At 40.7% G+C, this 72,089-nt stretch overlaps 3 protein-coding genes across 3 annotated transcripts; 1 reads left to right on the top strand and 2 right to left on the bottom strand.

Moving 5' to 3' along the window:
- On the top strand, positions 28,124-31,216 carry LOC109225828 (tubulin beta-1 chain). The gene is made up of 3 exons (XM_019390608.1): positions 28,124-28,631; positions 29,491-29,760; positions 30,266-31,216. Exons 1-3 carry the CDS (start codon positions 28,238-28,240, stop codon positions 30,943-30,945), a joined length of 1,344 nt encoding a protein of 447 aa, XP_019246153.1. The 5' UTR covers positions 28,124-28,237; the 3' UTR covers positions 30,946-31,216.
- LOC109225826 (oxalate--CoA ligase-like) lies at positions 34,470-38,866 on the bottom strand. The gene is made up of 5 exons (XM_019390607.1): positions 38,389-38,866; positions 37,834-38,290; positions 36,784-37,374; positions 35,169-35,272; positions 34,470-34,976 (listed from the first exon to the last, which is right to left on the bottom strand). Exons 1-5 carry the CDS (start codon positions 38,590-38,592, stop codon positions 34,758-34,760), a joined length of 1,575 nt encoding a protein of 524 aa, XP_019246152.1. The 5' UTR covers positions 38,593-38,866; the 3' UTR covers positions 34,470-34,757.
- LOC109226206 lies at positions 49,035-52,848 on the bottom strand. The gene is made up of 5 exons (XM_019391000.1): positions 51,423-52,848; positions 50,627-51,232; positions 50,179-50,324; positions 49,540-50,031; positions 49,035-49,436 (listed from the first exon to the last, which is right to left on the bottom strand). Exons 1-5 carry the CDS (start codon positions 52,846-52,848, stop codon positions 49,035-49,037), a joined length of 3,072 nt encoding a protein of 1,023 aa, XP_019246545.1.

The following is a 72,089-nucleotide window of genomic DNA, read 5'->3' as shown; positions in this document are numbered from 1 at the left end:
ACCCCACAGCACAATGGCGTAGCCGAGAGGATGAACCGCACCATTGTTGAGAAGGTGAGAAGCATGCTTAGAATGGCTAAACTGCCTAAGTCATTCTGTGATGAAGCAGTTCAGACAGCCTGTTACCTGATCAATAAGAGTCCATTAGTTCCATTGGAATTTGACATCCCAGAGAGAGTTTGGACCAACAAGGAGGTGTTCTACTCACATCAGAAGGTGTTCATTGCAGTGCTTTTGCTCATGTACCAAAGGAATACAGAACAAAGCTGGATGATAAGTTTGTTCCCTACATATTCATCGGATATGGAGATGAAGAGTTCGGATACAGATTATAGGATCCTGTAAAGAAGAATGTCATCAGAAGCAGAGATGCAGTCTTCGGAGAAAGTGAAGTTGAAACTGTAGATGACCAGTCTGAGAAGACAAAGAATGGTATAATCCCTAACATTGTTACCATTCCTTCTTCTTCTAACTATCCCACAAGTGCAGAAAGTACGACCGACGAGGTTGTCGAGCAGGGGGAGCAACCTGGTGAGGTTATTGAGCCGGGGGAGCATCTTGATGATGATGTCGAGCAAGTGTAGTACCCCATTCAGGAACAAGAACAACCACAACCTCTGAGGAGATCAGAGAGGCCAAGGGTAGAGTCATTCAGGTACCCTTCCACAGAATATGTATTCATTAGTGATGAAGGGGAGCCAGAAAGTCTTAAAGAGGTGTTGTCCCATCTAGAAAAGAACCAGTGGTCGAAAGCCATGCAAGAAGAGATGGAATCTCTACAAAAAAATGGCACGTACAAGCTGGTTGAACTTCCAAAGGGTAAAAGACCACTCAAATGTAAGTGGGTCTTTAAACTCAAGAAAGATGGAAATGGCAAGCTGGTCAGATACGAAGCCCGATTGGTGGTTAAAGGCTTCGAACAGAAGAAAGGTATTAATTTTGACGAAATTTTCCCACCCGTTGTCAAAATGACTTCTATTCGAACAATTTTGAGTTTAGCAGCTAGCCTAGATCTTGAAGTGGAGCAGTTGGATGTGAAAACTACATTTCTTCATGAAGAATTAGAAGAGGAGATTTATAGAAGCAGCCAGAAGGATTTGAAGTAGCTGGAAAGAAACACATGGTGTGCAAATTGAATAAGAGTCTTTATGAATTGAAGCATGCACCAAGGCAGAAGTTTGACTCATTCATGAAAAGTCCAACATACATAAAGACTTATTCTGATCCATGTGTATACTTGTTGATACCCAATTTTTCCTATATATTATTTTATACATACATATACTTTCAAAATAGCATATATGCAGTTATAAGCATGCATAAGCATTTTTTAATTTATTTTTCTATAATTTTAAAGGCTTCAAATTGATTTATTTCTTCCCTTTTTATTTATAAAATTTCCAATAATTATCCTTCAAATTATTCTGTGGTGATCTAGCCATCTAAATTCTATATTTATGCCAAAATATTGCTTAAATATTTTTAGTGCATTTTTATAATTGCATTTACATTTTTTAAGCTAATTTACATATATTTGCAAAACTAGCCCTATTAATGCATAATTACATTGTTGATGCATAAAATGATCTTTTATATAATGTTAAATAACTATTTTAAACCATTTTAGTACACGAAATTATTTTTTCTTAGAAATCATTTATTATTTTTATAAATTATATAGTGTTAAAATGGCTATTTAAAATATGGCCTAATTGCATTTCAATTTCAGCCCCAATACCCAGCCCAATTTTTATTAAATTACCCAAGCCCAATACCCGTCTGACCCTAACAAATCTACCCGACCAGGCTCTTGTTAGATCCTGGCCGTTGATCATTTTGATCAACGGTCCAGATCTCTCATTACCTAAAATAAACTAACCTATACCCCCCCCCCCCCCACCCAAACCCTAACCATTTCCCACCTTACACCGCCGCCCTAAAATCCTCTCTGCTCTCAAACGCTCTCACCCTAACTGTTATCCCCAATCTCACTGACCCCCATCTATGGCTATCTTCGGCGACCTTTCACCACCTCTCAGGCCTCCAATGGCCTCTCTCATGTCATTCTTGCCATCTCTAAGGCCCTCAAGGGACCAGGCTATATCGACTTGCATCAAGGGTTCATCTCTCACCTGTTCTAGGCCATTCCGGTGTGATTTTGAGTGAGATCATCCTATATTAGCTACGATCTATGGTTTTCTAAACAAGTTTCTTCATCTCCGTATGGTTCTCTTCGACACCCTAATTTCTTTTCTAAAACCTCCTAGATTTGTACAGATCTAAGGTGATTTGAGTTTGTTTCCTGTGAGTTTTATAATAGCCTTGAGTTTCTTTACAATAATCGTATGATTTCAAGTGATTTTCATCTTTTTCTAAAATTAGGGTTTCCGGAATTTCTTTTTAAATTTGGTTTGATGATTCTTTGTGTTTAAACTTCTGCTTCTCATACATTTTGATTAATTTATGAACTTGCTACAACCCTAGCCGTTTGTACTGAAAACCCTAATTTTTGGGGTTCTTCGTTTGGTTTCTGGATATTGGTACATCTAATTGTGTTCTTATGTTGGGTTCTTGTGACTTCTCGTGATTTTCTTGTCCTAATATGCTTCTACTGAATTTTCCTAGTTCGACCTTTCACCGATATTATCTACTTGTGTTCACGCTGACCATTCATGCAAGACTTGTATACTTCTCCTTGAATAAGTGTTGTTTAACTTTTGTTTTGTTAAAGTTATGTATCGATTCCTGACTACTCATGCTCTACCTCATTTTTATATGTTAAGCATGCTGCCTCTTTCATGATTTTCTGAACCCTTGATTACTCTGAATCCCTTATTTTCTGGTTTAATTTGAACCCTTTCCATTTAGCGTTTAATTCTTACCCCTTTTACGCAGTTTGATTGAATTTGCCTGCCTTGTTTGTATTCCGCTGATTATTATTGATTTTTTTCCTTAATTAAACTGTTGTGCATTTACCCCTAATTATCTACTATGTGCTAAACTTTACTTTATTCTTTTCCTTAAATACTTAGTATGTATTACCGTTGATTGAACTGTCCCTTGAATAAGGGAAGATCTTGCTGATTTACGTGTGACTTCCCTGATTTACTACTTAATTGATCTCTTACCTTATTTGTCAAGCTTTTGGATTGCTATATAAACCCCTCTCTCACTTTAAGTTCTGAACACACAACGAACACTAGTTCAAAAATTCTCTCTTATACTTAAAGCTTTCTGCTCTTTTCTGTTACTTACTATTTCCATTGAACTAGCCGGCTGTAAGCCAAGGCCAGTTATTGCACTACACTGTTATATACTTTGTGTCTGCTCTCCTTAACTGGTATGTCCTGATTTAATTACAAGTTCAAAACTTTATGTGTTCTCTTACTGCATTAGTTCAGTCTTATTCCTGTCTATCACTTGGCTTTTCGATATGTAACTAGCATGCTTAAATCTTGGTTTCACTTAGCATATATGAGTTCTACCCGTTCAACTTATGATTAACATGTCTGATGGCTTGTCTATTGCTTTCTCTAGCATGTCTCAATCTGACTCTATTCCATGTATGTATGTTTGATTGTCTGTCTGTTTGTTTACCCAGTTCCTGATAGTAATTTACATTGCTAGGTTATTTACTACCCCCTAAGTACTTCTGACTCTATGTTCAACTCTGCCTAATATAACTGTGTTCTCAACTGTTTGTTCTATATCTGTACTATAGCTGTGTGATTGACTCCTAAACTTCTGTGCTCGTGTTGTTACATTAATATGTTCTAGGTGTTCCCCCTACCCTTTCCCTTCGATGAAGTCTATGTGTTCTATGACTTGCTCTCTGACTTTTTTAAAAGATGTTCTCAAACTATTTCTACTCTAACTATGTTCTGACTTTCACAAAGTTCCTTCTAACTACTAAAACCTTCTTTCTATTGTTTACCAAGCTCTTTCAAAGTCATCATACACTCTCACATTACTCCTAGAATATTAGGTTCTGCCCCTCTGGCATGTGTACTGCCTTGAGATCCTTGAGATCTCTCTGAACTCTGGCATGTCAGAGCTGGCCTTTCCATACTGCACCTAAATCAGTTATTGTTGGAGAAAAGGTCTAGGTGTGAGCACTGCCCGGGATCCTTGAGGTCCTTAGGGAACTCTGACACACCTAGACATGATACTGTCTATGGACTTTGGCATTTGAGGCTATTGGAGGCTTGGGAAGTCATTTGGGCCTGCTTCAGGCTCCCTATAGTTAACTTCTTCTTTTTTCTTTATTCGTTTATGTAATTTATTCAGTTGGTCTGTAATAATTATTTGTAAACAACATTGGGGTGATTAGTGAAAAGGGCTGGGTAGTTACATATCTGTTGGGTAGCTCGGGTAGATACCATGCCTATAGGATTTTGTTAATGCATTTGCTATGTTTTGCTTTATTTACACAATATTAAAAACCATGCCTATAGGATCTAAATGGCTCTAATAATAGAAATCATGCTTATAGGGTTAAAATTAACTTTACAATTAGATATCATGCCTATAGAGTGTAAAGTGATTGAGTTCTGTTTATGTTACAGCATATACTTACATCCGTCTCACTATAAATCATGCCTATAAGTTCGAAAATCAGTTCTTAACAATTAGATACTATGCCTATAGGAATTAAAATCAGTTATAGTAGAAATCCTGCCTATAGAACTTAAAATCAGTTTAGTTAGACAAACCAGTTTAGTTCATGTTAGTTCATTCTGAATTGGTTTAGTCAACTATCCGCTTTTGTAAATGAGTTTTCAAGCACTGCTTTAATTAATACTGCTAGAAAATATGTCTATAGGATCTCAAGTTGTTCGTTTTAAAACTGTTCACTGCTTTGCTGCATTCCCAATCAATGTAGATGTCATGCTCTGAGGACACCACTGTTATGCGCTTAGGCAAGCCTCTAGGGCGATTTAAATTCTGCAACTATGAAACTATGCTTTGTTATCTAAAACTGTCCAGATTTAACAGGTCTAAGTCAGTAGGCAAGCTAACTAGGATTTTAAAACTTCGTCCTAATTCAATACTGTATAATCCCTGCTCACCTAGATATCATGTTCTAGGATTTTCTCTTAAATACCTGACTGTTGTTTGAAGACGTGCATTTACTTGTTATATTTGTGGAGGTAACTGTGAGACTGTAATTTGTTCTTTTTAAATGCAGTCCTAATTGTTCTTGATAGAAGCCTAGACTTTTATCCATTAAAACCTTAGGGAGGTCTAGAACTGTCCAAAGTAGAGGCCCTAAAATAACTCCAGGGCCATGAGGAAGGGACGGGTAGTGCACGCGTAGGACATTTTCAAGGTTGCTAGAGCGCTTTAGGCTATGACCAAGGGGAGGGAATTGGGTAGTAGGGATATGATGACTACGCGCTAATGTCACGTGTAGCCCCTCACTGAAGAGTGTTTACCGAGCATTGTGTGGGGTGATCCTATAGGCTAACCAACCTAGGACCCCTCTTTCCCAATTCCCGATGTTTAAACTTTGCTTTTTTTCCTATACATGCAATTTGTTCAAGCCTTTCCTTTGTCTCTTTACTTGAGTCATACAATGTCCAAAGCATGCCCTTATTTGCAATTATGTGTTTAAACTATTTATTTATTAAAAGGACTAATTCATAAGTATAGGTTCGGCTGGGACCCACCGTTGTGGACCGAGAGGGGTGCCTAACACCTTCCCCTCAAGGTTATTTCAAGCCCTTACCCTAAATCTCTGGTAATGCAAACTAGTTTCATGATTAATTGCTCAAGGTGCCCCAACGCACCATAATCCGTTAGGTGGCAACTCTTCAAAACCCAAATTTCCAAAGGAAAATGAGTTATTACCTCCATGAAATGTCGAAACCCGAGCTTCTCCCCGCAAGGGGGAAAAAGGGGGCGCGACAATACTTCAAAAGATTTTCTGAGAATAATTTATTATATTGTTGTTGTATGTGTATGACATGTTAATTGTAGGAAAGGAAAAGGGGCTGATCGCAAAGTTGAAAGGAGATCTGTCCAAGTCATTTGATATGAAGGATTTGGGCCCAGCACAACAAATTCTGGGTACGAAGATAGTTCGAGAGCAAACAAGCAGAAAGTTGTGGTTGTCTCAGGAGAAGTACATTGGATGTATACTGTAACGCTTCAACATGAAGAATACTAAGCCAGTCAGCACACCTCTTGCTAGTCATCTAAAGTTGAGAAAGAAGATGTGTGTCCTACAGCAGTGGAGGAGAAAAGGAACATGGCTAGAGTTCCTTATTCTTCAGAAGTCGGAAGCTTGATGTATGCAATGGTATGCACCAGACCTGATATTGCTCATGCAGTCGGAGTTGTTAGCAGATTCCTTGAAAATCCTGGAAAGGAACATTGGGAAGAAGTCAAGTGGATACTTAGATATCTAAGAGGTACTATAGGAGATTGCTTGTGTTTTGGAGGATCTGATCCAATCTTGAAGGGCTACACGGATGCTGATATGGCAGGTGATCTTGATATCGTAAATCTACTACAGGATACCTACTCTCATTTTCAGGGGGAGCTATATCATGGCAGTCGAAGTTGTAAAAGTATGTTGCACTCTCTACAACTGAAGCAGAGTATATTGCCGCCACTGAAGCTGGCAAAGATATGGTTTGGCTGAAACGGTTCTTTCGAGAGCTTGGATTACATCAAAATGAGTATGTCGTCTATTGTGACAGTCAAAGTGCAATAGACCTGAGCAAAAACACCATGTATCATGCAAGGACGAAGCATATCGACGTGAGATATCACTGGATTCGAGAAAGGATAGAGAATAGATCTATGCAGGTCAAGAAGATCCATAAAAGTGAGAGTCCTGCGGATATGCTAACCAAGGTAGTACCAAGAGACAAGTTTGAGCTATGCAAAGAACTTGTCGGCATGCACTCAAACTAGAACCTCTGGTGTTACCTCCTTCAGGTGAATGAGATTGGAGGGAGATTTGTGGGGTCCATCCCATAAATTAAGGAAGATAACTTTCTTCCTTTGATTGGAAACCACCTTTTTCTTTCTACATTGTCAACATTGGTAGGCTTTGGGATTTGCAAATCTGCAGAAGAAAAATGTCAAATATAGTAGGCGTGAGAGAGTGAGGTTCCGCCTATAAAAAGAGAGCTTCGGCTCTCATTTCAACACGCCAATCTCAGAGGAAAAATATATCTGAGAGTTAGAAAGAAAGAGTGAGGTTTCACAGACAGGGTATAAGAAAATAGTCTGTGGGAAAAATAGAGAGTGAGCGATATTGTAATGAGGTGGGAATATCAAAAGAAGGTTATTTCTTTTGAGTGTTGTAGTGGTCTTTGGAGTATTTTACTCGGACCTACAAAGTATAAAATTCCTTACTATAGTGATATTAGTTGCTCCTCTCGGGCCGTGGTTTTTTCCCTTATTAAAAGGGTTTTCCACGTAAAAATTTTGGTATCGTTGTTACTCTTTTATTCTTCTTAATTACGGTATCTCGGTGCTACATTATTATTCCGCGTTTATTACCATGAATATTATTTCTGTAGGGGGTTTATTCCCAACATAAAGTCCATATAACATCGCTTGTCCCTCACTCCATTTACTTGTGCCCGGCCTAAGATACATTGAATATGCCATAATAAACACTCCATTGTTGTCTCTAATTACTCCTCCAACCCCACAAAGTCCTTCTATATAACTTCCATCAGTATTTAACTTATAAAATACAGGAGGTGATCCGATCCATTTCACTACTCTGCACATTCTGCAATATATAGGCTGATGCAACATACTTTGTAGCTTTTTCCAGCTAGCTTTCATCTGTGGCTGGCCAAATTTTTGCCTGACCATATGTAAGAGACTTAAAGAAATCAGTGTTATAGATCTCTAAATAGAAGGGAGCTCAGAACCATATTTGTTTGCACGTCATTTATATACATGCTCTGTAAATTTCTCCGGCCAAGCGGTGGCTCCTAAAAACTCAAGGTGTCATATAGGAGAGTTAAACTAAATTTGGATGGATTAAAACAAATTGAATCTATTAACGATATTGAGATTAATTACACATTTGAATTTATTTTCTTCCTCTTTTCCTCTTATTTCGTTTCCAGTTGGTTAGTTTTGTTAAGTAGATATTAGATGTTAATAGCTGTTAGTCGTTGTTAGTTAGTGAACAGCTGTTGCCAGCTGTCAAGTGAGTGGGCAGGACAAGTCACGTGTATATATAGGGTATTTGGACATTCTCTGTAAGGTGGAATACCCAATTACATTTTCCCCAATTATGCTTCTCGAAGCTTCTCACTTCTCTTTTCTCTCTTAGCTGGGTTTACTGATTTTTCTCCATTAGAGCTCGTCTGAGCTCAATCTTATCTCTTTATTTTACGATTTTATCATGGTATCAGAGCGGAGGTTCTAATCTCTAGCTCAATTTTGTTCTTTTTAGTCCAGAAAGATCTAAGTTCAGTGTTGTTTCAGTTGAGATCTGAGGTCAGCCCTAAAGTTGAGATCGACATTGAAATCCAGTGATTGAGGTTCTTTTGCACACACACATCGATTAAAATCATGACGATTAAGGAAAACACATCGGATTCCACCAATCCACTGCTTGATTCAACTAATCCGCTTTACATGCATCCATCCGAAAATGCAGGTTCCTTGCTTGTACCAGTAGTTTTTGATGGATCGGGGTACAGATCATGGAGGCAAGGAGTGCTTAGGGATCTTTCTGTGAAAAACAAAGAAGGCTTCATAAATGGTAAGTGTGGGAAACCAGACTCAAAGGACCCTACCTTTGATCAACGGGAACGGTGTGATAATGTAGTGACTTCGTGGATTTTGAACTCTCTATCAAAGGACTTAGCAGATAGCCTACAGTATGTAAACGATGCCAAAGAGCTTTGGGAAGAATTGGAGGACAGGTATGATCAAACCAATGGGGCAAAACTATATCAGCTGCAGAAAGAAATCAATGATTGAGCCAAGGAACACTCGACATTACTGGATACTATACTAAGATGAAGACGCCATGGGGAGAGTTGAACACCCTGAATGCTCATGCTCAATGCAAATGCCAGTGTACATGTGGTGCCAAGGCGAGTATGCATAAGGCTGAATAGGACAAGAGGTTAATTTAGTTTTTAATGGGATTAAATGAAGTTTACACTGTTGTCAGGGGAAGCATTCTAATGATGAACCCTTACCTTCCCTAGCACAAGCATTTTCCACTCTCGTCCAAGAGGAGAAACAAAGGGAGATGAAGCCAAACAATCAATTGATGATTGATTCTAGTGCCTTGAGTGTGAACAGGGCAGCAAACAACAACTTCAGAACAAGTTATGGTCAACAAGGAAATGGATCTTGAGGGAGTTCCTACTCCAACTATAACCAGTCAAGTGGGACTGGAGGCAATGGCTTCAGAGGAAGTTACCCTACAAATAGGCCACGACCAGTGTGTGATTATTGCAAAAAGACAGGGCACACCAAGGATAGGTGCTACAAACTCCATGGTTATCCACAAGACTCTAAGTTCAATAAGGGAAAGCGAGTAGCTGCAAATGTGTTTGGAGATTATGGTGACAAGGTCACAGGCATGGGAGATGGGGAAAGGCCGCAGACTCAAGAAGAAGGACGAGTGATGAAAAACTTGACCAGAGAGCAGCATAATCAACTAATATATATTCTAGAAAATTTTCAGACTGGAAGCACAGAAGACAATTCTGAAACGAAGGCTGGAGCAGTAAATTTTGCAGGTATTTCAGCTTGCTCTACTTCTTCTGATTCTAATGTTCGTTCATATGAATATTTTAAACCAAATGCTGACTCTTGGATACTTGATTCCGGGGCCACAAATCACATGACATACAACAAATCTATTCTAACTAATATCAAAACCTTAGTCTATCCTTTCCTAGTCACACTGCCTAATGGATATAAAGTGAAGGTGACACTAGTAGGTGATGTGGTTTTGAGTCCTAAATTCATCCTCAAAAGAGTTCTTTTTGTACCCAGTTTCAGATTCAACCTAATATCTATCCATTGTTTAACAGTTCAGTTTGATTACTATGTTATCTTTACCAAATTGACATGTATTCTTCTGCAGGCCCCTTCACTGAAGAGGCCTCTGGAGATTGGTAAGGCTTCTGATGGCCTATACTATCACATTTCAGAACTCTGCAAATATGTTTCATCTACTCAAACTCCTACTCAAGTTTCATCTACTGTACCTGATAAGAATAATACACACCTCATTCACATCTTGTTCCTCCTGTTGTATCTAGTTTACCTATTTCATATCATGCTTGTAATACGATGTGTGTTGACTCGCAGAAATACTCCAGTGTTAATACTTCATCTTCAAGTAGTAAAGAAAATGTTTCTCTGTCAAATATATCTACCTCTGTCTCTACTTTCACATCTACATCTGATGGAAATATGGTTGAACTTTTGTGGCACAATAGACTAGGACATGTTCCATTTGCCAAGATGAAGGGGATTAATGAGATACCTATCAGATTTACACCTACACAACCTTTTCTTTGCCCTATATGCCCGATGGCCAGACAAAACAGACTACCTTTTCCAGAAAGAACCACTCTTACAACTAAAATCTTTGTAATATTACATATTGATTTATGGGGACTATATCACATTGCAACTCATGATAGACACAAGTATTTCATCACCTTTGTAGATGATTACAGTAGGTGCACATGGACACATCTATTGAGTTGTAAGAGCAATACTCTACAAATCATAAAGCTTTCTTTGCTATGGTGAAAACTCAGTTTGACACATTTATCAAAACTATAAGAACAGACAATGGGACGGTGTTCATTAATTTAGAAACTACCTCTTTCTTTAAATCTTTGGGAGCCACTCACCAAAGAACCTGTCCATACACACCCCAACAAAATGGGGTAGTGGAGAGAAAACATAAGTACTTGCTGGAAACAGCAAGGGCACTGTTGTATCAATCAAAACTACCCTTACAGTATTGGGGAGATGTATTCTTACCTCCACTTACATAATAAACAGACTACCGTCTTCTTCTCTCAAGGGCAAATTCCCTCTTGAACTACTCTATAAGAAAAAGCCCTCCTACTCACATCTCAAGAGTTTTGGTTGTCTACGCTTTCCTGCCACACTTAAGACTCATAGGGACAAATTTGAAGCTAGAACTCTGCCTCATGTGTTTGTGGAGGACCCCTTTGGAACAAAGGGCTATAAGGTGTTAAATTTAATCACAAAAAGGATCCATGTTTCAAGATATGTAGTCTTCCATGAGGATGTCTTTCCTTTCACTTTGCTTTCAAAGACAAACAAAGTTTTTCCTTCATTTCCTCAAGTCAATACAAAATTGGCTTCTGACTTCTTTCCTCCCAGAGAAATAGCTTCAAACCCATCAAACTAACATCACAATGCAGTGTCACCTGAACCTTCGCATAGGCAGTTTTCACCGCAGTCCATCTCCAACAGGACACAGTTCACAGAGTTCAACCATAGTGAACATATGTCACCTAACAATGAACACCAAGAATCTCCACCCAATACAAATAGTCCAAGCATTGCAAGCCTACAAGAACATCATTTAGGCCCCACACAAACTAGACCCTCTAGAACACACAAAATTCCTACATACCTAAAAGACTAGAACTATTCTCCCTAAGCTACATGACCTACAGAATCAATCCTCTCCACAGTCTGATTTTTCAAATGACAGTAACTCTTCTCTTTCCTTTGCCACTTATGTACCTAATGTACAATATATCTCTTTTAATGTGTTAAGTTCTGACAGTCAGCAATTGGTAAGAAATATTTCACATGAATGTGAACCTATTTCTTTTGAAGAGGCAGTTGTGAGCCATGCATGGCAGTCAGCCATGAATCAAAGTTTGAGGCTTTGATGGCAAACAATACATGGAGTCTTGTACCATTACTAGTTGGCAAAAGTGGAATAGGGTGTAAGTGGGTGAACAAAATAAAATACAAGTCTGATGATAGTATTGAGAGGTTTAAGTCTAGACTAATGGTAAAGGGATACACACAGAAAGCAGGGATAGATTACACATAAACATTCTCACCTGTTATAAAAACCACAACTGTGAGAGCACTAATAGGAGCTGCTATGAAAATAGGTTGGCAGATGTTTCAATTAGATGTCAATAATGCCTTCCTTCATGGAGATCTACACGAGGAAGTATACATGGAGGTGCCTCAGGGCCTAGTAGTAGACAAGCCAGGTTTAGTATGCAAGTTGAATAAGTCTCTATATGGACTCAAGCAAGCAAGCAGGCAATGGTATGAGAAATTGACTGCAGCTTTGTGTTTCAAAGGTTACACACTCACTGTTAGACTACTCCTTATTTCACAAAAAGAAGGGACCTTTAGTGGTGTTTGTAGCTGTATATGTAGATGATGTTATTGTAACAGGGAGTCACCAGGAAGAGATTGATTCTTTGAAAAGTTTCCTGCATGAAACTTTCAAGATAAAAGATTTAGGAATGTTACACTACTTCTTAGGAATGGAAGTACTTTACAAAGAACATGGAGTGTTGATATTTCAAAGAAAATTCACTATGGATCTGCTGAAAGAGTTTGAATGTGCCCAATATTCCAGCCTAACATCACCTCTTGATCCCTCTACAAAGCTGAAGGCAGATGAAAGTCCATTGTTAATTGACCTTTCCAACTACAGAAAACTGGTAAGTAACTAAACTTTTTGACAAATACAAGGCTTGATATATCCTACAGTGTCCAGCACCTCAGTCAATACATGTAGTCACCTAGAGAAAGTCATCTGAAAGCTGCATACCATGTCTTGAGATATCTAAAGAGTGATCCAAGCCTGGGAATTTTCTTTTCCAACATTGAGGATTATGGAATAAGAGCTTTTTGTGACTCAGATTGGGCAGCATGCCCTGAGGCCACTGAGTCAGTCAGTGGCTACATTGTGTTACTCGGAAACAGTCCTATTAGTTGGAAATCAAAGAAACAGTCCACCATATCCTTATCTTCAGCTGAAGCGAAGTATAGAGCAGCTAGACAAGTTGTGGATGAGCTAGTTTGGTTGGTTACACTCCTTGAAGAGTTGACTGTACCCATGAATCTTTCCGTTCCAGTGTTTTGTGACAGCCAAGCAGCTTTGCAGATAGTCCGAAATTCAGTGTTTCATGAGCGCACAAAACACATAGAAGTTGACTGCCATTTTGTTAGAAACAAGCTGCGAGAGGGACTAATCTCTTTACACCATGTGTCTACCAACGAGCAGCTCGCAGACATTTCACTAAGTCTTTAACTGGAATCAAACATTCAGATCTACTCAGCAAGTTGGCAGTGCATTCCTCCCTTCCAACTTGAGGGGGGTATTGATATTAGTTACACATTTGTATTTATTTTCTTCCTCTTTTCCTCTTAATTCTTTTTCAGTTGGTTAGTTTTGTTAAGTAGATATTAGATGTTAATAGCTGTTAGTCATTTTTAGTTAGTGAACAATTGTTGCCAGCTGTCAAGTGAGTGGGCAGGACAAGTTACGTGTATATATATGGTATTTGGACATTCTCTGTAAGGTGAAATATTCAATTACATTTTCCCCAATTATGCTTCTCGAAGCTTCTCACTTCTCTTTTTTCTCTTAACTGGAATTACTGATTTTCCTCCATTAGAGCTCGTCTGAGCTCAATCTTATCTCTTTCTTTTACGATTTTGTCAAACGGGTTGCATAAATTCATTCAAAGTTTGATTGGAATGACAATTTAAACTAAATAATAAGTCATAATTCTAACCCGCCTCACTCAAAATTTGCTTGATTCTTATATGAGTCATTTGTTTCGTATCGAGCCAAACTAAAAAAAAATGTTTTTTTTCTTTATCATTGCTATATTTGACAAACTAACTAAAAAAATTCAATGGTTCGTAACCTTTTTTTTGTAGGACTAATTTATGTTATCTTTTAAATGGATTTATATTAACTTTAAAAATCACCAAATTCCAACCTAAAAAACAGGAGTAGGAAAATTCAACCTTTCTAGACCAGCAAAATACGGTAAATCCTCAACCATGCATCCATATTCTCACCACCTAGGAATTGGGACCAGTAGGAAAATACACAGTTCGTGACTTAATCAATTTATGGAGATGAGATGTCAATATCTCATCATGGCATTGATATGACAATGCGATAGGACCAAATTTAGGAAAACAGGTGTACGTAGTCAAAGGATAAAAGGAGGCAGATAGAACAAGAAAATTAAATGAGAGAGCAAAGTATTGTCTAATATTTATGTGTATGAAACGTCCTCTTAAGAGCTGAAGGGTCGTTTAATTTTGTGGATTAGTTTTGTAAAGAATACTGTTCAATATCTGATACAAGCGTAGCTAATACAATTGAGTTTTTGACCAATATTGTCCCTTATCTTTGAGTGTAGGTCTATTTTGATCCCTAAAATATAACTCTAAGCATATTTAGTCCCTTAAGTATGCTAAAGTGGAGCACCTTTAGTCCCTTATCTTTGGGGGTAAGTCTATTTTGATCCCTCAAATATAACCCTGAGCATATGTAGTCCCTTAAGTATGCTAAAGTGGAGCACCTTTAGTCTCACTGACAGAATCTATCCAAGATCAATTACAGGGTTGATTCTCGACACTCGCAGTCTTTTTAATTTACTTATCGAAAATATTTTATAAACCAACACCCACTAATAGAATAGAGCTGATAAATTTAAGATTTTAACGTTGAAACTTTTATTTTTAAAAATTTCGGTTGATTTTTCCAAAAAGAAAAGTTAATTTATTTTTTAAAAAATAGAGCTGCCAAGATCACTTCTAGGCATATTATTGAAGCAAACGAATAACCAGATTGTATTCTCACTTTTAGCCCACGCCAGAAACTATTTACATTTGGTACCCGAAAATGTATATAAAGGTTGTACTATAATTTTTGTATATATATATATATACACACAAAATAATATACAAATTTTATACATTTTCAAGGCCAAAATTTTAGAAGACATTAAAAATGAGGAATTAAAGTGATAATTTGCATTATCCAATAAAAGGAGAGGAAACGTTTTTCTGCAAAGCTGAAGATTTGCTTCATGAATCAGAGTTGGTTAACACCGTTAGTTTTTGAACAAATTCTGTCAGTAAGACTAAAGGTGTTCCACCTTAGCATACTTAAGGGACTAAATATACTCGTCGTTATATTTGAGGGACCAAAATAGACCTACCCTCAAAGATAAAGGATTAAATATGCTCAGAGTTATATTTGAGGGACCAAAATAGACCTAGCCTCAAAGATAAGGGACAATATTGGCCAAAAACTCTAATACAATTAAAATAATTACATCTCAATCTCAAATAAGGTTGGGTCGACTCTATTAATTCTTATATTTTATTCAAATTTAACTCATATCATTATCAAACCAAATAAAATAAAAATTAAATTATATATATATATATATATATATATATATATATATATATATATATATATATATATATATGTTAATTCTTGTTGTCTCCGTATAAATAATACATAGATTAAGGTACAAGTTACGGATACTAATTATACTGGAAATGAAAATACTAACCAAACAGAAGATAAATAATATCGAGTTATTATGCACTGGATTATTTTCTAATACATCCAAGCAAAAGACTGTCCAATCAATTAAAAAATGGGACATTTCTATTTTGTTTATTTTAGGTCAGGTGCCTTTATGGATCAATTTAAAAATGGAAAATTATTGTTGAAAGGTGATGATGATCGATTCTAACCGGTGAACTCAATACTAGCTTTAGTACCATATTAAAATTGTGAAAGATATCATTATTTAAGAGTTTAAAATAATTAGATAACATCTCATTGAGGCATTTATTTTCACATTAGTAAATGAATCCCTTCAAGAAGTTAGTTAGAAATTGAAGTTTGATGATTTGTTTTCTAAAATTTCATCAGACCAAAATAACTTTGCAAATCTTTTACTCCATTATATTTCTTTCATTTCACTTTCCTAAAAGGTCTTCCTAAAAGAATTCCAAGTCCTGTTTTCCCGGAATTTTGAAACTATTTCTAATTGTTTATTGAAATTTATCGTATAAATGAGTAAATTTTGTTTTTTTCCTTTCAAATTATATTTAGTTGGGTAATCAAACAATTACAAAAATAAATATGATAATGAGTTGTCATAGTTTTTGGAAAGTAACTAAACAACTAACTAATTATAAAACGAACCAAGTGGATAGCATATAACTTTATACAAAAAAGATTAACTCCCAATAGAAACATGGTTTTAGTTAATGAAAAAAATGAATTAAAATTCAGACGCGCCAAAGAATCTATCTTGTCGAGCTTTATCACAATTCAGTCAGTCTATTGTTACTTGACAACTTAAAAGAAAAATGCATCAGTATTCAGTAAGGTGTGGATCAATTGGCTCAAATAATTGGATTAAAGAAAAGAACAAACAAGAAAAAAAGAGAACGGAAAGTAAATTAGGCAATTCGAGTTACTACAATATTAGCATAAACTGAGTTAGCATTGAATACAAGACAGATATTTACACACTCAACTTTCCTCTATGTGAGTATAAGCCAATAAGGAGACATGAATTCCCAAAGACGTGTCCTGATTAATCCAACATTAGTCGAAGACTCAAAGGTATGACTTGTTCTCTTCTCATATAATCTTGGACTATTATTCTCACTTTATAAATCATATTTCGTGACTCTACTAGGTCCAGGATCACATTGTTTGGATTTTAACTTAGAATCTTTTTTTTCATGTTTGAATTTCATCTTTTCTTCAAGGAAGAAAAATTATAGTATACCATAATTGATTTTACTTTTACTAAAAGGATTTAGATCTCTTTCATATTTGAGAGCTTCTTTTCTCGGAAGAAAAGGTTTTGACCTTTAGAAATTGAAAATCCCTCCTTCATATATATACAATAACACAATAGCATCCACAATGTAGTACTTAAGAAAGTCTTGTTTAGGGGGAGATTTTTCGCGTAATAGTTTTTATATTAGTTTTCTCATATATATGTAGGTCAATCGACCAAACATGTTAAAGTATATTATGACTCTTTTAGTATAATTCTATTCGCCGTCTGATTTATCATCGCCGAGATTTGCTTTGCTAGCTTTCGCATGACGCCTTGTTATTTCGATTACATTTCATACCCGGTCAAAAGTGTGCAAGAAATGTTACTGATAACGCTCAACTATGCCTTATAAAAAGGACTAAGCGGTCGTTGCAAAAATAATCAGGTTACAAGTCCGGAGTCGAATCCCACAAAGAACTAAGGCTTAGCTACAGTTGTTCAATATTGCTAAGAAACACAAGTCCAAATAATTTCCTAATTATAAAGATTATAACGTTTATTTCTAACTAATTAACTAACAAATATCATAAAGCAGTAAAATTATCAACTAACATGGATGGAATTTGAGACAAGACTAAGGAGGTCTAGAGTTATGATTCCCCAAATTGTCGGAATCCTTCCCGCTATGCCTTCTATAATTTCGCCTAAATATTCTCTACTAATCGTGAGTACTTTAGGTGTCGTAGCTCTCTCTCGAGCAACTATCATAATTTACTAGACGTATTCTCGAACTATGCTAACTTGCACTAATTTACCGCTTACTACGATCGCACCAAAGTTTCGTTATCTCAAATCCCACCTTTAAACCCTCCGTATTGATCTCTCACATACATTAGGAGTGATGTTGTTCAACAACTACCTAAATGCATACTCTCTCTCTCGAGAGCAATATACACACTAAATAGGCACAGTTAATTGATGGCCATTCAATCAACATCAATAAACACGTAGTTGAATAAATAGAGAAATCCAACGGCTCAATTATATAAAAACATCACAAGAATTTATCCTACAAAAGGTTCCATCAAAATTCTAGATAACGAATCAGTTATTCATAATAGTATGCAAAAGCACAATACTAGAATTCATAACCAATAATGAAAATAGGAAGAAGGAAGTGAAAAACTCATAGAAGAATTCTCCGCCTTGCTCCTAGTGTGTTCTTGCCTCCTTAGGCCGAATCCCCTGTCAAAAACGTCCTCCCTTTAGGTCGAATCTGCTCTAAAGGTCTCCCTCTTCTTAGCATGTGTAGGGAGTATTTATAGGCTAGGGTTGAAGTCCTTGAGTCCAAATTTGGGTCGGAGTCTTTTAATTCACGCACTTTTGATTACCGGGCTATAGACCTCGCGAGGCCAGGCTTATAGCGCGGTCAGTCTAGCTACAGAGCTGGATACGCTTGGCCTGTAATGCGATCAAGCTGGCTATAGAGCTGGCTTTACTTGTCTGTAGCACGATTTGGGTACTTGATGCTTTTGTACTCTTTTCTTGCATTTTGGTTCTCTTTTTGTACAACTTTCATTCATCTTTGTCTTCCGATGCTCCTACACATAAAACAACATAATTTAGCTCAAACGTCGCACAATTAACCACTAGATTAATAACATATAAGGCGAGTAAAGTACTAAAAATATAGTATTTTGGCCACACATCGGTTACAATCTCACATTTGATAAGGATATATATATGAGTTTTTGTAATATGTGGTGTTGATTCAATCACACAAGGTCTAATTTTAAGGTTGAATTAAGCTTATGGTCCAATTCGTTGACATACCCAAATAAATTCTGCAAGTGGATGTATCTTAATTAAAAAAGTGTTAAAAGTGTTGTTGTGTATATGTAAACGAGAGAGCTTATTTTGCTTGAATAAGAAGTTAGCAATGGATAGAGAATGGTTGCTTCATGGTAAATGTTTAATGATTAATGGGTCTACTTGTCACTTGACTAATCCTTGGCATCTCTCTATTTCTATACTGAGAGTGGCAGTGCAACAAGCAACATATATGGATTATTCTGACATGTCCTTTTCATTTTCCGGTTGTTAGGAGTGAAAATCACGTTTCGGATATATGTTGCCCATCACCTCTCCAGATGGCTTTAGCAACACTATTAAACGCCGTTACAGGGCCACATTCACTCACCCTTCTGTCTGAAAATTGACTAGAATATTGCAATTCTGGAAAAGTTTTTGTCCACACTTTATACTTAAATATAAAATAATTTAATTATAAGAGTCAGAAGTTAGAGATACTCTAGTATAAGTATGATTAAGTAAAAGAAATTCGTATGCAAAACACATGTTAGACCATTCATTTACTTGGTGAATAAATTTTTCCCTTACTTTATGAGGTGATAAGATAATTTGTTTTCTTTTTATACCTGGGCGGTGGGCAATTAAGAGTTACTATGTTGTAGAGTAATTGTTTATATGAGATTTAGAGTTACAATATTTTCTAATTTACATCTCAATCTAGATATCATTTTTTTAAAATGTTTTGACAAATAAAATTATTATTTAGAAAAGGGTGAAAATCATTTACATCCCTCAAGTTTACTCTAAAAATCAAACTCATCTTTCAACTTTGAACAATTATCATTTTCATCCTTTTAGCCTATGCAATATCTATGTATACGGGTAAAACCGGTCTCGTAGTACATCCCGGTCTCCGACATGATAGGCCAAGCTTGAGATACGGTAACATGAGGCCCAGACCGAGGTAGGGATCTCATCAATTCTGAGTCCGGACCATAACGCCCTCCCTCAAGGATATCGAGGACGTGATTCGGGATCGGTCCTAGCCTTGATTAACTTCGAAGAACGTTGTCAGGTAGTCAAGCTCGGCCAACAGAAGGCTATGATATCTGTGACCGACCGAATATCACGATGGAGATCTCGGCATATATCGATGTGAGATCAACAATCAGTTAATTAGGTATTTTTACCTTTTATAAAATTGTACCTAATATAGGACTACCCCACTATATGAAGGGGGTTTGATTACTTGTAAAGGATATTGTAACACGCATTACAAACAAAACATTATTTTTTCTCTTTAAGCTTTTATTCAATTGTGTCCTGGTACCGATCGAAGTGCATCTAATTCGAGGTTGGCTAATCTCCCAAGAATGTAATTGTTCAATTCGTGTGGTTTGAGTTGATTTTATCATTGTTTATTTCAATTGCAACTTAGTTTATCATTTTGTGTCAAGTTAATCCGCATATCCTTAAAACCACTTACAAATTCAATCGCTATCCGATTTTAGAGATAAATATTTTGGCGCCCACCGTGGAGCTAAGGATAATTGTGATTATTTGATACAAATCTCCATAACACACACTACTTTACACTTGTTCTTTGAAGTGTCTCTAATTACAGGTTAAAACTCAAAAAATGCCAAACTCTCAATCAGCACCCCTACATGTTGACAATGAGTCTGATCATCACGGTGAAAATAACAACATAGTGCCCGGTGATGAGGTACCGCCCGTTGATCCCATCGGGATTCCAGTCGCAGACCCGTTTGACGCTAACTCGCATGTGGCTATCGACATAAATCTGCCTCGACCTCGAGAATAGCGTCCGTGGTGGAGCCTGATCGGCAGCTCAAAATACACAAAACAATGGAGGAGACGGGATCAATTTACGGATGATCTTCGAAACGTTACAGGCTTAACAGGCGGTGATAGCTCAGTTACAGAACCAAAGCCGCGCACCGAGCAGAAGTAAACCCAATCCGTCCCGGGAAGTCACCCGCAGGGACGAATCGGTCAGGTCGAATAAAAATGAATCAAGGACTAACCCCGAGATCATAAAAATGCTCGAGGAACTGACAAAACGGGTAGAATCAGGGGAGAAGAAAATCGAAGCAAATGACAAAAAGGTGGAAACCTACAATTCTAGGGTCGACCAAATCCCAGAAGCACCGCCGATACTGAAAGGCCTGGATTCTAAGAAGTTCGTGCAAAAACCTTTCCCTCCGAGCGCGGCTCCAAAGCCGATCCTTAAGAAGTTCCGCATGCCCGAGATTCTTAAGTACAATGGAACGACCGACCCAAACGAGCATGTTACCTTCTACACATGCGCCATCACAGGGAACGACTTAGAGGATGATGAGATCGAGTCTTTCTTGTTGAAGAAATTTGGAGATACCCTGTCAAAGAGAGCTATGATATGGTATCACAACTTACCTCCTAATTCTATTGACTCATTTGCTATGCTTGCATACTCTTTTGTGAAAGCACACGCCAGGGCTATCATGGTCGAAACCAGAAAGTCGGACCTTTTCAAAGTAAGACAAAAAGATAATGAGATGCTCAGAGAGTTCGTGTACCGATTTGAAATGGGACAGATGGATCTGCCACCGGTTGCTGATGATTGGGACGTTCAACCTTTCACCCAGGGACTGAATGTTCGAAGGTCGGTAGCTTCACAACAGTTGAAGCAAAATCTGATAGAATATCTAGTTGTTACTTGGGTCGATGTGCATCAATCAAAAATTAGAGTCGAAGATGATCAGCTTGGGGCTTCTTCGGGGTCCGTTTATCCCGTCAGACCCATCGACAGAGTCAAGATATATAACGACCATGAACCGAGATCAAACAGGGATCGGTACTACCCGTACAATAGAGACCGAAGAAGCAGTGGTCCGGGCGGAATTCTATGCGAAATGAAATGAGAAGTGATCGAGGTCAGAGAAACCGGGACTCATGAGAAAGAACGGTTTTGACAAGCCTATTGGGCCTAAGGAAGCACCAAGGTTATAGGAATATAACTTTAACGCCGATGGTGTCGCCATTGTATCAGCTATCGGACGCATCAAGGACACCAAATGGCCTCGACCTCTACAATACGATCCATCCCAAAGGGATCCCAACCTAATGTGCAAATATCACGGCACCCATGGCCACAGGACAGGAGACTACCCGAATTAAGAGAAGAGGTGGCCCGACTGTTCAACAACGGGCATCTCCGAGAGTTCCTGAGTGATCGGGCCAAGAACCACTTCAGGAACAGGGATTCTAACAGATAGACCGAGCAAGAGGAACCTCAGCACGTCATTAATGATCATCCATGGGTCGACATTCCCCAGGGCCGATGCCGAAGCACACCAAAGATCCATCACAAAGGAGAAACGGACTCGGGATTACGTATCGGAAGGAACCTTGTCTTTCAACGACGAAGATGTTGAGGGGATCATGCAACCCCATAACAATGCACTGGTAATATCGGTACTCATAAATAAATCTAGAATTAAGCATATGTTAATTGATCCAGGTAGCTCAACTAACATAATCAGATCAAGGGTCGTGGAACAACTCGGCCTACAAGACTAGTTTGTACCTGCGGTCCGAGTCCTAAACTTGTTCAACATGGCATGCGAGACCACTAAAGAGTAGACAACATTACTGGTGAATGTTGCCGGAACCGTGCAGGAAGCCAAATTCTATATAATCGAGGGAGATATGAGATACAACATTTTATTTGGGAGGCCATGGATTCACAACATGAGAGCAGTGCCCTCGACACTGCACCAGGTGCTGAAATTCCCAACACCCAGCGGAGTCAAACCAGTTTATGAGGAACAACCGGCCGCCAAGGAAATCTTCGCGATCGATGAAGTGATCCCGGCACCTACACTTTCAACATCAGAGGATCCAAACCGAATAGTCAAAGACGAGGCCAAATAGCAATCATCGATACCAGCCTCGGCAGAATCAGAGGAACGAGGGGTAGACGAGGACGATGGCTACGGAGCCCCCAGATCTTTTATTGCCCCTGATGACTGCGACACCACTAAATCCACGGTCGAGGAGCTGGAACAGGTCATTTTGATCGAGCATCTACCCAATCGAAAGGTATACCTGGGCATGGGGTTAAGTCACGAGCTCAGGAAAAAACTCATTCAATTTCTTATAACTAACATAGATTGTTTCGCTTGGTCCCACCTTGATATGACAGGGATCCCGCCGGAGATAAAAACCCACAAGCTAAGCTTGGACCCAAAATTCCACCCAGTCAAGCAAAAGAGGAGACCCCAGATCGAGGTCAAACTTGCTTTCATCAAGGACGAGATATTTAAACTCCTTAAAATAAGGTCTATTCGGGAGGTTAAATACCTGGATTGGTTAGCACACATAGTAGTAGTCCCAAAAAAAAGGGAATAAATTAAGAATATGTGTAGATTATAAGGATTTGAATAAGGCGCGTCTAAAGGACTCCTTCCATTTGCCCAACATCGACCGCATGATCGATGCCACAGCCGGCCACGAGATCCTCAGTGGTCTCGACGCCTACTCCGGGTACAACCAAATGCGGATGAACCCGGATGATTAGGAAAAAACCTCCTTCATCACTAAGTACGGCACATACTGCTATAACATGATGCCGTTCGGATTAAAAAACGCTGGTGCCGCTTATCAACGCCTAGTAAATCGGATGTTCGAGGAACAAATAGGAAAATCAATGGAGGTTTACATTGACGATATGTTGGTTAAGTCCCTGTGAGCAGAGGTTCATTTGAAACATTTGCAGGAAACCTTCAACATATTGAAGAAATAGAACATGAAGTTGAACCCAGAGAAATGTGCGTTTCGGGTCGGATCAGGTAAATTCCCCGGATTCATGGTATCCAACCAGGGAATCGAGATCAACCCCGACAAGATCAAATCCATCGAAGATATCACGGCTGTGGAAAACGTGAAGGCTGTGCAAAGATTAACCGGACACATAGTCGCCCTGAGGCGATTCATCTCGACGTTCTCTGACAAGAGCCACCGATTCTTTTCGCTACTGAAGAAAAGTAATAACTTCTCATGGACTCCGGAATGCCAACGGGCCTTCGTAAAACTAGAGCGATATCTATCGAGCCCACCACTACTTCACACACCGAAGACATATGAACAACTATACCCGTACTTGGCAGTATCAGAGATAGCAGTAAGTGGAGTCCTGGTCCGGGAAGAGCAAGGCATGCAATTTCCAATTTACTATGTTAGCAGGACTCTAGGCGAGGCCGAAACTAGGTACCTCACCTAGAAAAATTGGCGCTCGCTTTGCTAAGCGCCTTTAGGAAGCTGAAAAACCATACTTTCAGTGTCATCCTATATGTGTTGTGACTACTTACTCATTGCGAAATATAATGCATAAATCGGAGCTCTCGGGATGGTTGGCCAAATGGGATGTGGAAATCAACGGGTACGATATTGAATATCGACCCCGAACAGTCGTTAAATCTCAAATTTTAGCATATTTCGTGGCCGACTTTACGTCGGCCCTAATACTCGAGGTCGAAAAAGAGTTGTTGGTGAAATCGGGGGCGTCTTCGGGGATCTGGACCCTCTTTACCAATAGCGCCTCGTACGCAAAAGGGTCTGGACTTGGCATTGCATTGAAGCCACCAACTGGCAATGTAGTTAGACAATCTATTAGGACTGTGAAATTGACTAACAACGAGGCCAAATATGAGGCCATGATTGCAGGTCTCGAACTAGCCAAAAGCTTGGGGTCGGAGGTGATCGAAGCTAAGTGCGACTCCCTCCTCGTGGTAAACCAAGTTAATGGGACATTTGAGGTTAGAAAAGAACGAAAGAAAAGGTACCTGGAAAAGTTGCAGGTAACATTACATCGGTTCAAGGAGTGGACTTTGCAACACGTACCTCGGGATCAAAACAGTGAGGCCGATGCCCTTGCTAACTTAGGGTCGTTGGTCAAGGACGACGAGCTCAACTCGGGGACAGTCATACAATTCATGAGATCGGTAGTGGAAGAGGGCCACGCTGAGATAAACTCTATAAGCCTGACTTGGGACCGAAGAAAAAAATATATAGAATATCTGAAAACCGAAAAATTGCCTTGGATCCAAAAGAATCGAGGGCCCTGCGTACGAAGGCAGCCCAGTTTATCTTGTCCGAAGACGGAACCATGTTCAGAAGAACGTTCGATGGTCCACTAGCAATATGTCTAGGACCAGGAGATACCGAATACGTTCTGAGGGAAGTTCATGAGGGCACCTGCAGAAATCATGCAGGCGCCGAATTATTAGTTCGAAAGGTAATAAGAGTTGGCAACTGCTGGATCAACATGGAAAAGGACGCAAAGGAGTTCGTACGAAAATATAATGAATGCCAAAGACATGCTCCGATGATTCATCAACCCAGGGAGCTGCTGCATTCGGTTTTGTCACCATGGCCGTTCATGAAGTGGGGAATGGATATCGTTGGCCCCCTCCCATTGGCACCCGATAAGTCTCAATTTATATTATTCATGACTGACTATTTTCCTAAGTGGGTGGAAGCCCAGGCATACGAGAGGTCAGGGAGAAGGAAGTCATCAAATTCATTTGGGACCATATCATATGCCGATTCGGAATGCTGGCCGAGATCGTGTGCGACAACGGGAAACAATTCATCGGTAGAAAAGTAAGCAAGTTTCTTAAAGACCATAAGATCAAAAGGATCCTATCAATATCCTACCACCTTAGTGGGAACGGACAAGTAGAATCGACCAACAAGACCATACTCCAAAACCTCAAAAAGAGGTTAACCGACGCCAAAGGAAAATGGAAGGAAATCCTGCCCGAAGTCCTATGGGCATACCGTACGACCTCGAAGTCTAGTACCGGGGCCACCCCATTCTTGTTGGTTTACAACGCCAAATCTCAAATACCGGTCGAAGTCAGAGAACCAAGTCTCAGGTTCCGATACGCAACCAAGGAATCGAATGACGATGCCATGAATACGAGCTTGGAGCTATTAGATAAAAGACGCGAAGCCGCCCTTGTCCGGTTGGCCGCCCAAAAACAACGGATCGAGAGATATGACAATCAAAGGGCCAACCTTCGATACTTCAATATCGGGGACTTAGTGTTAAGAAGGGTCACACTAAGCACCCGAAATACGAACGAGGGGAAATTGGGACCGAACTAGGAAGGGCCATATCAAATAATCGAGATCACCGGAAAAGGATCGTACAAACTCAGAGCAATGAACGCTGAACGACTACCAAATAACTGGAATGTAACTCACGTAAAGCGATACTACTGCTAAGGTACGACCCCATTCATTCCTTTTACTTACTTTTGACCTAACACTTGCAGGTAACCAACAAGGAACGATACAATTTTTAGGCCTGAAAGTACGCATTGCACTCTTTTCTCCTTAAACCAGTTTTGTCACAAATGAATTTTCTAGCAAGGTTTTTAACGAGGCAACAGTGAATTGTGCTAACTTAGAATCGAAGGCCGATCATGAATCGGTGTCAAAGATCACATCAACAGTATCTGAGGCTTCTCTAAGATCAACCTCGGACACTGGGGGCATTACCCTCAGATAACGGCTTTAGCAAGGAAGAGACTTTGTGATTGAAAGGTCTCGGCTCAATCAATAGGATTTACTGTAACGAACAAACAGTCAAATAAGCCGTGCCCGCATAGACTGCTTGAGCCCTGGCACAAAGCTTGTACACATGTGTAACTATTACGCACAAGAATAAAAAGAAGTGTCTATCTTGCGGATAAATATATTGTCCCTTTAAATTTTTTCTTTTTTCATTTCTTAAGGAATTTCCTACATCCGATCCCCTAAAGGTATCGAGCCCAAGGTCCGCCTTAATCCGAGTTTAAACGATCACTCCCACTCGGGGACTTCGGTCTAAAGACAAACTCAGACGGCTCGGGCTATCAGAGCCCCGGGGCACAAGATTATTAGGCAGTGCCCGAACTTTAAAGGCTACGGCCATCCCATTCGGGGACTGTTATTCCGGATAACTCAGGATAACAAGCCCACTGAGCAACACCCGAACTAAAAAGTCTACAGCCATATGAAAATGGCTCGGAAACGTCCGAGATCTGTAAGAAAAAACAAGCCTTAAAATTTCTTAGCCGGCTCTAAATGCTACCCTTGGAAAACTATAATCTAAAAAATTATAAGTACTTTGGGAAAAGATTTTCGGTCATAGCAAACCCCCACAATGCCTTAAACAAAATAATGTTCAAGGCAAGGCTTGTTCGAACCTCCAAACATGCCCTAACTATTTCGTGCTAAGGCATTTCGTTCTTTGCAAATATAAATAATAAAGCAAAGAAAAAACTCATAAATTGTTGAAGAGAAAAAGCCTTACATGTATATCAAAAGATTTCTTACAAGGGCCAAACGGCCTCGATACAAATTTTTACAAAAGCCAAACAGCCTCAAAAAAAGGAAGGTAATACAAAAAAACAAAAACATCTGTGAAGCGTCTAAGTGACTGGCCTTCACCGGGGGATGCCTCATCACCGGGACCATCACCCTCGGAATCTTCCTCTTCCTTGGGGTAAGCCAATTTCTTGGCCTCGGCCTCGAGCTTCTTGGCGTTCTCGATCTCGGTCGACAAATCAAAACCCCGAGCATGAACCTCCTCGAGGGCCTCCCTTCGGGACTGCCGCTTTTCATACTCAATGATGTTTTTCAAGCGGTACTGGGCTGCCTCGACTTTGTCTCTATATTGGTCCACCATCCTCGTCAGCATTATCCTTCGTTGTTCTCAAATTTGTGAATAGATTGAGTTTGCTATTAATAAAATTACTCATACGAGTAAATTATTTATTGTAATTTTTTATTTTTCTAATTTTTTTCACTATTGAACGTCATTAACTAATATGCTTGACTACCCCTTCTTACTCTTTTTGGTTTCAAAAAACTTTTTAAAATTTTTCTATAGGTAAGTCGATAACATTAATTAAAATAAGAAAATATCATTATATTGAAGAATAAAAATAAGAGATAATAATTTTAGAGGGTAAAATAGATGTTTTAAGAAGTCACCTTTGATATGAAGAGCAAAATGATAATTGTTCAAAGTTGGGGGATGAGTTTGATTTTTAAAGAAAATTTGGGGGATGATAATGAATTACTACAATTTATCTAGAATTACAAACATCAAAACATTTACGAAAGAATCATGTTAAATAAAAATGTATAGTTCCAAAACTAGCAAAATATCTGCAGAATATGGAAAAAAAGAAGCATCATGAGACATGTCTCCTCTCAATTACGTACCAGTGCCACCTTTCACATTCATATCACTGCTATGTACAACTAACTATACACGTACGGTGATTACGATATCCCAACCCACCCCAAAATTTTCGTTACATTTCAAAATTCAAAAATTCCCACTAAATCGAAACGTTTCCACCACCGTTACAGTTAACGGCGAAAAAGCTCCCGTTTACTCGCGGCTTTCCAATATATAAACTCTCCCCCTTCTCTGCTGCATTTCCCAAATTCAATTATTCTCTCTACACCACTAAAACCCTCACTTTCCTCACTCCTAAAAAACAAAAGCACAGAAAAATCCAAAATCAATTCAAATTTCATCAGCAAAAATGCGTGAGATTTTGCATATTCAAGGAGGCCAGTGCGGGAACCAAATCGGAGCCAAGTTTTGGGAAGTTATCTGTGCCGAACACGGCATTGATTCCACCGGAAGGTATGCAGGAGACAATGATCTTCAACTGGAGCGGTTGAATGTTTACTATAACGAAGCGAGTTGTGGAAGGTTTGTTCCACGCGCCGTCCTCATGGATTTGGAGCCTGGAACTATGGATAGTGTCAGATCTGGGCCATATGGTCAGATTTTCCGGCCCGATAACTTTGTTTTTGGACAGTCTGGTGCCGGTAATAACTGGGCCAAGGGTCACTACACTGAGGGAGCCGAGCTTATTGATTCGGTTCTCGATGTTGTGAGGAAGGAGGCTGAAAACTGTGACTGTTTACAAGGTACTTCATATTTCTCCTCAGTTTCACTATTTAATTGTCTTGTTAAGCGCTTTAATTCCGATTTTACTAAATTAATCTCTTTAATTGATTGATTAGGAATTTTTTTGTATTTATTTGGAGAAACCGCTTGTTATTATGACAAATAATCAAGTGATATGTTACTTACCACTGTCATTCTGGTGTTTTTGTTATGATTATTTATTTTTCGTAATTTAAAATAGATTGTTTATCGTGCATCCTTTGGAGTGTATTTTTAATATAAGAGTTACGGTACCTGTTTGAATGAGTGCTTTGATTTAACGTAGGTTTCTTATATATTAGCGCATATGAAGGTTCAATGTGTTTGTATTTCAGTTTTTACTGAAAAACGTCTTTCATCGTGGTAAGAAAATTTGTGTCTATTTTGGCTAAGTCGCTAGTTATGGGGAATAATTGAGTGATATGTTACTTAACACTGTAATTCAGGACGTATCTGTTCTTATTTTGTTAGTTATTTATTTAGCTTGTTTTGAGCAACTCAACTATTCTCTTAATGACTATGTGATGGTTGCTGCAATGGCTTAAATCTATTTGTTTGGTATAAATGCCTTATTTTTGGTCCAGAATTAAGTCAAATGAAGAAGGTCTATGACTATGTAATGGGAATGCGCTTTGGGTTTTATAAATTCAGACTGCTTGCATGGGTCGTTGATCTAAAATAGATTGGGTATTTAGACCTTTAAAATGAATAAAAGGTTGGGCTGGCTACCTTTAGCTTACATCTTGTGAATGCATTTTGTGCTTGAAGTAAATACCTTGTCCACTATTGAGTAATCTGATATGCTAAACAAATGAATTTGGACTTTGTTTTTGATTTCAGGTTTCCAGGTTTGTCACTCTTTGGGAGGTGGAACTGGATCAGGAATGGGAACTCTCCTTATTTCAAAGATCAGGGAGGAGTACCCAGATAGAATGATGCTTACCTTCTCTGTTTTCCCTTCCCCCAAGGTTTCAGACACAGTTGTTGAGCCCTATAATGCTACTCTCTCTGTTCACCAGCTTGTTGAGAATGCTGATGAGTGTATGGTGTTGGATAATGAAGCTCTTTATGACATTTGCTTCCGCACTCTCAAACTTACTACACCGAGCTGTAAGTTATCCCTTTTTAAAGTTACCTGCTCTTTTTCTAATGCAACCTGATACTTGTGTGCTATATTTTCATATATTTCATGCACCTTGGGTTAGTTTTATCATCTATTTTGACTTAAAATACTCCATTAAATTTGAGATGAGCTGGGGAAGGATAGGGTGCCATTCATTTATGTATGTGCTGAACATATTATATGTTTCTAAACTTCTCATTTATCGGAAAGTTGATTTGAAGTATCATTTTCAGTTGGTTATCTAATTGTATTTAGAATCTTTGCTATCCTTTTCAGTCAATATTATGTGCAAAAGTTTTTGATTGTGTATGATTCTGGTTGTATGATCACTACATATTAGTGCTTGCCATCGTTTTCCTTTTCTTCCATTTTAAAATCGTACTCAGCCCCCCTAATTTGGTGCATGCATTCTACTGCATGTACCATTGTTATTAATATACTTCATACAGTGGATTTTGTTGATTTATTTACTGATGGATGAATTTGCCTCAGTTGGAGACCTAAACCATTTGATTTCTGCCACCATGAGTGGTGTAACTTGCTGTCTCCGCTTCCCTGGTCAACTCAACTCTGATCTCCGCAAGCTTGCTGTTAACCTCATCCCATTCCCCCGGTTGCATTTCTTCATGGTCGGATTTGCTCCACTCACATCTCGTGGGTCGCAACAATATCGGGCCTTGACTGTTCCAGAGCTAACACAGCAGATGTGGGATGCAAAAAATATGATGTGCGCTGCTGATCCTCGTCATGGTCGATATTTGACTGCTTCAGCTATGTTTCGTGGAAAAATGAGCACCAAGGAAGTTGACGAACAGATGATAAATGTGCAGAACAAGAACTCTTCATATTTTGTGGAGTGGATCCCTAACAACGTAAAGTCAACAGTATGTGACATCCCTCCAACTGGTCTGAAGATGGCCTCAACTTTCATTGGTAATTCCACCTCAATTCAGGAGATGTTCCGCAGGGTTAGTGAGCAGTTCACAGCTATGTTCCGCAGAAAGGCTTTCTTGCATTGGTACACTGGAGAAGGGATGGATGAAATGGAGTTTACTGAGGCTGAAAGCAACATGAATGATTTAGTTTCTGAGTACCAGCAATATCAAGACGCAACAGCTGAGGAGGAAGGTTATGACTATGAAGATGAGGAGGAAGTTCATCAAGAAGCTTAAGGAACTCAAGTTGTGAAGTATATCCAGTGCAGTTATGTAGTAGTGGCTGTCAAGTTTTCTATTTGTGTTTGGGATATTGGAGTGCTATGCTGTTTGGCCACCGTGGTGGCACAGTTACTGATTCCTTTGCGTTGTAGTTAATACTGCTATACATACCTATTAGTATATTGAAATCTTATGGATAACATGTTTAGGTCCTTGATTTGAAATATCTTGGAAGGGGAAGATGGCTTATTTCTTAAGCAATATATGTTTTGTGCTTTAATTTTGACTGATTAGTGTCCATTATCTTTTTAATCAAATTACAAGTGCTAAAATGCAAGCCCGCAGGCTACATTGAGTTCTGTTGGAATTTGTCATTTGACAAGCCCAGCGTTTTATTGTTGCTCCACTAATTGTTGGGCTAACCATAGTCATGTAGTAGTGTATACGGGAGAAATTCAAAAATAGCCAGATTTATCACTGGTCGTTGAAAAATAGCCAAGTTTCAAAAGTCATCGAAATTTAGCCACTTTAAATTTGAGCGAAAACACTGTTCAAAATCCGGAAAAATACGCCCGCAAATTTTACGGGAGTTCCAGGATAACTATGTTGGAACTCCCGCAAATTTTACGGGAGTTCCAGCAAGTATAATTGTCCAGTATAATATACTGGAGTTTGGAGCACTGGTGCTCCAGTCTCCCGCAAATTTTACAGGAGTTAGCTAAGTGTACCGGTCCAGCATAATATGCTGGAGTTCGTACACAAATGCACTAGAACTCCCGTATATTATACTGGACCGGTCCCTGTTGCAGCAAAATAGTGGCTATTTTTCATTGACTTGATAAACGCTGGCTATTTTTCATTGACCAGTGTGAAAACTGGCTATACCATGATATTTTAACAGTGTATACTTGCTTAGAAAAGGGAACAATTACATTTAGAATCACTTCGCCGGACCACATAACGCAAATTGGCCAATATTTCAAATCTTTACCCGGCTTAGCCCAATGTGTACATGATTGAAAAGAAATTATTGGAAGCTAGCTAATTTTTAGTTGTCTGCAGTTTCTGCTTTGCATTTTCTGCCACCTTTGTGTGAAAATAGTAGTTGATTGTGTGGAAAAAATTCATTAGTTTAAAATCTTGGCCTATTCTCTTTTGGTTACAGAGTTGCCAAGTTATAACTGTATTACCTAGTTGCAATGTATGCGTGTGAATGTAATAAATTGAAGAATAGAAGTCCCACCATTGAAGGCCATTCAAAGCTTCGCTTTTAAAAATAGGATTTTTTTAATTTGTTAGTTGTTTGGATTGGGTGTTGTTCCAATTAATTAAAAATATAGAAGGAGTTCAAAATTAAAATTTGGAGTAAATTTGAGCAAAATTTGAGTTAAATTTCAGAAAAGACGCTAGGAAGAAGACAAAGTCAGTTTTTGTATAATGATGTATAATATTGTATAAATACCTTGTATACACTATTATTCACTTTTTACACCTTTATACAAATGTCTGTATACGAATTTATTTCACGATTTTCAATTGCAATTTTTTTTCAAAACCATTTTAAATCTCCATTAAATGACTTCAAATTTCGTATACAATCTCCTTATACTATTTCTAACAAGTCTAAACAAAACCCACTAAAACCAAATTCGAAATATAAATATACTTATTTAAGCTTGTTCAACAATGGTGGACCAGACTAAATCTTTACTAAATGACTTTAAATTTTGTATATAACCTCCTTATACTATTTCTAACAAGTCTAAACAACATCCACTCCAAATTTATAAAAAATCATATTTGAAATTTAAACTCACTTATTTAAGCGTGTTCAACAATGGTGGATTATCTTTAAAATCTAATTTTTTACCACCCAAATGTATTTGGTTTGTTGAACTAATATTTGAGTGACCATTACAGATTCGAAAACTAGATAAAAATCTTGAACATTTAAAAAAAAATTGAATAATAGTTTCGAGAACCTATTTGGAATTGAATGTTGAATCTTAGCCTATTATTTTTGGGCTACAGTTTTGCAAAGTTAAATATAGGCCACATAGTTGCAATGTATATGTGGGAGTTGTATTTGTACGTAATTCCCCCTTAGAAAAGCTGGTTATATTAGCTAGAAGGTTGTTACTCCCTACTGTACCTACACTCGCGTGGAAAAGCTGAACTGTATAAAGCTGTGTCGGTGTAACCCATTCTTCTACTCAAGGGACGGCAATGGGGCGGGGCGGTGCTGAGCGGAGCAGGTATTGTTTGATGCAGGATGGGTTTACTCTTATGCGGGTGCGGGGCGGATTAAAATAGTTTAAAAAAAATTAAAGCAGGACGGGTTACAGGTTTAATGCGGGTTCAAGGCGGGTCGGCTTTTGAATTATGAACTTTTCTAAAACAAAGTGATCATTTCAACTACAACTTTGCATTCTTATTGACTAGCAATTTAACTGTCGGTTTCTTTCTGTGAAAAGCATTCTGTTTTTGTAATTATTTTGCTTTCAAGATATTTAAAAATGATAATTGTTACTATATTGGTATGTTCATATCGGGAATCGTGACAGTGAAATATATTATGAACTGTTAAAAAGGATGATTTGTAAGCTTGATTTATTTTGTTTCAGCTTTATTTTGTTGATAGTATTTAAATATGTTAAAATAGCATGGGCTAGCCAGTTTTCGGACTGGTCATTCAAAAGTAGCCAGCGTTTGCCAAGTCATTGAAAAATAGCCACTATTTTGCTGCAACAGAGACCGGTCCAGCATAATATACTGGAGTTCGGTGCGTCTGTGTATGAACTTCTAGCATATTATGCTGGACCGGTATACTTTGCTGGCTCCAGTATATTATACTGGAATTCCAGTATATTATGTTGGAGTATTTTTCGGATTTTGAACAGTGTTTTCGTTTAGATTTATCTTTACATGAAAAGTGGCTAAATTTCGATGGCTTTTGAAACTGTGGCTATTTTTGAATGAATATTTGTGAATCTGGCTATTTTTTAATTTCTCGCAAAATTGAAAACCAATGTATTATTCATATGCCAACTGACTGATTGGGTGATAAAATCTTGTCTCTCTTATTTCATGGATAGTGCATGATTAGCTTTATACATTTGGAAAATTATGTTACTACTAATGAGATCAATTGGTAGAGCATATAAAAAAAATAAAATGTCAAACTAATTTGTTTTAGAGAAAAAAATAAAAGAAAAAAGAAGAAAAAAAAACTTAAGCAGGGCGGGACGGTTTGAAAATAGAAAAATAGCTATGCGGGCCGTGGCGGGGCGAGTTGAAATTTTTGTGGGTTTTGCCGCACCCGCCCCGCACCCCCCACTGCCGTCCCTAAATTAAATCTACTACTTAGTTAACGCAAATACATATCTGTGGTGGCTAGTCATTTCCATTAGAGTTGGTTACTTGAATACATTTATTGTTGGCTAGTCATCTCCATTCGAGTCTGCTAATGAAACTTTGTACTATCAAATATTATGGAATTGCTGCTTAAGGAGACAACGTAGAATTACTGATAACAACAATTGCGTTAAAAGACCAGAACCAATTTATTGTAAAAATATCACTGTTTAATAGTCACTTCTACAAACAAAAGAACTTCTAATACTTCTACCAAAAACAATAGCCTACGATTGTAAAATAACGCCCCGAAAATTTTGTAGTCTAACAATATTTTTAGTAGCCTGAAAAAAAAACTTTTTAGTAGATAGACAATTTAGTTGTGCCACAATTAAGATCTAGAGGCACTAATTGTGATTCTCGTTTTTTTTTTTTGGGTAAGCAATTGCAGAGACCCAAGTAGGAGTATATTTTTAAGCTCCAAACTTGTGCACTTTAGCAGTTGAAATTTGTGCAAGAAAGTGCTCAGCTACAAGTCGTCGTTGAATTTTTCCAGTAGCAGTTTTTGGTAGAGAATCAGTCATAAACACCTTTTTTGGGACCTTAAAAGCTGCCAGATTTTTCTTGCAGAATCCCATGACCTCTGCTTCATCTATCTTTGACCCTTCTCGTGGAATAACTGCACAGTTTATCTGTGAAAATGATTCAACTAAATTAGACACCAGTAAATATTAACCCCACACGAAAAATAGACGTCTAACAGAAAATAAAAAGTCCACATCGCTCGTTCGTGAAATGCATATAGATTGAAACAAACAAATGAAGTCCCATCATTTATGCAAGTAGGAAAATGAGACATAAAAGAATTGGGGTCATTTTCTTACCTCTTCACCATATTTGTCATCAGGAACCCCGAAAGCAACAGCCTGAGCAATATCAGGATGAGAAACAAGGACGGCATCCACTTCTATTGGTGATATTTTTTCCCCTGAAATTGTAAAATGGAAAATTACACACCAGAAAACAGCTCATGAGGTTGTCCACAGAGTTTAATACATCGGACTTGTCAAATTTATACCAATCTCAAGATTCATCGGCTTACGACTAACTCTTCTTCCAGAAACCAACTATTCCATCAGATTAGCTACTTCCTCCATTCCAATTTATGTGAATCTGTTTGATTGGGCACGGAGTTTAAGAAAAAAATGAAGACTTTTGGAATTTGTGGTACTAAACAAGTTAAAATGGGGTTCAGAGTATTTGTGTGGTTATAAAAACTTCTCATTAAGGATAGAATTAGAAGTTTCAGAAAAATATTTTTCAGCATTTGGTTAGTGATTTAATGCTTTAATCAACAACAATAACAACAACATACCCAGTATTATCCCACACCGTGGGGTATAGGGAGGGTAGTGTGTACGCAGACCTTACCCCTACCTTGTGAGAATACAGAGGCTGTTTCCAATAGACTTTCGGCTCAGGAAAACATGAGCAACCCATTAATGAAAATATAGACTTAATGAAAATATAGACAGATTAATGCTTTAATCATTTTCCTAAATTCTTTTTTGTATTGTTCTGCTGAGATTCCTTTAGATATACTTTAGAGTAAATAGTGTTAAAAGACAGGATTATGGAAAAACTTAGGTCTGGCTTTTGGGAAAGGACATTATCGAATGGTTGAAAGATTAGAGGTCAATATCATAAACCTATAATTGGGCAAATTACGAAAATTACAATGGAGAAAGGCTCTAGTAAGCTGTTACATCCTGCCTAATAGTAAAAGGGAGGTGCAAGCCAAGTTTGATGCCAAATTAATCATACTGGGACCACAAACTTGTAACTAAAAATAGTCAATAAAATAATAGTAGTAATAGATATTTACATACTAATGTACTAGAAAATCCTCCCATAAACAATGACAAGTTCAACAAGGAACGTCGATGCATTTAATTTAGAATTAAATATACTATAGGAACGATAAAGCACAACTTTCTACAGTTAAATCGATCAACTAGTCAACTTTATCTTAGTCACTTTATCTGTTTAAGTTACTTATATGAATCATCTATATCTATTCCCCTCTGTTTGAATCCAGTTCATTCTATACTTTGTTTTATGGTTAAAAATTTTGAAATTATATTTGCAAAAATCTTTTGCCAAAAATAACTAGTTTAACTCCGTAAAGAATATAGTATTTTTTTACTTTAGTAAAAAAGAATCAAAACATAATATCCAAGAAAGCATTTACACCCTTGACCAATACCAATCAATAAACATTAACACAATCATCATGCATTCAAGAGAAGCTCTTTAATAGAAGATCAAAATCACAGTGAATCATTGACTACAACAACAACAACCACCCAGTAGAATCCCACTAGTGGGGTCTGGGGAGGGTAGAATGTACGCGGACCTTACCCCTACCCGAAGGGTCTAGAGGGTAGAATGAATCATTGATTACGAAAAAGAATTTATTACAAAGTATAAATAACATACCTCCACGGTTGATCAATTCCTTGATCCTTCCAACCAAATGCAAATATCCATCAGAATCCAAGTATCCAACATCTCCGGTGTGAAACCAACCAAACTGGAAAGCAGATTTATTAGCCTCAGGATAATTCTTGTATCCTTTAGTAACATTTGGACCCCTAATGCAAATCTCTCCCTTTGAATCAGGCCCTTGTACCACACCATTCTCATCCAATATTGCCATTTCTTGACCCACAGGTTTTCCTACTGAGGCAGGTAAATGTGGGCCATTTTCAGGTAATGGATTTGAACACATTAAATGTGTGGCCTCTGTCATTGCATATGCCTCTAAAACAGGTGCACCAAATGCTTCTTCTAGCCTAGACAGTATAGATGGTGCTAGAGCAGCACTGCAACTCCTAATGAACCGAAGTTTCGGGTAAGAAGACTCGGGGTTGCTCAAGTGGCGGTCCAATAGGATTTGGTGAATGGTAGGCACGGCAGTGTACCATGTGGCATTGTAATTTTTCATATCTGACCAGAAAGATGAAGCAGAGAATCTCCCAGATGCTGGGAGTGTCACAGATCCTCCGGCACCAAGTGAGCTCAGTAACCCTACAATTACATATGACAAATAGGCTAACTGCGTCAAACTTGGGCAGATTAAAATAGGTGCAATCAATAAACAAGTCATAATTCAACATGTTCAAAGTTTGCTTCGATCAAAATAAGACGCGCCAATTAACGTGCCATAACCCAACATGTTCAGAATGATCAACCGTCTCCTTCCTTTTTGTTTTAGTTTTCGAAAAAAGAGGTGAAATCTAATGTCTTAATTTCTTAAAAAATTTACATAATTCTCAATCTCAAATTTTATTTTATCCTTTGTTTAGATTAGAGTTGCATTTTGACCGGTCAAGTTACCCTATCTTGATCTTTTTTGACACAATAATTTGATAAGTCACTATGAGTTCAAATCATTGGGTAAAATCAACGGTCATTAATTTAACTCGTTTAAACTTTGAAAAATTGCACTGGTTACTAAAGAAACGGATTGATTTTGTGACATTTTACCTGCAATTAATCCATGGACATGAAAGAGTGGCAACACAATGACTGTAGAGTCCGATTCAGTGAGTTTGTAAACCGATTTGATGTTGTTCACTGATGATACCAAATTGTGTTGTGTCAGGGGAACACCCTTTGGTCTGCTCGTGGTGCCTGAAGTATGGAGAAAAAGTGCTACATCGGACGGTTCATTAACAATCTTAGAAACCGATTCAGAATCTGATAGCGGACTAGTCGGGATCAGAGAGACATCAGAGTCGGAATGGGGCAGAGTTACAGCAATTTGAGGGATATTGAGCTTGTTTGCCGCTGCTTCAGCTGCCTCATTTCCTTCCTTTGCAATTAACAACAATTTGGACTCAGAATCCGATAAATAGAACTCGAATTCTTCGGACGTGTACGCTGAATTTAGTGGCGCTGCTGTGGCTCGAACTCGAATTACAGCCAAAAACATAATCACCAACTGCAAGAAAATTTCAAATATTAATTATTACTAATACAATTAGACATTCTGAGTATATACATTTACAGTATAAATTTTTTTCATCAGCTTAAACATACCTCAATGGTATTGGGAAAGGTAAGAGCGACGACATCACTGGGATTAACACCAGCAGCAACAAGTTGAGAAGCTGCATGTTCCATAAGTTGATGAAGCCTTGCATGTGTGACATTGAATTTTCCCGAAACAGATATAGCCCGACGGGTAGGGAATTTAACAGCAACATGTTTCAAAAAACCCGTGAGTGTCAAATTACTTTCCATTTTCTTTTTTTAACAAAAGAATCAACCCTTTTAGAGTTGATTATATTACCAGCCACAAGAAATTAAAGAAGAAGATTAAATAACAAGAGAAAAAATGAGATGAAAATATGCAAGTGATGGGCAAGGCATATATATAGAGTAGTGGCGGCCAGATGCTAAGAAGCAAAAATCGTTTTGGTGAAAGCGAGAGCAGAGGGTATAGTATGACAAGTGGCAAATTCTTCTTGGAGAGTTGCACACACACATTTCCTCGATATTCTCACCTAGAATTACGCTGCATCGGTTAACACGCTGACAGTTATACGCTGAATCCATATTAGAAGAACAATTGGTGTGGAAGTGACGTAACTCGGACAAAACGTTCAAGCCTGGCTTCTCGAAATCACCAACTCCAAATTCGCTTCTTTTCTTGTTAGAATATATAAATAAAATTCCAAAATGGGTCCAAAACTTATAGGATGTTCAAATCAAAATAGAAGTTGCATGAAGCTACTAGCTACTAAAAAGTTAAAAAGCTAAAATCTAATGAACTAGCTATTACAACATGGTAAGTTGAATGCTTCCATCTCCTGTCAGTGTATGTGAATTGTTTACCTCGAAAATATGAGTAACAATTAAATTTAATTTGTGGTTTTAAAGATATGTGATTTAGTTCAATACCAATTAATAATCAAGAAATATGAAGTAGAAATGAAAGAAATAAGTGCATCAAACCAATGTTACTCAGCAGTGGTGACCTCGAGCTTAGTGACCTCGAGGTGAACTAAGAGCAATAAAGTAAGAGCAATAAATGTAAAGGATAATCCTGATGAACAGTAAGCGAAAAGTAGAGAGTATATTCTTTGCCAAAATGATTAGATGGATCTTACAAATGATTGGGGTTCCCTTTATATAATAGGGGAACCCTAAATAAGGTACATTTCTATTTATAGTAAGGAATATTATTGGTACAGCTATCTAACCGCCTAGTACGGAATCGTACAATCCTATTTCGGGATTTGCGCCATGATTTTAGGGACGTGGCAGGAATTTCACTCATTCTGTTAGAAATCCATAACGACATTATTTCGGGGTCGAGCATACTCGGCTTTGGTGTCCATTGTACTTTGATCCTCGGGCATTGCATCCTATCTTCGAGCTCGGGTCCGATCCATCGGACTCTAACTCGAACTCGCCTTAACGGGGGCTTAAGACGAACCCTTGAGCCTATAAATCGGAGGCATATGATTTTGATCATATACAGATAGTCCTCGCGTTTCTTAGAATAAGATGATAAGAAACAACTTGAATCTCGATCTCTCGGATTCCCGACGATGATGTCATCCCCATGACGTAGGTGTTCGAAGTGACTAAAACGTCCCGTCTGCTCGCTTCCCCAAAATATTAAATGCATGACAGTAATGGTCGGCCACTAGCGCCGCCAAACCGTCGTTGCTCATCTATAAATACGAGGCTACTTCTTTGAATTGAAAACTTTACTCCTTCATTCCCATTTACTCTGATTACCTCTCTTCTTCATCTTTTACTCCCATCATCCGTTTCCACCGCCTCTTTAATACGCCGGAAAATGCCAAGTTCTCGTAAAACACTATACTCTGCTACCGTCTGTATTTCTTAGCTCAAAACTATGGCTAAAACTTCCAAAACAGTTCCCAAAAAAGAGAAAGCATCGTCTTCTTCTACTTCCCGGCCGGCCAAACCGGTGGCGCCGCCGGCTCTTCACGAAATCATTCTCGGCCCTTGTGTGATAAAAAAGGACTTCAATATCAAAAATCCTCCCGATATCCCAGACCGATGTGAACATGTATCTCGATACATCAGTTCGATTCGAAGAAATACCTCAAAGCCACGAAGAAGGACTGCGGCTGGGGAGACGAGGTCGTGGTTCAGATCCCAGGCCCCGAGGAGAGCATCACTACCCACGTGGAGGATTTTTTAAGTGTTTACACTTACCCCTTCACACTAGGTCCCATCGATCCGGTAGTGATCGACTTCTGGAAAACATACGAGGTCACCCTCGGCCAGATTCATCCCTCCTTTTGGCGCATCGTGATCATGTTTTGCTATTTTTCCGGAAAGGCCGAGGGGTTGGAATTCACCCTCAACCATCTTATTCGGCTGTATCGGCCCCAACTGTTTCGAGGGCTCATCAAGCTGCAACGTCGAACAAAGAAGGCCTTCTTTGCTAGTAACGATGTAGACAAAGATCGAGGCTGGATGAGCCGGTTTATCAAAGTAAGGACTTCGGACGTCATTCCTAGGGACAAAATGCCGTTCCCGGAGAGATGGAATTTTAATTGTAAGTGGAGTTCCTTAACCAATGCTTCTCCATATTCTGCTTCTGTGTTCCATAATATTTTTATCTTTTCTGCAGTTGTTGCTTGGATACCTCACGCTGTCCCGGACCTCGAGGATTGGGTCCGAAAGTTGGATGCGACCTCCTCGTATGATGAGCGCAAATGGCGTGATTTATCGAGGGGCAAATAGGAGGCCAAGCATCATGGTAAGTGCTCTTCCCCAGTATTAGATATTTTTCATTTATTGGTGGCGTCAACTCATTCATATTTACTTGTGCAGACATCGGAGATATCTCCGAAATGAGGCCAACCCCGCCTGGGGAAAAGACTGCATCCTCCATCCCAAAATCGGGGAAGGACAACAAAAGAAAGAGGGCTTCAAATCCTGAACATTCACAGGACGAGGGGAACCCTACTCGAAAGCCGAGGAGGAAACTTGTACACGTGGATTTGGATTCCGCCACTCAATATCCAGAAGATGAAGAGAACGAGGGTGAAGAAATGATGTTGGTGCCCCGAACTAGAAAACCAGTCGAGGCCGTCAAGCCCTCGACTTGAGATCTCGTCTTATGGTGGAGGAACTCCGGAAAAAGATTTGGGTAAAGCCCTCGAGTCCCAGGAGATAGAGATCATTCCCCCTATCCAACAAGTGTTGAGAGGGCCGAAGCTAATCAGAGCGCCCCGAGTGAGGAGCTCGGGGTCGTGACAATGGGTCACTTACCATCTCTACCAGCTTACTCCGAGGAGACCATAAAGGATGCTCGGGCTCTATGAACACCTAACCCAAGCAAGGTCTTCGATGAAGACCCTTTCCGGGACTGTTTCACCGGGGTTGACGATGCCGTTGACCTTAACTATGCATCCACCCTCTTTGAAGAGTCTCAACGTCTCCTCTCTCGGGTAAATACTAACTTTCATTGTTGTAATTTTTTCTTTCCTTCCTTTCCTTTGACTAACATATCTTCATTTCATGTATAGGCCATCGTCAAGTTTAGAGCTGACCTGAGCCAATGTGAGGCCGAGCTTAGGAAGGTTTCGGGTGAAGAGAAGGCCTTGAGGCTCCTCTGTAGCCAAAAAGAGGAGGAGCTTAAGGACCTTCGGGCTAAATTGGCCAAAGCTCGGCAAAATAAGACCAAGCTAGATGAGCAGGTAACTGTGATTTTAACAGGGTATGGTCTTCTTGGCCCTACTTTGGAGGCTAATACTTCGATGTCTCAGTTGCATCAAAAGTTGGAGATGATTGGGCGGCTCCGGGGCGAGGTTTATCAAGTTAAGGGTGACTGCCATCGATGGAAAGAGAACATGGATCAGCTCGCTGCCGATAAGGAAGCTATTACGGCCCAACTGACCTCGAGTGAAACTCAACTCCGGGGCATTAAAGTGAAGGGTCTTTCCCAGGCCAAGAAAATTGAGGAGTTAGAGGCAGAGCTTGCTAGAGCCTGGGCCGAAGCTACATAGGCCAAGGCTGAAGTTGAGAAGACGAAGGCTACGACTGATAAGACCATCGCCGTATACTTAAGGGATGCCGAGGCTGTTCAAGCGGAGCTGAGGGAGTCCTCCGACCGGGAAAAAATGGAGTAATGACTTGGCCAAGTGCCATGCCCGGAGGGAGACTCTTGAAGAAATCCACGCCTGGGGATTTGACCTTACTGAAGAAATAGCTGAAGAAAACGCGCGGGAAACCGATGCCAGATTTCTTATTTCTTCTGATGATGAGGATGCTGTGAGTGGCTTCGAAGACGGGGCAGGTGAAGAAGGTGTCCCCGAGGAAGAGGAGGTTCCCGAAGATAGAGCTGCCGAGGGTGCAATTCCTGAGGAGGCTGCTTCCGGGGATGTAACCCCGAAATAGATTAGGTTCCCTTTTTCTTTTTTGTGTAAGGACCCTTCGTGGGTGTTGTAAATATACTTTGTAATACATCTCTTATGAATATAAAGAACCTCTTTGCTCTATCTTCAATTTCGCTTCGTCTTCATCTCTTAAGGTTTTAATTAATCCTCGAGCTAAGATTAATTTGATTTGATGTGAGCTCGGGATGTAGGGACTCTTGAGTCCGAGTTAAGTGAGAGCAAGGTCTCGAACCCTATATATTTTGGCACTTAGGCTCTTTTTATATCAGCCCTTAGGCTCTTTAAGCTGGCCCTTAGGCTCTTACATATCGGCCCTTAGGCTCTTTAAGCTGGCCCTTAGGCTCTTATATATCGGCCCTTAGGCTCTTATATATCGGCCCTTAGGCTCTTTAAGCTGGGCCAATTCGTCCTCTAAAGCGGCTATAATTCTTCCCTCTTTTCGGCTAAAAGACTTGGTGAAAATTTATTAATACCTTAGCATGTGTTTTTTTGTACCCATTCGTACTTTGTTTGTGTAAACATAATTGAATACCTCTTGAGGTTTTTTCGAAGGCTGATGTTATTGAAGCCTCTAAATTATTCGAGGGCTGATTTTATCGAAGCCCTTAATCTTTGCTTTTGTCGAGGGTAGCCTGATTTAACGGGTTTTTTCAAAGTGTTTGAAGGCATTAAATCTATGGTGGAATTCGGACGTCTCCGAGCCGCATTATTTCGGCCGTAGCCTTTTTATATGAACGTAGTCTTTGATATGGCCGTAGCCTTTAATATGGCCATAGCCTTTGGGTATGTCTCTTGGATTTATTTCCCGATAACCTTTCGAACTTGTTCGAAAGGTTAGTCCCGAGTATGTTGGCCTTGACCTTTGTATTGAGGGGATGCCTCTTTGAGGTCTTACGAGTCCGAGTGTTGACTGTCGATGACAGTCCCCGAGTATCTTGAGGTTGCATTCGTGCTCTGGCTCTTGAGCCGTTCCCCGTAGGATTATAAGTATAGAGCTTGTATAATAGTAGACTTCTTTGAGACACAAAGTGTTTTTGATATAAACAGAATGTTTCTTCAAATAATTTATACATGTGTACATGTTTTGACGTCGGGGCTCGACTATTCTATATGGACACGGTTCATCTGACCGTTTGGCCCATTACAAAGTTTCCCTATCGGGGCTTTCTTAGGCATGAAGTATTTTCCTCGAAAATATGACTGATGCCCCCCAGTATTCGAGGTTGATTGAAAAAAAGCCTTGGATACTGTTGATTTCTCCTTAGGTAGCATATAGTTGTTGCCTCGTTAAAAACCTTGCCGGTAAAACCCATTTGGCCTATCGGCCCGATAATTCGGGCTTACGCAAAACTTTTCGAAGGGGGTAAGTGGTTAATACACATACGGGATGACATTGAAAATATGGCTTTAGCTTCCTAGATGCGCTTATCAATGCAAGTGCTAGTTTTTCTAAGTGAGGGTATCTGATTTCAGCATCTCCTATTGTTCGGCTTACATAATAAATAGGGAATTGCGTACCTTGATCTTCTCGAACTAGAACCCTACTTACCGCTATCTCGAACACTGCCAAATATAGGTAAAGTTTTTCATCTACCTTCGGGGTGTGAAGCAAATGCGGGCTTGATAAGTATCGCTTCAGTTCTTCCAAGGCTTGTTGGCATTCCGGGGTCCATGCGAAATCCTATTTCTTTTTGAGCAAGGAAAAGAACCGGTGACTTTGATATGATGACCTCAAAATGAATCGACCCAAAGTAGCTATTCGACCTGTTAGCCTTTGCACGACCTTCACATTGTCCATGATTGTGATATCCTCGATGGCCTTGATCTTATCGGAGTTAATTTCGATGCCCCGATTCGACACCATGAAGCCGAGGAACTTACCCGAGCCAACTCCGAAGGCACATATTTCCGGGTTAAGCTTCATGTTTTATTTCCTCAAGATGTTGAATGTTTTCTGCAAATGAGCTAAATGGTCCTTTGCGCGTAGGGACTTAACCGACATATCATCAATGTAAACTTTCATTGTTTTACCTATTTGTTCTTCGAACATTTTGTTAATTAAGCGTTGGTATGTAGCTCCTGCATTTTTTAGCCCGAAAGGCATTACGTTGTAACAATAAGTTCCAAATTTAGTAATAAATGAAGTCTTTTCCTGGTCCTCCGGGTTCATCTGAATCTGATTGTACCCAGAGTAGGCATCGAGAAAAGTTAGAATCTCGTAGCCGGACGCGGCGTCGATCATACGATCGATGTTCGGCAGTGGGAAAGAATCTTTCGGGCATGCTTTGTTCAAATCTTTGTAATCTATGCACACTCTAAGTTTATTTCCCTTTTTAGGAACTACAACTACGTTAGCTAACCATTCGGGGTATTTTACTTCCCGAATAGACCTTATTTTAAGAAGTTTGGTTACCTCGTCCTTTATGAATGCATGCTTCACCTCGGATTGATGCCTCCTTTTTTGCTTCACTGGTTTGATCCTGGGGTTGAGGCTAAGACGGTGCGTAGTTATCTCCTGTGGGCCCTGTCATATCTAAATGGGACCAAGCAAAGCAATCCATATTATCAATAAGAAACTGAATGAGTTTTTTCCTGAGTTCGGGGGTTAATCCCTTTCCCAGGTATACCTTTCTCTCGGGCAAGTATTCGATCAGTATGATCTACTCCAGTTCCTCAACTGTTGACTTGGTTGCATCGGACTCTTCGGGAACGACGAAGGTTCGAGGAGTAAGGTAATCCTCTTCTTCGTCTTCGATTACCTGTTGCTCCAATTCCGTTGAGGTTGGAGGCGGTGATTGCTATTTGGACGCTTGCTTACCTTTGGTGTTCGTCTTTTCCGAGGTCGAAGGCACTGGTATCAGCGTCACTTCATCGACTGCAAACATCTCTTTTGCAGTGTGTTGCTCTCCGTAGACTGTTTTCTCTCCATCCTCCGTTGGGAATTTCATCATCTGATGAAGAGTTGAAGGTACCGCCTTCATGTTATGTATCCATGGTATTCCAAGGAGTGTATTGCACCTCATGTCGCCTTCGATGACATGGAATTTTGTATCTTGTATGGTCCCGACTATGCTTACTGGTAGGATAATCTCCCCCTTTGTTGTTTCGCTTGCCATGTTGAAGACATTTAGGGCCCGGGATGCAGGTATAATCTGATCCTATAGGCCGAGTTGTTCTACGACCCTCGATATGATTAAGTTTGCTGAGCTACCTGGATCCACTAGAACACGTTTAACTTGAATTTTATTTAAAAGGATAGAAATTACCAGGGCATCGTTTTGTGGCTGAGATATGCCTTCTGCTTCCTCGTCGTAGGATAAGGCGTCCTCGGGCACATAGCTCCGAGTCCGTTTTTCCCTAGTGATTGATACCTTGGTGCGTTTGAACACAAGTCGTTGAGGGACATCTACTCCGCCAACGATCATTTGGATTACATGTTGTGGTTCTTCTTGCTCATTTTTCCTTGCATCTTATTACATGTTGTGGTTCTTCTTGCTCATTTTTCCTTGCATCTATCTCCATTAAGTGATTCTTAGCTCGATCGCTGAGGAATTCTCGAAGGTGACCCTCGTTGAACAACCGAGCAACCTCCTCCCTTAGCTGCCTGCAGTCTTCGGTTCTGTGGCCATGCGTGCCATAATACTTGCACATCAAGTTTAGATTCCTTTGAGAAGGATCAATTTGTATAGGCCTGGGCCACTTGGTGTCTTTGATTCTTCCAATAGCTGATAAAATCCCCAATGCATCTACGCTGAAGTTGTACTCCGACAATCGAGGTGCCTCCGCGAGGTCGGTATGCTTATCGAACCCGCTCTTACTCATTAGTCCTCAAGAGCTTTGGCCTCGATCGTTTCTTCGATCATTTTGAGGGGCGTTACGGCCTGAGCTGTTGTTTTTCCGATCAACGTATGGCTGATACCGTTCCTTGTTCGATCTTGATTCCTTGTCCGTATCCCTCAGGGGCTTGGCTGCGAATCTGTTAGGATGAACTGAACCCGAGGGGGCTCCCAACTAGTCATCCTCGACCCTGATCTTTGATTGATAACGGATGTGCACATCTGACCACGTCATAGCTGGATACTCGATCAGATTCTACTTTAACTATCGAGACGCAATCGAGCTCCTTTCATTCAATCCCTGCATAAAAGCTTGTACTGTCTAGTCATCCGAGACCGGTGGTAATTCCATTCGCTCCATCTGAAACCTGGACACGAACTCTCTTAACATCTCGTCGTTCCTCTGCTTTTTCTTGAAAACATCCGATTTCTTCGTTGCCACCTTTATGGCCCCGGCGTGCGCTTTCACGAAGGTGTTTGCTAACATAGCAAACGAATCAATAGAGTTAGGAGGCATGTTATGGTACCAAATCATGGCCCCTTTAGACAACGTTTCCCCAAACTTTTTCAATAAAACTAATTCGATCTCGTCGTCATTCAATTCATTTCCTTTGATCCCACAAGTGTATGAAGTAATATGCTCGTTAGGGTCGGTTGTCCCATTATATTTGGGTATATCGGGCATGCAAAACTTTTTGGAAATAGGCATCGGAGCTGTGGTGTGAGAGAATGGTTTTTGTATGAACTTTTTGGCATCTAAACCTTTCAAAACTGGAGGTGCCCTTGGTATTTGGTCAACACGGGAGTTATAAGTCTCCATCTTTTTATCATTGTCCTCAATCTTCTTTTCCCCGGACTCGATCCTCTTGGTGAGTTTTCGAGCATCCTCATAATGGTGGGGTCAGTCCCCGAGTTATTTCCGTTCGACCTCTATGGCGCTGGTTCAACACGTCGAGTGTTTTCATATTCAACTGCACTCAGAGTCTTATTCTGACTTTGAAGTTGAGTGATGGCGATCTGTTGAGCTTGTAGCATCTCGAATATCACTTGGAGGCTGATTCCACCATCTCCCATTTCTTGTGTTCCTTGGCCACCAGATCGGGCTTCCCTGCCTACAGTCCCTCCGAGGTCTGTGCCTAAATCCGCGTTTAGAGCAATGTGCGAACTAACATCAACTGGTTCCATATTTAGCACTTCCCTAGGGTTTATTGGTGGTACACCGACCCCTATATTGTTGTTTTCCCCAAGACCTTCGTTGTCATGAACAAGTGCATTTTGTGAGCTAGACATGTTTCAGCCTGAGAATAAAAAATTCTTGACAAGAAAAAGTGTAAAAATAACATGTGTAACGAGAATCAGTAATGAAATAATCACTATTATCTTTAGCCCCACGGTGGGCGCCAAACTGTTTACCTCGAAAATACGAGTAACAATTAAATTTGATTTGTGGTTTTAAAGACATGTGATTTAGTTCAATACCAATTAATAATCAAGAAATATGAAGTAGAAATGAAAGAAATAAGTGAATCAAACCAATGTTACTCAGCAGTGGTGACCTCGACTTAGTGACCTCGAGGTGAACTAAGAGCAATAAAGTAAGAACAATAAATGTAAAGGACAATCCTAATGAACAGTAAGCCAAAAGTAGAGAGTATATTCTTTGCCAAAATGATTAGATGGATCTTACAAATGATTGGGGTCCCCTTTATATAATAGGGGAACCTTAAATAAGGTACATTTATATTTACAGTAAGGAATATTATTGGTACAGCTGTCTAACCGCCTAGTACAAAATCTTACAATCCTATTTGGGGATTTGTGCCATGATTTTAGGGACGTGGCAGGAATCTCGCTCATTCTGTTAGAAATCCATAACGGCATTATTTCGGGGTCGAGCATACTCGACTTCGATGTCCATTGTACTTTGATCCTCAGGCATTGCATCCTATATTCGAGCTCGGGTCTGATCCATCGAACTCGTACTCGACCTCGCCTGAACTCAGGCTTAAGACGAACCCTCGATCCTATAAATTAGATGCATATGATTTTGACCGTATACATGAATCCAATTGCCAATGGCAAATACCAAGCAACACCTTTCAAGCTCTCGCCAAGCGCCAGGGTATACAGTCCATAGGCTAAAATGAATTCCAAACATCTCCACCACAAAATTGAAGCCAGCATAGTCTTCCAAGTGTTGCTACTATATGATCTCCATATGCAGTGAAATGAATTTTTCCAAGTACCAATCATGTGCTTGCGTATCAAAATTAACATGTAAAAGAACCTGGCTTTAGGCAGGCTTTGCTAGGCAAAGGCCAGGCTGGGGCTGGCTTTAGGCAGGCTTTGCAAGGCAAAAGCCAAGCTGGGGCTGGCTTTAGGCAGGCTTTGCAAGGCAAAAGCCAGGCTGGGGCTGGCTTTAGGTAGGCTTTACAAGGCAAAAGCCAGGCTGGGGCTGGCTTTAAGCAGGCTTTGCAAGGCTAAAGCCAGGCTTGAGGCTGGCGACCCCAGGGTCAAGCCAGGTATAGTTAGGCTTTAGCCTGGCACCGCCAGGCTTGTGGAGCAGGGTAATTTTGTGATCTTTTAAGCTCAGATCCTTCTCTACCCAAACTTTTAATGTAGACATCATTCTAAACATTGCTAAACCATCCTCAGATTGAGCATGAAAACATGCTAATACCACTGAGAAATGATTCAATAATCTCCAGAAATGCAACATAACAAATTCAGCCATTTCCTTAACATTTGAACATATCAGAAGTAGGATAAATTGCACCATCCAATACCTGCTTATCACATTGTTCCTATACACTATCAAAGCACCCCCAGAATGAGCATGTGACCATGCTAATACCACTGGTACCTTAACAGCGTACAGAATGAGACATAAAAGAAACATGCAGGTATGTGTAGATTCCAATCCCGTGAAGCCATCAGTCTGGGGCTCTTCTCTTTGCTAATCTGACCCTAAGGTTAGGAGTTTGAGACTTGTCTAAATTGATCAACCTCCTCCCTGCACTAGGCAGTTTAGAGAATGAGTGAAACTCAGATGTACTTGCAAAAGAAAACACAATGTTAGCTATGAAATCCGCCACTGAGTTGCCTTCTCTGAACACATGTTGAAAGATCACATTGAAGTTGCCCTTCAGCTCCTTAATTCTCTTCACATCAGGTGCAATTACCCATGGAGGATCCCATTCCCCTTCTATCACCTTCTTCATCACCAATGAGTCAGTTTCCAATATGAGAGGGTGAAGATCATGCTCCATACAGTATTCCAAACCTTGAAGAATCGCCTTAGCTTTAGCTACCACATTGGTTGTCACCCCCAAGTCTACTGCCCTAGCATACACCACATCACCTTCATCATTCCTCACATAAAAGCCTAGGGAACTAGGACCAGGATTGCCCTTTGAGGCTCCATCAGTGTTGCATTTATACCAACCATGAAAAGGAAGCTACCATGTTACTCTTATAGTGATTAATATAGGTTTATATCCTTCCAAGTATTGGATCATGTCCGGCCATAACAATGGAATATTAGGAAGCCAAGCATACCTCACCCTTGCCAAATAATGTAAAGTCCTATTGACTTTATGAATCACCCTATTTGTGGACACTGATCCTCCATGTTTGCCTGCATTTCTCCTCTTCCATAGCTCCCAAGTGATGATAGCTGGAATTGCCTGAACAGTGGCTTCAGCTTGGGACAACATTGTGCATTCCACCAATGCCTTATGATTTGCTTCAGCTGAATCAAAGGCACAATGATTCCAGCAGCTCCCATGAACAAGTTCCACACCTTGGATGCAGTAGGACTTGTAAGAAAAATTGCTCTATAGACTCCTCTTGAGGTTGCTGACAGCACCAACACCTTGACATTACCATTTGCCCTTGCCTCCTCCACATATCATCAGTGGCTATCTTCTGCCTCCACAATCCCCACATGAAAAATGATATCTTGAATGGAAAACCTTTTATCCATATTAGCTTGTACTCTTGATTAGGATCTGCCCCTATGCCTTTGCCAAGCACTACTAACACTAAACTTGCCTGATGAGGTTGGCATCCAATATGGTTTATCCCAGTACTCCTCACTGCCTTCATAATGCACATTGGATCTAATATGTTCAGCAATATCTTCATTGATGGTCTGGTCTAGTAGCTGATCATCCCATGCTTCTCCATGCCTCAATTCTGCCACTTCCTGGAGATCTTCATTGATAGGAAAGTCTTCAGGAAGTACATGATAAAGTGCACCCAATCCAGTCCAATTTTTGTGCCAAATATTAGTTGTTCCACTCTTCAATTCCCATAAGATCTCATGTTCAACTTCTTCTCTAGCATTCAGCATTTGTCTCCAAACATGAGACCCTTCCCTAAACTGCACCACTGTTGGTAACTCCTTTTTGCAATACTTATTCCACATGAAATTAGACCACAAAGATTTTGTGGTCCTAAACCTCCACCAAAGCTTAGCAAATAGTGCCCTTGAAACATCATGTAAGGACCTAAAACCTAGGCCCCCTTCTTCTTTAGGAAGGCAAAGATTTTGCCAAGAAGCCCAATGTCTGCTCCACCCTTCTTCTTTTGTGCTCCAAAAGAACCTAGCAAAGATCTTATGTAGATTCTCCAAGATGTTGTTTGGTGGATCAAGGACTGATAACATGTGCACTGGCATACTTTGCAACACACTCGAGATGAGTGTTGCTTTTCCACCAAATGATAATAGCTTTCCCTTTCCATGAATGCAATTTAGCCTTCACCTTCTTGATAATGTCCTCATAATACTCCTTCCTTCGTCTAGTGTAGAAAATGGGACACCCTAGATATGTGAAAGGTAATTTACCTCTTGCAAATCCAGTAATAGCTCCAACTGCTTGAAACAATCCATTAGCAACCTTTGAATGCATGTAGTAAGAACTCTTATCTTTGTTGATCATCTGGCCTGATATCCTCTCATAGCTTCCCAGTACTGCCATAATCTTGCTCAAAGAGGGAGGATGAGCAGATGCAAAGATTATAGTCTTATCAGCATATGCCAAGTGGTTTAAAGGATCAGACCACTTAGGCATTCCAAATCCCATAAATGACTTGTGTTCAAAGAGCTTATTCAAAGACCCGGAAAGTACCTCAGCTGACAATATGAACAAAGCTGGAGATAGAGGATCCCCTTGCTTCACACCCCTAGTTGACTTGAAGAACCCTAAAGCCTGCCCATTCACCAACAGTGAATACCAATTAATTGACACCAAGTTCCACACCATGATGATGAAGTGTTCAGAGAATCCCATCTTCCTCAGCACATGCAATAAATACTTCCATGAAACACTGTCATAAGCCTTAGCCATATCAAGCTTGATCACCACATTAGCTGGCTTTCCCCTTAGCCTTGTATCAGTCACAATTTCTTGGGTCAATAAGATGTTCTCAAATATGCTCCTACCCTTCACAAATCTGAATTGGTTTGGAGATATTAGAGAAGGAAGAAATCCCTCCAATATATCATGTAACACCCTAGAAAAGACCTTGTTAATGAAGTGGCTCAAGCTAATAGGTCTTAAGTCAGAAAAGGTCTCCACTCTAGGTTTCTTTGGCAGCAACACTAGATTGGTATGAGTAATGGATTTAGGCAATGCAACTCCTCCATAGAAATGTAGAACCATGTTGTGTGTGTTAGCACCAATAACATCCCAGCATGAATGATAAAATAGGCCAGTGAATCCATCAGGTCCACTAGCACTCTCCCCACTAAGCTCAAAAACTGCATCCCTGACTTCAAGTGTTGGCATTCTGCTAAGTTCCAAGTTCTCATCCATAGTCACCATGGAAGGTATATTATTGAGCAAGGAAAAGTCAGAAGCATCACCTTCAGTTGTGAACTGGTTTTTATAGAAGTCCATTGCAGCTGTAGCCAATTGCTCCTGATCTTCAATCCATACCCCACTGCCATTGTTGATCCTCTTCAGTTGCAACTTCTTTCTTTTGCCATTGACATGATTGTGAAAGAAACTTGTATTCATATCTCCTTCATCAAACCAAGTCATCCCAGCTTTTTCCTTCCAATACTGCTCCTCAATACTCAAGTATTTCTTCAATTCAGATTGAGCCTTTTGAAGCACAATCCTATTCTCAATTGTAGGTTCTTCTTCAAACAATATCTCTTTCACCCTAACAATGTCCTCTAAAATAGACAGCCGCTTGAATATATCACCTGATTCCCTACTCCATCTTGAAAGTGCTGCCTTCACCCTTTTGAGCTTCTGCTTGAACATCAAGAATGATTCCCTATGAAATCGGCTTCCCAATTCCGCCTCACCACATCCATAAATGTAGCATGCTTTGTCAAAAAGTTCAAGAATCTGAAAGGCTCGACATATTAGTAGTCTTCTCCCCGCATGTCATTAGCAATGGTGCATGATCTGATCCAGTTCTGATTAGATGCTCAACTTCAATAGTTGGCAACATGTTTTGAAATGTCAAATTCACAAGGATCCTATCCAATCTTTTGAATATACACGCAGCATTGGGTCCCCCATTCCACCATGTAAATGGACTTCCCTTGTACCCTTGCTCAAACGTACCACAAGAGTTTACACAAAATGCGAAATCCTCATATTTAGGAGGGTGTACTGGAAGTCCCCCTATCTTCTCATCTTCATGCAATACCACATTGAAGTCCCCTCCTACCAACCATGGCAATTCCATATCACTTGCTAGGTAATACAAATGATCCCACAATTCTAACCTCTCCAATGCTGAACATTTTGCATAAACAAAAGTCATCATCATGTGCTGCCCCAAGTCATGGTGAAACACTTTCACAGTCACCTGTTGCTCAGTATCCTCCACTAATTCCCATTCCACCACTACATCAAAGAACAACCATATTTGCCCGTTATATTTGCATAAGCAGTCTCCATATTCAACCTCCTTCTATATCAATTAATGAATCCCTTCTTTTGAAAAGGCTCCATCAATGCAACTACACAAAAGTGATGCTCCCTATTCATATTGGTCACCCTAGGAAAGGCCTGCTGTGTATTCACAGACCTTATGTTCCATATTAATGTTTTGATCATCAATTAGATAGAGAAGCCGCCCTCCTGGGCATAATTCTTGAAGGTTGTTGTGGCTCTTTATTCTGATTCTTCTTTGTTTTCTTACCTCCATTAGCACTAGCTGTAGGTGATATATCCCCTTCCCTTGCCACCTGTTTGAAGTTTTCTGCTGTTGATTCATCATCTCCGTCATCCTCCATTGGATTTTGCCTCAATAAGTCTTCATCAATTGGTGCCACATTGTGTGTAACTAAATCATGTAAATATTGTAGAGGAGTCTTCAATGGAACATTAAGATGCAGCTGCATAATTTGATCGGTGCCAGATTCCATAGGCACTTCCTCTATTTCCCCAGATGCTCGTTTTACAATTGCATGCTCATCAGCCTTTTCCTTGCTATTCTCCATAGAAGAAGCAACAGCCTGTATCATTTTGAATTTCTGCTCATAGACACTGCCTACCCCAGGAATTACTGTAGCAGTTTACTCAGAAATGTCTATTCTATTGATATCACCACCCTTTCCATTGCCTGTGTTTTGGTCTGACCCCACTGTCTCATCCCTAACCTTTACATTATCATCTCCATGAAGTTTGTTCTCAAATGCATACACCGGAACACCATCTACATAGGCCAAAATCTCTCCAGTTGCACTAGGGATAGGGTTTACTGTAGCTGCCTCATCAGGTGAACCTGGCGCTAGGCCTGGCGTCGCCAGCCTAACACCTAGGGAACCTGGCTTCTGGCCTGGCGTTGCAAGCCTAACGCCTGGGGAACCTGGCTTCAGGCCTTGCGTCGCCAGCCTACGCCAGGTTGAGGGTTGTCCTTCTTTACCTTGTCTCCTGTTGTCTTTGTCGTGCCTAGCTAATCATCCTCCACCTCAATTACATCACTCCATAAAACCTCTATTGAGTTTACCTCATCAAGGTCCTCAAGCTGCCCAGAATCTGCAAATGTTTGAGATGGAATATCTTGACATGATTGGTTTGTAGTCACATTGAGTTGCCTTAGCTCCTCTTTTCTAGTTCCAAACCTTCTATGAACCCAGTCGATTGTGGATTCCTTATTAGCCCTTTCATAAGTACTTTGATCACTAGGAACAATAGAATTAGCCTTAGCTAAGTTCCCATTATGCTGATCTTCCAACACTTTCTCAACTGCTTCCTTCTTCACACGCTTATGTTCCTATTGATCAGCTTCTCCAGCTAGTTTATTATTAGCATCTTTCCCAACCCTAACCCCAGAAGCCTTATGATTAAGGCTTGACACTCCGGTATTGCCTTCCTTTTCCTTCTCCTGGCCCTTCTTGGATTGCTTTTCCCCATGTTCCTTCTTCTTACCATTGCTATGATCCTTACCTTTGCCTTCAGTAATTTGTAGAGTAGGTTGATGAACTTCCTCAACCTCTAGTGAATTAAACTTGTTCTTGGTTTCTACTTCCTCAAGCTTGGCCTTCCCTTTACCCTTGTCAGCTTCCTTTCCTTGTTTGTTATCAACAATGTGACCCCTATTATCTCGTTGGTATTTGTTCTTCCTTGCTTGCATCCATTTCTGCTTGGCATGGTTAGTAGCAAGCTTACCAACCAGCTTTCCACTTGATAGAACCTTTGTTGAGTTTGCAGCTGTCCCAATTGCATCAGTACTCACCACAACTATATTCTCCTTACCTTGAGCCTCAACACCTTCTTCGAATCTCTTGTGTAATTCAGGATGAATTACCCAGCATTCCGCCTCACTATGCCCTTGTTTCTTGCAAGGCTTGCAACATTTTGGCATATAATCATATTTAATCCTAATCCATTTAAACTATTCTGGCCCAGATTCATCAGCTTCTTCAACAATCTTAATACGTTGAGGGAACTTACCTACCAAATTCACTTCCACCTTCACATTAGCACAACTAAGTCTAGTCCCATTTTGAGTTGCTAGGTCTACATTTAATGGATTACCAACTGCATGAGCTAATGAAAATACGCATTCCTTACCAAAGAAATTTGGAGGAAGTTCAGGTTAGCTAATCCAAGCTATGGCAATGGGAGTCTCTTTATCAGGTGTCCACCATGGATTGCATTTTGTACAACGCATATGCCACATGTCTGATTGAGCCTTTAAGTAAAAAGCTGGCTTTGAAAGAAGATGAACATAATCCTACAATAACGACAGCCTAATCAAACATGATTATCTTCAATCAAGCCAACTGAACAATGACCCTTAATCTCACATTGAACTGGAATCACTTTACGTAATGCACCAATAACAGGCTTCCCATACGAAAATTTCCCAAGAACTGCAAGTTGAAGCCCATGTTGTACGATGGATTGCTTCACTTCTTGTTTCTTCAACTTCACAACTGGTTCTCCATGAAGGAACTCAACTAGTTTCAATGGTAACATAGCTAGGGTTTGCATGGGGGCATTAATGGCAATAGGTTTTAAGATTTTTAAGTAATCCATGGGTTGGGGATTGTTGTTTGTGGTTGTGGATGGCTAGGCGACGGTGTCACGCCCCAAACCTAGGGAGGCGTGGCTGGCACCCAGTGCCGTGCTGGTCCGAGTGAACCACTGCTTAACTCATTTTTTTTCTTCTAACAATCATGAGCCAACATGGACACAACTTGTAATGCATAACTATAAGTGGGCAAACACTGTATCAATAAACTATCGTTCTTAAAACATGAATACATATGGGCTGTCAAGGCCTCTAACATACTGTTTAAAATGAACCTCTATCTACAAAGCCTCTATTATTTGACATCAAATGGGATAGGGTACTGGCCTACCTGTAAGCCTGTAGCAAAACTCTAACACGATGACTCATAGACTCGGCTGCACTCCGAATGAGGTGGAGTCTTACCGATCCTTCACTGAATGCTAATCTCGTCTACTATGAGGGATCGTCAAACTGATTGTCTATACCCGCGGGCATAAAACGCAGTGTCCCCAAGCAAAAGGGACGTCAGTACGAATAATGTACCGAGTATGTAAGGCATGTAAATAAATATATAAAGAGCATAAAGGAAATATGGAGTAAAAGACTCAACCTGTAAGTCTAGATAACTTTGTAAATCATGAAAGACTTATAGTATCATGCATATGAATATGAATGTTATGTCGTCTATAGGTACATGTGTTCATAACATCATCAAGCCTCTGAGGGCATCCTGTCATATCATCTCAGACACTGTGGGCAAAATCATCAACGTATACCAGCTATCAGGTGGTGGTGCGTATATAACGCCATAACCTTTCCCATATCCCATAAACATATATATATATACATATATATACGCGTATATAACGCCATCTGGTCATGGGTCAATGTGCATGTATAAATGCATGAAATACATATGAAATACGTTAATAAAATCTCTCGGTACATCATAAGACCATTATGCTTCTAATTAATATCATGAAATAAACTTTACCAACTTACGTATTTTTGATACCCATAAACAGATGATAGAGTAATATGACACATGGGGAATCAAGAACATACGTATCTCTAGTATTTCTATGAATAGAGTCATTTATGGAAACTATGTATTTGCTCGTTTTGTTCGTGTGTATGGATCATGCCAAAAAGAAAGTAAGGATAGCCTTAACATACCTTTTAATGTCAACTTCCTACTTGTATATGTGAACAATCTCCTCAATTTTGAGAAAACCGATATAGGAAATACACATCTACGTTCACGGTTTGTTCTAATGCAAGGAGCGTTTCTAATCTCAAATCTACCTTTGTAGCTTAAATCCCTCCAGAACTGTTTCTAATCTCAAGCAAATGTGTCAGCCTAAAGCACAAGACATGTCTCCTCTTTCCTCTTGAACCAGAATACATCTCCTAGCTCATTTCTAAACACTGCTACAACACGCAAAAGAGCAGGAATTTTTTTTTTGAACCTAAAATTAAACCAGTCGCTTCACCTAATGCAACATCTGTGCAGAGGCTATAAGACTGGAGGAGAGGGCACAAGAATAACTCTAGGGTCAAACAACCATTGGAGCTCTGGTAAAACATTACTTGAAAGTTCAATCTTTTAAAAGAATAAAATTCCAGAGCATTATTTATTTGTGCAACTTCTCCCATGTGTGTGTGTGTGTCATAATGTATCCATCCAAAAAAAGGAATGAGTGGATAGTGGGGTCTACCTCACTTGCCACCATTTTGCAGTATTGTGACATGTGGCATAGATGTCACATATTAGTCACACATTATTTTTGGAATGGGGGGAGGGGGTTGCCATGTTAGGCCTTATATGCCTTATCTAGTCTTTTAATTAAATAATCTCCCATTTTATGCAAGAATGAAAATAATCCCAGATCTTCCTTTATCAAAGAATTGATTATATTTTGGTTTTTCTTTGGTTATTCAAGGAAATGAATGTCATTTTAAGCCACGCCGAAGTTAAATTTCACTAGTAGTAGTATCTTAATGAGTTATTACTCCATTCTAAATTACTTGTCCAACTTTTCTCATTCGTTTTAAAAAAGATTACCAACTCAAACTACATAAGTAATAATTATATTACCTTAATGTTGATGTGATGTATTTTCAAAATAATTATCCTATAATTTCCGGTTAACATTTACTAGAACTAATTAAACACTTTTCATACTCTGATATACTACCTTCGCTCAAAATGGAAAGTCTAAATTTCATTTAGGATAAATGTTGAAACTGTAAACTGTCATGTGAAACCATATAAAATCAATACATACACTATTATTTTATTAAAACATACAAGTAAAAAATACATATATTTTCTCAACTTCTAATTTTCCTAATCTCATATAAAGAGTATAAATTCTCGTAGGCTTAATTCTTAAATGGTAAAAAGATAACCTTCTTTTCTTGGGAGAAAATAATTTCTATCCTTAAAATAAAGAAAATATCATAAACTTTCTTATCTTACATGTATAATTTACCATATTCGAATGTAGTAATGTTAATAACTATATAAAATCATATTTTCCAAACTTTTTACAAAACGTTCCACTCAAAATACCATATCCAATGTATATAACGATATCAAGGTTGTTAAACTTACGGGGTCTTATAATAATGTATACGGTAGAAATTGATGGCCCGATTTCACGAGCATCACGGCATCTCGAGGGCTTCCAGTGTTCGACTCCGAGAATCCTCGACGATCGATTTCGAGACAGTTCAGCTTCGAGACGTTATGAGTAATGACCGGCCCCGGGATAATGTGAATCACCGGTCTCGGCGAATCAAGGTGGAGTTCCCAAGGCACATGCATATGGCAGGTCAAGTCTAGTGGACTAGCCCAAAAGGCGAATCAAGGCATTAAATGGCTATACCAGCCCTATATCCTTGTAATTAATGCATTTGTACTGTGTTGGGATTCTCCCTCATATATAAAGGGGATCTTTGTCATTTTATAAATATCTGTTGCTCCATACTAAAATACACAAGAACATTCTCTCTGCTCTCTAACATATTCTCTTGAGTTCATCGCTTCATTTATTGCTTACATTCATTGTGTTCTATTTACTGTTCATCATTTATTGCTTATTATTGGCTATAATGAGCCGTCATTGATCTTATTACAACCGTTAGTCGTTCGTTGATTACCCCCGGTAGCTCCCAGCCGAGCTTTAGACTCGACCCCGAGGTCCTCGAATAAGCCAGCTCGAGGTTCCGACTATTAATCATTCGGTTTGGTTAGCACCTTGCTCTCAAGCTCTAATCTCGTTTCTAAATCTTTCACATAGCATCAACTTCTTAGTAACTAGCATAAGAATAGATCACGTATTTTTAGAACCTCACATAATCCAATTTAATTGTTATTACCATTTTCACGGTAAACAGTTTGGAGCCCACCGTGGGGCTAAAAATAATAGTGATTATTTTCTTGTAGGTTTAACCATGTAACGCAAGTTATCTTTCACACTTTTTCTTGTCCAAGATCTTTGATTTCAGGTCAAAATGTCTAACTCAGTAAACGCACGTGAAAACATCAACCTTGAAGACCATGGAGAAAATGATGTTGACGTTCCAGGTCTTGGTGTACCACCACGAACCCTGAGAATGCACCGGAACCAATTCCCGTGGATGCAATTTCACGCGACGCTCAACACGTCGAAATAAACTCCCACACCAACAGGAGCATACACCAAGGCGACCAACAAGAAGCCCAAGAAAACCCCAGCTAGGGAAGAATGGGAGGTTAACCTTCACGTTATTTTTGAAATGTTGCAGGCACAATAGCTGGCTATTGCTCAGCTACAAAGTCACCAGAAAACTCCTAGCACGGTAGCACCTGGGACGACTCCCCCAGCCGAGCAGGTACCAGAGAGATCAAGCAACAACGGGTCGGCAACTGACCCCACCATCGTAAAGATGCTCGAGGACCTCACGAGGAGGATCGAATCGGGCGAGAAGAAGATAGAGGCCAATGATAAAAAGGTCGAGACCTACAATTCCAGGGTCGACTAGATTCCGGGAGCACCCCCGATCCTGAAAGGTGTGGATTCAAAGAAGTTTGTGCAAAAGCCGTTCCCACAGGAAGCGGCTCCGAAACCCATTCCGAAGAAGTTCAGAATGCCAGACCTCCCGAAGTAAAACGGAACCTCGAACCCCAATGAGCACGTTACTGCTTACACCTGTGCGATAAAAGGCAACGACTTGAGGGACGATGAGATCGAGTTCGTCCTGCTGAAGATGTTCGGGGAAACGCTTTCTAAAGGGGCAATGATGTGGTATCACAACCTGGCCCCAAACTCAATAGATTCATTTGCCATGCTGGCAGATTCTTTCATTAAGGCACATGCCGGTGCCATCAAAGTAGTAAAAAGGAAATCCGACGTCTTCAAGATCAAGCAGAGGGAGAATGAAATGCTGCGAGAGTTCGTATCTCATTTTCAAATAGAACGGATGGAACTACCACCAGCCTCCGATGACTGGGCAGTGCAGGCCTTCACTCAAGGTCTGAATGAATGAAGCTCGGTAGCTTCGAAGCAGCTGAAGCAGAATCTGATTGAATATCCCGTCGTGACCTGGTCGGACGTTCATAACCGATATCAGTCGAAAATCAGGGTCGAGGACGACCAACTAGGATCCCCCTCGGGCTCGGTAAACCCAAGCAAGCTTCTGGCGAAGGAGCCAAAGCCAAACAAAGATAGGTACCAGCCATACATCGAAGACAGGAGAAATACCCCGAGGCGCAACACACGACGCAATGATCAGAGGATGGACCGAGGACAGAATCCTCGGGGACTCGTCAACAGAGCCGGGTCCGATAGGTACACAGGGCCGACGGAAGCACCCCGTCTGTCGAAATACAACTTCAACGTCTATGTATCAGACATCGTGTTCGCCATCAGTAAAATCAGAGATACCAGGTGGCCAAGGCCTGTACAATCATATCCTTCGCAGAGGAACCATAACTTAGTATGCGAATTTCACAACACGCACTGCTAAAGAACTGAAGACTACCATTAGTTCCGGGAAGAAGTAGCCCGACTACTAAGCAAAGGTCACCTCCGAGAATTCCTCAGCGATTGGGCTAAAAACCAGTTCCAGGAAAGAGAGGCGACAAAGAAGAACGAGACAAATGAGCCACAGCATGTCATCCACATGATCCGACGAACCACAGGAACCCACCATCAGAAGAACAAAAATATCCATCACCAGCTAAAAACGAACTCGGGGTTACATACCTGAGGATGCCCTCACATTCAGCGACGAGGACATCGAGACCTTGTCTCAACCTCACTACGATGCACTGGTAATCTCTTTCCTTGTGAATACATTTCAAGTTAAACGTGTACTCGTGGATCTAAGTAGCTCGGCCAGCATTATCAGGTTGAGAGTGGTAGAGCAGCTCGGGTTGCTCGACCAAATCGTGCCCGCCTCACGAGTCCTCAACGGATTCAACATGGCGAGCGAAACAACAAAAGGGGAAATCACCCTCCCAGTCAACGTGGCCGGCACAACCAAAAATGCCAAATTCCATGTCATCGAAGGAGACATGAGGTATAACGCCTTGCTCGGAAGGCCATGGATACACTGTATGAGAACGGTACCGTCCACCCTCCATCAAATGATGAAATTCCCGACAAAAGAGGGGATTAAAATCGTCTACGGGGAACAGTATGCGGCAAGGGAAATGTTCGCAGTACATGATGTAACGCCGACACCAGTGCCTCCACCCTCGAAGGAGCCAACGGATTATCAAACAGTAAAATAGCAATAGCAAGCTACGCCCTCGGCTAAGTTCGAACCAAACGAAGCAAAGGACCATACCGCGTCCTCATGACAAACGATCGAAACATCGCCGGCACATTCTACACTAAGGTATGACCGTCTCCTTTCTCTTTCAATTACATTCTACACTGACCTGAGTGCAGGTATTCGATCGAAACGGCCAAAGCACTCTCCAACTCGAAGGCCTTAGGTTTCAAAAGCATGCGTTGCACTCTTCTCCTTCGACCGGGTTTTTATCCCAAAAAGGGTTTTACCGGCAAGGCTTTTAACGAGGCAACATCCATATGCTACCTAAGGAAGACTCAACAAAGTATTCAAGGCTTCTTTTGCAATCAACCTCGAATACTAGGGGGCATCCTGATCGCAGCCGTCTCAATACTACACAATGGCAGGAAGAGTGGGTAGCAATAACTTATACCCGAATAGTGGATCGGGGTCGAATTTCCACAGGGAGCTTGGAATGGAGTTGTATTACCTGTTTAGTTTAGAATTGCGTTTGTACTTCTAATTGCACTCCTAACATTTTTGGGGTTTTTTTATATTTAAAACTACTATTGTAATCTAAAGATTAAAGCTAAATTATGCTAAGGAAATTTTGCTAAGTTGTGCTTAATATAGGAGAAAGGCACTAGGGTTGTGACACTACCTAGGTGGCTAGCTAATGGGTAGAAGCTACTAAGGGGAGATTGATAAACCTGGGTTGAGTGCTATAGCCATTGCACAATTGCACTCGTTCTCACACCTCTCGGTAGAGAGAACGATTTTTCCCAATTGACTCTCTCGAGACCAATTAGGTAGGCCAATTAGACCGGACAACTAGGGCTCAAGTAGGGTAGTTACTCTTTCGAGGTTTAACCCGTTAATTGGGACTACCATTCTCATGAGTCCATCCCAATTCCTTGTTGGGTTAACTTTTGGGTCATATGACTCTCTCTCTCTCAAGAAGAGTTAGACCCACTAAGCTTGAATTCATGTTTTCAACCACAAATTCTAGATTGAAACACAAAATCAACCCAAATAACAAATACCCAATCTCAATCTCACCCTAGAATGCAACACCCATTAACTACCCACACTAGGGTTGAGCCACAACCCTAGCTAATGGGTTTAGCTAGACATAATTAAAGAAGAAACAATAGAAATAGATGATGAAATGAACATAATAATTGATTACTACTTAAAATCTATGATATTCAAGAGTAAAATTGCCAAAATAGGCTACAAAATACTTCTCACGAGCGCAGCTCTCGTTCAGCAGCTAAAACATGACCTAAAAATGTCAAAAAGATCTATTTATACCGAGCTAGAAAATCTGGACAAAAATGCCCCTGCGGGGTAGGCGCGGACCGCGCAGATTGCCCTTGAATGAACCAGTCTCTGAATCTCCTAGAGCGGCCACGTGGCAAAACAGTGTGGTCCGCGCTAGGTCTTCTTGTTCCCCACTTCAATTGGTCTTTGACACTTGGCAGGTTTCACTTCGTTTTTGGCCGATCTTTGACATTTGTCATCTTGTCTCTCAAACCTGCAATCAACCGCAACTTGTAAGGATTTTGGGATTATTTTGTGGCAATTCATAACAAAAGCAATAGCAAGTAGGGGTATAATCATGTTAAAATCCTAACTTATCACATCCCTCCCGGAAGGTCACCTACTCGGAGAAGCCAAGATACGCTGAATGGGGTCTCGAAAGGAAAATGATGTATCGGACCAAACGGTCGAACGAACCGTGTCCGTATAGAATAACCAGGCCCCTGACAGCAAAAACATGTATACTCGTACCAAGTAATCGAAGAATGTTTTCCATCAAAGCATTTCATGCTTCAATAGAGACTCGGTATTTTTGCAAAAATGTCTCCTCTAAACAATGCGACCCCCGGGTCGGAGCTCCTAACTCATAAGCCCTCAATGAGGCAACACTGAGATAGCAAAATAGCTCCAGAGCCAAAAATGTCACGAACACTCGGGGACTGACGTCGAAAACTCAAGTCCACATGACCCCCGGGTCGGAAACTCCGGAATCATAAGCCCTCAATGAGGCAATACCAAGTTTTCAAGTAACGGCTCCCGAGCCGAGAAATTCTCGATAACTCGGGGACTACCGTCAATCACCATCTCCATCGACTTATCAAAAGTCCGAGGCCATAAGACCCCAAATGGGCAGCCTCGGTCTCGTAAGACCTGTATAAGGCAACAACAATATCTTTAAGACCTCAAGCAAGGCATGAACCACACTTGTACCAAGTGACAATATCTGTAAGACCTCAAGAAAGGCATGAACCACGCTTGTACCAAGCGTCAATGTCTGTAAGACCTCAAGCAAGGCATGAACCGTACTTGTACCAAGTATCCAAAACTGTAAGACCTCAAAGGCATGTAAAACTTGTAAGACCTTACTAAAAGGCATAAGCCCGATCTCAAAGTTAAGGCTATGTATCGAACTTGTAAGACCCCTAAAAGGCATACCCTCGATATAGACGCCGAAACTAATTCACTCGGGACTAAATGGCTCCGGCCAAACACAAATGACTATGGTCACAAGGCTGTACCAGCCAAACTAACCCGACTCGGGGACGCCCGACCGTCGCTACAAAATCACAGGCCTTCAATTACTTGGAATCTACTTCGAAAAGAACCGGTTAAACAGGCTACCCTCGACATAGGCAAAAGAGCTTTGACCATGTCAGCTCCTAAACACCGGCTTCGAGATACTCAGCCTCCGAGCCAAACCTCCCGAGGTGCTCGATCATCGCCATATAACGACTCGCCATCGAGGTTTCTAATTAAACCGTCGACGAGTCAGGCAAACACTTTCAAAAAATCCTTATCGAAGGAAAAATAAAGCCTACATAAAAGGTCGCATCGACCCAAGGCGTAAGAGCCATTGTCGCCAGCCCACATAAAAGGTCGCATCGACCCAAGGCGTAAGAGCCATTGTCTCTAGCCCACATGAAAGGTCACATCGACCCAAGACGTAAGAGCCATTATCGCCAGCCCACATAAAAGGTCGCATTGACCCAAGGCATAAGAGCCATTGTCGCCAGCCCGCATAAAAGGTCCGTACGTAAGAGCCTAAGGGCCAGCTCTAAATCCAAAACTTGAGGGGTCAAATGAGCTCGAGTAGAAACCCGATTCGGAGACTAAACCCAAAACAGTTAACTAAATCAACCTATGAGCAAAAGCATAAGAGCCGTTGTCGCCGACTTATACTAAAAGGTCACATCGACCGAGCGCGTAAGAGCCTACGGGCCAGCCTAATGAGACCTAGGGCTATACTATGAATTTAAGGATTCCTCTCAACTCAAGACCAGGTTGTATGGCTAAAATCAAGGCAAAAGAAATGCAAGAGGAATAAAACCACAAATTTTCTTTTTATACACAGATGCGAAAAAACACAAGCTCCATCTACAAACGTGCTTTGAAAGTACTATATACATAATCGGAAAGTGAAATCTACGTTCCCCTTGGGGACTATGGCCCGTCGGCCTCATCCTTGCTATTCTCGGCATCTGACAGAAGCGCCTTAGCGCCACGGTCGTCTGCCCTCGCTCGCTTCACCTCTTCTGAGAGGTCAAAACCCCTAGCACGGATCTCCTCAAGGGTTTTCCTTCGAGACTTACGCCGAGCATATTCCTTGCTCCTGCCCTCGCGGTCGAGAACCTTTCTCAGTTCAGCTTGAGCATCGGCAGCATCCTTCAAATAGACCGCCACTTTCTGGTCAGCTGCGGTTCGACTCATTACGGCTTCAGCCCGGGCATCCACGACCTCGGCCTTTATCTTCAAAAGCTCAGACTCGAGCTTCATAATCATATCTGTTCTAACTGAGCTATTATCACGAACTAAGCGAAGTTGAACCTCAAAAGCGGAGGCTTTAGTCAGAGCACCCCTCCCCACAGAAGCCTGAATCTCCATCTAAGCCTTTAACTCACCATACTCACGCTTGGCTCGGCCAGCTTTATTCCGAAGGCGCTCCAGGTCCTCCGTCTTCTTTTGCAACTGAAAAGAAACAAAACATTAGCCTCAGGAGCTAGAAGAAGGAATACACACTCCCTCGGAACAAAAACTACCTGATCCTTCAAATAGCTCTCATAATTCAAGCTCCGACTCGCCTCATACCGTAAGCGTGCTAGCTCGACTTCCCTTTTATTGCAAAGGAGCCTAAGGGATTTCTCCTTATCCAGAGCTTTCCGCAGCCTGGCCTCACGGCGAAGCAGCTCAGACTTAAGCTTGTCAAAAGCCTGCAAAGGAAAACTCAATAAGGAAGGGAAGGTACGAAGCTCGAAAGGTCTGTGCCAAAACTCACCGCAGAGTAAAGCCGCTGGGCTTCCACGAAGGTCGAGCGCACATCTGCTAGCCTGGATCCCTTAGCTCCGAAAGAGTCGACCTCGGTCGGGGCACGGTTGCTCGGCGCATATGATCCCGGGTTTTGAATATCCCTCGAAGTACCTCTGACGGAAAAATAGGACGACAGTGGAGGAGAAACTGCTTTTCCAAAGCCAGAAATCACGAGCGCGACAAGCTCAGTCAATACCTCCGGGCCCCCTGTCCAGGTTTACCTTGCTTTGAGCACCGTCGCCCTGCAAAGATATCTCTTGCTTATTGTTATCATTCTTTAGCCCTGAAGCTAGCAACCCTTCTCCCTCTCCAAAGGGGCATGCCTCGCTTCGGAATACTCCCCGATTCCTACAATAACAGGGTTAGTACGTAAAAAGAGAAAGTGCTTTTCTAACTGAAAAAAGGGAAGGGAACAAATCGCACAGAACATACCATGGTGTTTTGCCTCCCATCCTGCCCCTAGACAAAGCTCATCACTTACGCTCATCGCAGGTCGAGTGGGACGCCAACTCCCGAGCCCAATTTGGCAGATCAGGGACCTCGCACGGCATCCATGAAATTGCTGCAGAAGAGGGAAAGATGGCACATTTACAGAACACTCTTTCGCCATAATTAAAAAACTGCGAAGGCACGAGTGTACAACTTACGTGTATAATTCCATTCCTCAAGGAATGGCATAAACTCCATGGGGATAATATCAACAGTCCGTACTCAGACGAATCGACTCATCTACTCCCGATCTCCGTCTTCTTCATCATCAACAACAAAAGGTGTCGCCGACCGGCATCGTAAGGTTAGCAGACCTCGATGATGAAAAGGTCTGTACAGCCTGATAAAATGACTGAGCGTGAATTCAAGCCCTGCCTTCTCCGCAAAGAACCTCATCATCAATACTATCCGCCAAAATGACGGATGAATCTGCGCTAAGGTGACCCGGTATTTCTGACAGAAATCAAGCACGACCCTATCAGCGGGGCCTAGCGTAAAGGGGTACGTGTACACGTTCAAAAATCCCTCGGCATGGTCCATGATGCTCTCCCCCGGGGGAGGTACCCGCAATGCTACCTTTTCCAACCATCCACAGTCCTTCCTCACCAACTCAAGGTGCTCCTCTCCTATTAACGAAATGAAATTCGATGCATAATCCCGATAACCTCGAAAGTTAGGAGTCTCTTCTGGCGGGAGATTCCCTCCCGAAGCAAAGCACCCAGAGGCGGAGCTCTTTTCTCTTTGCCGAGCGGATTCGGGCATAGCATCCATGGCTATAGTAAAACGAAGGAAGGGGAAATGAAGACTTGGGTGAAAGCTTTGAGTTAAGGAAAATTGGCGTAAGAAAGGAGAACTCTATGAAAGAGGATAACTACTCAGAATAGCAGAATCTCCAAAAGGGCGAAGACAACCCTATATATGTAAAAAGCGGCGACCACCCGCCTGCCTCAAAAGCCGATTAAAAATGTCGGCTAAAGCTTTTACCGATTTGGAAAGATATGGCGGCGGAGTCGCCTCACCCATTTCGTAACTATATCCTACACTCGACGTCGCCATACGACGCTTTGAGGTCGAAAAACCCGCGTCAACCAAGTCCCGAGGTGGTACCCAACCTCGAGGACCTCCATTAAAAAGAAGTTAGGCTCCAGGAAGCCATTGATATCACTACAAGTCCCGAGATGGTACCCGATCTCGCGGACCTCCACCGAAAGGGAGATAAGCTCTAAAAACCTACTCATATGGGCTTGGCCTCGGGGTACCATCTAAACCCGAGTAAGCCCTCATCCGTGATCTATCTACAACGCCTTAAGGCTACCTACACTAAGTTCAAAGCAAGTCTCCAGGTGGCCCGGGTTTTGGCAAACCCCCACTCGGGGACTGCTCTCGAAAGACTAAAGGCAGTCTCTATTCTCGGGCTTCCAAGCAAATCCCCCCTTGAAGATTATTGCAGGGTCCAAAGGCTATGTCTCGGTCTATGGGTTCGAAGCCCTACTCTCATTCAACTCGAAGTCAGGGTCCCGGCGATCCGAGTTTATCAGTCCAATCCGGGGTCGGCTCAAGGAACGACAAAAGATTCCGCAGGGAACCGTGTTAATCAATCAAAAGTCAGAAGAAATGCTCACACCCGGGCTCGATATATGCACCAATCAGTGGGGTCATGCACTCAGATTCTTCACAAACATAGATAAAGGGAAATATAGCCTACGTCAGAGACAAATTGAAGAAACATCTTTATATTCATAAATACTTGATTACAAAAGCCCACGAGGGGTCCTTACATATGGTTACAAAAGCCCACGGGGGGTCCTTACACAGAAACAAAGGAGCAAAAGTATACATATAGTAAAAGCCAAGAGTCTAATCTATTCTCGGGGATGCATCCTCGATGGCAGCATCTTCGAGCGCCATCTCCTTGGAAGTCTTGTCTCGGTATTCCAAAATGGTATCTCCAAGGGAGAAGATGAAGAAGAGGAAAGTGGGAAGATGGAGAAGAGGAAAGTGGGAGAAGCAGAAAGGGATGAAAAAATGCCATAGCCCGCCAAAGGGCAAAGGCTTCTACCAGGCCAAGAAGATCGCGACCCGATAGAAAATTTGGCGAGCGTCGGCCTTACTTGCACGGCTACATTGAGTCCACTTCTTGGGACATTGTGCCGTGCAACTTACCAGCCAGAGGTGCCGCTTCACCCCACGGAAAGCAAAAGGGATGAAGTGCTACACCAGGTCGGGGTAGGAGGGTGAGCAGCAGTGTATAGTCCGAGCACCCTCGTGAGCAGCGGTGTAAAATCCAAATATCTTCCCGAGTCGGGAGAAATTGGCCCCATACCTCGTCATCTCGAGCCAAGGACGCCAGCAGTAACAATAACAACAACAACAACGACAAGATGGTGTGATCCCGCTCGATAAGGGAGAGCCCTGAAAAAGGGTCGTGGCCTAACTGCGAGAACGCCACCATGTAACCTTAAGGCCGCGGGCCTCAAACATGAGAGATATCAATGGATGAGGATGAAGAGAAGGAATATGTGGAAGGATATGGGAAAACGCTTGAATGAGGAAATAGTTCCAGGAGGTTCCCTTTTATAGGGGGTGGCAGCGTAACCGGCGGCCCCATTAATGTCTTTGAAAGACGTATCGGCAGGAGCAATCAATGCGTTTTTTGAAAAATGGACTGACGACGATATTATTATTTTGAAGAATAAAGGTCGACAGTGCAGTGAATAATTCTAGAAAAATGGACTGACGGGACGTTTCAGTTATCACAAAGGCTTACACCATCAATATGACATCATCACGGGTAGTTCGAAGAGATGGATATCAAAGTCGTTTCTTATCGTTCCACTGTAAGAAACGCGGGGACTATCTGTATACGGTAGAAATCGATGAGCATCACAGCATCTCAAGGGCTTCCAGTGTTCGACTCCGAGAATCCTCGACGGTCAATTTCGAGACAGTTCGACTTCGAGACGTTATGAGTAATGACCGGCCTCGGGACAATGTGAATCATCGGTCTCGGCGAATCAAGGTGGAGTTCCCAATGCACGTGCATATGGCAGGTCAAGTCTAGTGGACTAGCCCAAAAGGCGAATCAAGGCATTAAATGGCTATACCAGCCCCATATCTTTGTAATTAATGCGTTTGTACTGTGTTGGGATTCCCCCTCATATATAAAGGGGATCTTTGTCATTTTGTAGATATCTGTTGCTCCATACTAAAATACACAAGAACATTCTCTCTGCTCTCTAACATATTCTCTTGAGTTCATCGCTTCATTTATTGCTTACATTTATTGTGTTCTATTTACTGTTCGTCATTTATTGCATATTATTGGCTATAATGAGCCGTCATTGATCTTATTACAACTGTTAGTCGTCCGTCGATTACCCCCGGTAGCTCCTAGCCGAGCTTCAAACTCGACCCCGAGGTCCTCGAATAAGCCAGCTCGATGCTCCGACTATTAATCATTCGGTTTGGTTATCACCTTGCTCTCAAGCTCTAATCTCGTTTCTAAGTCTTTCACATGACATCAACTTCTTAGTAACTAGCATAAGAATAGATCACGTATTTTTAGAACCTCACATAATCAAATTTAATTGTTATTACCATTTTCACGGTAAACAAATAACATAGTGACAAATCCTCTATAATCTCATGAATGGTCTTAATTCCTTGAAATTCATATGGATTACTACGACTTATCCTAATAATAATGTACGGGATGTAACAGATGGTGGGGGGAGGTTGGGGAGGCAGCGCAGCCACTAGGGTGGCTGGCCGCCGGCCGTGGAGGCCATGAAAGGGCAGCGCCGGTTGATCGCCCAAAATTTCCAATGGAGGAGAGAGAACAGAGCGCCTATGTTGCTTTTAGTTTTACACTATGTTTGTTTTTCAAAAAAAAAATTTGTTTCAAATATACTAATAATTCTTTAACTTTGAATTTTTTATTTTATTCTCAATGAAATGCTCTTGTAATCATAAAAATACCATGATATGTTTAAAATCAAACGATTTATAGGTACTTTTAGTATATGTTATGTTGTGAACCACGTAGAGTCAAATACTTACCAAGTTGCCACGAGGGATGATAACAGGAGCGGCAAAATGACACTACGCGTAGAAGCACGCGTGTGAGGAAGATTCCAACAAGGCTAACAAATTTCGTAGTGGGCAAGGGCTAAATACGTGAATTAAAAATTTGCTGGAAAGGAGAGTTAGTTAAATAGTCAGTACCACTAAGGAATAGGCAAGCAATATGTGGTGTGAACCTTCTGATTTTCCCATCTCAATATTCCTCTGATTTCTCATCCCTTTCTTCTCAGTTGTTCTAGTTTCCAGTTATTGTTATTTTCAAATTTGAGTCGTTCGTGTTTGCTTTCATTGTCACTTAGTTTCCTTGTCAATCAACACAAATTAGTGGTGCTGAATTAATACAGTTTCATTGGTGCTTTCAATGAGAGACAACTATGTCGGTTGACTCAAAACTCAAAGCCTCCGATGGTCTGCTCGCACCATTTTCATCGGATGCAGATATTCATGCTGCCAGGCTAGCCAGCAGTTGGTGTTATAGGATCTAGTCACTCAAGTGGCTACTCTCACCGCTCGATTGCCGTTACTTGATGTTTCTCGCTCCAAAGGTGTGCAGGACCCAGTGGGTTTTCCTGCTGCTTCTTCAAAGGGTTCTTCTCCTCTTCACCATAAGCCAGAACCAGTGGAATTCGCTCGTTTTCATGGTGACGTGCCGGAGGCGTGGATCTTTCAAGCTAATCGTTACTTTGACTTCTATGGTATTATTGAAGAGGAAAAACTCACTATTGCCTCGTTCTATCTTGACGACGAATCTTTGGAATGGTACAGTGGCTTTACCAGAACAAACAACTCAGCGATTAGACCAGTTTTACCGAGAAATTACGCAACCACTTTCATAAACGCCATGTCCAGTCACCTGCCAGCCGGTTACCAAAGCTTAGCCAGACTTCAAAAGTGGCTGAATTTAAGGGTCGTTTGTTGAATGAACCCAATTCGTTGCCGGAGTGGTATTTGGTTGAGGTAGCCTTATATTTGATATTTTGTCTTCCATTACCATTCATCAGCCACCACTTTGGACCAGGCCATTACTTTGGCCCATATGCATGAACAAATGATTTCATCTTAACAGGGGCCTGCTCGACCCGCTTTTGCCCGCACCCAGCCCATATTACCCATTCCTAATCCTAAACCGCTTTCACCCAATCCTTCTTCACCCACCTTTCCTGTAGCTCCTTCTCCGGCTCCACCTGCTCAGTTGCCTTTCAAACGCCTTACCATGACGGAGATGTAGAGTCGACGAGAGAAGGGCCTTTTCTACCACTGCGATGAAAAATTCTCCCCTAACCATCATTGTAAGACTGGCCCCCAGTTGCTCCTCTTAACTGAT

Source organism: Nicotiana attenuata, chromosome 5, assembly GCF_001879085.1.
Source record: "Nicotiana attenuata strain UT chromosome 5, NIATTr2, whole genome shotgun sequence".
NCBI classification, from domain to species: Eukaryota; Viridiplantae; Streptophyta; class Magnoliopsida; order Solanales; family Solanaceae; genus Nicotiana; species Nicotiana attenuata.
Note: the sequence above shows the minus strand (reverse complement) of the source record. Positions and strands in the feature narration are given on the sequence as shown.

Coding starts and splice junctions, on each gene's coding strand:
- LOC109225828 (XM_019390608.1), top strand. CDS start 28,238: ATGCGTGAGATTTTGCATATTCAAGGAGGCCAGTGCGGGAACCAAATC. Junction 28,632..29,490: donor AAACTGTGACTGTTTACAAG/GTACTTCATATT, acceptor TTTTGATTTCAG/GTTTCCAGGTTTGTCACTCT. Junction 29,761..30,265: donor CAAACTTACTACACCGAGCT/GTAAGTTATCCC, acceptor AATTTGCCTCAG/TTGGAGACCTAAACCATTTG.
- LOC109225826 (XM_019390607.1), bottom strand. CDS start 38,592: ATGGAAAGTAATTTGACACTCACGGGTTTTTTGAAACATGTTGCTGTT. Junction 37,375..37,833: donor TGTCCATGGATTAATTGCAG/GTAAAATGTCAC, acceptor ATGTAATTGTAG/GGTTACTGAGCTCACTTGGT. Junction 34,977..35,168: donor ATGACAAATATGGTGAAGAG/GTAAGAAAATGA, acceptor TCATTTTCACAG/ATAAACTGTGCAGTTATTCC.
- LOC109226206 (XM_019391000.1), bottom strand. CDS start 52,848: ATGTTCAAGCAGAAGCTCAAAAGGGTGAAGGCAGCACTTTCAAGATGG. Junction 51,233..51,422: donor TATTACTGGATTTGCAAGAG/GTAAATTACCTT, acceptor ACATGTTATCAG/TCCTTGATCCACCAAACAAC. Junction 50,032..50,178: donor GATCAGTGTCCACAAATAGG/GTGATTCATAAA, acceptor GTAACATGGTAG/CTTCCTTTTCATGGTTGGTA.